This window comes from Lolium perenne, chromosome 3 (genome assembly GCF_019359855.2).
Source record: "Lolium perenne isolate Kyuss_39 chromosome 3, Kyuss_2.0, whole genome shotgun sequence".
NCBI classification, from domain to species: Eukaryota; Viridiplantae; Streptophyta; class Magnoliopsida; order Poales; family Poaceae; genus Lolium; species Lolium perenne.
In genome coordinates, this window is record NC_067246.2 from 297,694,616 (window position 1) to 297,766,704 (window position 72,089).

General features: G+C 44.1%; 2 protein-coding genes and 3 long non-coding RNA genes across 15 annotated transcripts in view; 2 read left to right on the forward strand and 3 right to left on the reverse strand.

Annotated features, from left to right (window-relative positions):
• Positions 1 to 637, reverse strand: part of LOC127345054 (uncharacterized) — a 2,182-nt gene extending 1,545 nt beyond the window's left edge. The window contains exon 1 of the long non-coding RNA XR_007878397.2: positions 86 to 637. This is a non-coding gene — a long non-coding RNA (uncharacterized lncRNA). The remainder of the gene's footprint in view (positions 1 to 85) is intronic.
• Positions 638 to 7,613: 6,976 nt separating this feature from the next.
• On the reverse strand, positions 7,614 to 9,785 carry LOC127345055 (uncharacterized). The gene is made up of 2 exons (XR_007878398.2): positions 9,244 to 9,785; positions 7,614 to 7,952 (listed from the first exon to the last, which is right to left on the reverse strand). It is a non-coding gene; the product is annotated as an uncharacterized lncRNA (long non-coding RNA).
• Positions 9,786 to 36,154: 26,369 nt separating this feature from the next.
• Positions 36,155 to 42,657, reverse strand: LOC139838615 (uncharacterized). 4 transcript variants are annotated; one of them, XR_011756162.1, is made up of 4 exons: positions 41,175 to 42,657; positions 40,142 to 41,077; positions 40,008 to 40,075; positions 36,155 to 36,463 (listed from the first exon to the last, which is right to left on the reverse strand). It is a non-coding gene; the product is annotated as an uncharacterized lncRNA (long non-coding RNA). The 4 variants fall into 4 exon arrangements; XR_011756164.1 differs by having other exon boundaries at positions 40,142 to 40,414; positions 40,534 to 42,657; XR_011756163.1 differs by having other exon boundaries at positions 40,142 to 40,204; positions 40,307 to 42,657.
• Positions 36,856 to 39,720, forward strand: LOC139838691 (uncharacterized). Its single transcript, XM_071828811.1, has 4 exons — positions 36,856 to 37,354; positions 37,426 to 37,831; positions 39,331 to 39,449; positions 39,680 to 39,720. The coding sequence occupies exons 1-4, from the start codon at positions 36,856 to 36,858 to the stop codon at positions 39,718 to 39,720; spliced, it is 1,065 nt and encodes a 354-aa protein (XP_071684912.1).
• A 3,905-nt stretch (positions 42,658 to 46,562) lies between the features above and the next one.
• LOC127345052 (uncharacterized) lies at positions 46,563 to 52,745 on the forward strand. 8 transcript variants are annotated; one of them, XM_071828572.1, is made up of 8 exons: positions 46,563 to 46,919; positions 47,587 to 47,814; positions 48,137 to 48,358; positions 48,804 to 48,860; positions 49,812 to 49,950; positions 50,251 to 50,745; positions 51,552 to 51,776; positions 51,888 to 52,745. In XM_071828572.1, the coding sequence occupies exons 3-6, from the start codon at positions 48,332 to 48,334 to the stop codon at positions 50,544 to 50,546; spliced, it is 519 nt and encodes a 172-aa protein (XP_071684673.1). In that variant the 5' UTR covers positions 46,563 to 46,919; positions 47,587 to 47,814; positions 48,137 to 48,331; the 3' UTR covers positions 50,547 to 50,745; positions 51,552 to 51,776; positions 51,888 to 52,745. The 8 variants fall into 8 exon arrangements, 3 of the variants coding, with proteins under 3 accessions (XP_071684673.1, XP_071684674.1, XP_071684675.1); XR_007878396.2 differs by adding an exon at positions 48,471 to 48,558 and having other exon boundaries at positions 46,567 to 47,814; positions 49,816 to 49,950; XR_007878393.2 differs by adding an exon at positions 48,471 to 48,558 and having other exon boundaries at positions 46,568 to 47,814.
• Positions 52,746 to 72,089: the final 19,344 nt, after the last annotated feature.

The window sequence follows — 72,089 nt, forward strand, 5'->3', positions numbered from 1 at the left end:
TCAATTCAGTACCAAGTGAGTCACTGGATTATCAAGCTCATGACACCAGAACCATAGACAGAGTAGTGTAGAGGAAATAGCTCACAGTGACATATTTATGGAGTATGCGATGTAGTCGATGCCAGGGTTGCGTCTGCGGCACCATCCCGCCGGCGTCGAGGCAGCAACAAGTGGCACAGCAACGTTGTCACAGCAGCACCACACCATCGGGGAGATTGGTGGGTGGCCAAACACGGCCATGTCGAGCGAGAGTTCGGGTGGTGGTCGAGGAAGAACGTCGAGGCGGCGTGGTCAACGAAGGGGAGTAGCCAGAGGCGCCGGAGCCGGTAGCGGCCGGCGGCGACCAAGCCAACCGCGGGCTAGGGTTTGCCGCGGGCGCGCTGGCGAACGCGTAGAGAGGAGGCGCCAAGGGGGAATCTATGGAGGAGAGCAAGGCGGAGCTGTGGCGGCAAACGGCGGCGCCAGGCATGGCCGGAGTCGGCCGGGGAAACAGCAGGCGACGGCGGCGGCATGAACGCGTACAGGCGAGGAAGAGACAGAGAGGCGAGGCGTGTGTGCGTTCGTGAGTTGTGCGTGAGTGCACTTGGGCTGGACCCAAACCATTTGACTAGGAGATGTGACCATTAACTTGAGCCAATCAAATAACCAGTATACGTATTTGCTAATTAGCCCATTCTGCCTATCAGCGCGTATGTGGGTAACGTGAGTGCATACAAGTGTGTTTAGTATTAGCACATCAAGTTACATACTAGTTGTATTTGTGTGTTTCTAATTTTACACAATTAATTCCAAAGTATAAAACAACTTTTAAAAATACAAACAAATATTTAACCATAACTAGAAGTCGATTTCTAAATTCTAAAAAGTACCACTATCAAGTTACAAATTAATATTGCAACTTAAAATTAAAGTAAGCATTAAACTAAACTCTTGTAGATTTCAATTCAATTTTAATACTTTAAAGCTGATAAAAATAGTTAATTGAATTGTAAAAATGTTGGAAATATTATTTCACCCTTAATCATGTAATAAATATTTCCAAAATAAGTTAAAAATGATTTAGTAAATAAAACCTAGTATGTGAATTCTATTAAAAAAATAGCATATGGAAATAACTCCATAAATATTAACTACTCTTAAATTATAGTACCAAATTATAATTGTAAGGAATGTTTTCCTTAACAAAAATTGGTAAGATTAAATCAACGATACTTTAGGAAATTCTTATAGCTTCTCAAACCTAAATATGATATAACTCTATAATAGAAATTTGTATCACATCTGAAGACACAAAAACTTTAACAACACTTTAGGTCATACTCTTACACATGTTTGAGCCTAATGGAATTGTTTGACTTAATTTGCATGACCATGTTTGATAATTACAAGTACGACCTTTAGGATTAGACCTTAAGTATGAGGTCAACACTATACCATATGTTAGGTGTATTATTTAGGTATCCTATAACACCTAACCTTATACTAGAAATTTGGACATAGCTTGTTAGTTATATCATCCAATATTGTTCCATTAGAAGTATGGTACCAAACCGAATAATCATTAGCCATCAAACCTAGTCATCAATCTTTGGTATGAAACCATTGTGATCAACCAAACTAACAACATGTGTAGTAATTACCTCTAGGTGTTTATGTTCAATTGAACCCTACAAGTACTAGAGATTTATGAACAATCTTGTTTAGGCACCAACTATTCCTTACTTAGTGGATCCAATAGCAAACCCTAGGACCCATAAGCCTTAATTAAAATGCTTCTTACTACTTAAGTAATATATTCTTCAAAAGTTATTCTTTTGAAGTAGATATAGAGTAATCAACAACCCTGCCTAATAGGACCTATATACCCTAGCAATCTATCACCAATAAGATATAACCAACCATGGTAGCCGACATTCATAATCAATTGCTTAATATACCCTTGCTTAACCAAACCATGCAACCATTACATGACTAGGAACTCAATCCAACTTTGTTGTGCTCCATACAACATATAATTAGGAAACTCAATTGAGAACAATGGTAATCATAGAAATAAATAGTTTCTACTTGAAATACTTATTACTTCCTAATTAACATGTTCTTCAAAAGTTATTCTTTTGAAATCTATAAAAAGTAATCATTAACCATATCATATGATACTAAAACTAAAAACTATTCATTACATGTTAGAATTATATCAAATTTTATTGTTGTGTGCTAGTAATATTATTTTTGTGATGTATTGCACTACTTGTTTAGGATACCAAGTAATCAACATTTAATAAGAATCTTGTTTGTGAATCACTCTAAAAGTGCAACACACCCTAAACCAATCATACCAACTCACTAATCCTAAATCATCGGGGTTAGGTCACGCTTAGAGCGATTGCATCTCATATTTATGCATTATTGCATCCTTGCCAATCTTTTAAACATCGTCCTTACCGGACGATGATGCTATTTCAGAATTTGGAGTTATTGCGTATCGAAGACCTTGTCTGCATAATCTTGCAGTCAAGAAAGGCAAGTTCATCACTTGCTCATGTCATTTGAGTATTTCTATCAAATTACTTGCAAAGTACTATGGTTATCACTATTGCATAAAAACCAAAACCACTACTTTCATAACTATGAATATGACTATGTGGTGGGCAATGGAACCATGGATTGTGTTGATATGGTGGAGGTTCCATTGCAAGGGTTTATATCCATCTAGGATTAAACAACAAATGTCGCCAGTGATTCTTGTGCCGTAATACCCGTGTTAACCATAAGATCTGGAGTGGGACGGAATAGTCAATTGTATTTCCACCTCTTGTACATCAACGGATGCGCTTTACCGTAGACCCTTGATCCAAGAGAGGACAAGTGGTACCCTTGATCCAAGAGAGGACAAGTGGTAGGGTGGGGGTCCCGATAAAGTCCCCACGGTAATTGCGGTCTATGATGGGTTGCAGCTGCCGGCGAAGGAGTTCATGGTAGAGACCTGAACTGTTGTCGTGGTCGGGGTCCATCCTTAATTGGAGTAAGAGGACCGGCGAGGACCCAGGGTCGGGGTTTGCAACAACGGGTGGGTGTATGAGGCAGCGGAGGAATATGATTGGCTATGACCTTATACCGGGCCTCACACCATAGGAAGTGTGGACGGGGAAATTGCCCGGTTGGCACCAAGGTTAAGATCTCTTATGGGTAAAGCAACACACCTCTGCAGAGTGTAAAGAACCGTGACCTGTCACTCCCTGTTCCGGGATATGGAACTGCGAACGCGGCCGGAAAGGAGCTCCATGAAGTTCTAGTAAACCGGTGAAGGCTGACGGACATAGTTCTTCTGAATAAAAGCAACCTTTTGAAGAAATGGTTATGAAAACCTGCATTGGTATTAGACTTTCTGGTCTAATGCCGTAGCTAGTGCATTAAACACCTCTTTCCTATAATGAACTTGTTGAGTACGCTCGTACTCATCCCACTCTTAAATCCCCTGCTTAGATATGGAGGCCTCGAAGGAGAATCTACAGTACAACTCGAAGGCCGAGGAGTCAACAACTACTTCACGAGACAGAACCTTGTCAGAAGAGTCAGATACCTCATCCAACAAGGAGAAAACCTAGTTTAGCCACAGAAGGGAACTAGCTTCCTAAACCTAGCTCCTATTTAGCTAGAATATATTCATAGCCCCTATAGCTAGTCAAATACTCTACAAATAGAGTTCGTGATAGGATTAGACTACGAGTCGTTCTTCTGGAGTTTATTTGCCGTTTTACCTCATTGTAAAGTAGGAGGCTGTGATGATCTTATGTAACAGAGTCAATGTTGTAATTCTATAGACATGCCTTGGACCCGCATATGTTTCTGTTGTACCACTCTGAGCGATATAATACTAGTGGAACGGTGTTTCATTGGTGTTATATCAGACTTGCATACTACACCATGCAGTGGTATGCCGGGTCACCACAGTTGGTATCAGAGCAAATGCTTTGACCTAGGATTTAAAACCCTTTAAAGGAGACCTATAGGATTGGTAGTGTCTATAGGAAGTGTTTTAGATAAACCAAATACTTCTTATGACTTGAGATGGATATTCACTTGAGAATAATCCTGACACACTTGAGTCAACATTTCTTACCTAGCTTACCAAGATAAAAAAAAATTAGTTAGCTAATCCCAAACATGTAGTACACCATGAAGTCCTTAAAAATAGATGAGTAGACCCCAGTTGGTATACAATACATGGTAGTCCAAAGAGAGGATACAACCATAAGGAAGATATCCTATTGGAAGGAGTATACCAACACATGTTATGGTTAAGTAAGAACTATTACGACTTGTAATAAGAGTAATACCAAGTGATAAAGATAGGTAAATAAGAAGATATCCTACTAGCAGGTATAATCAGATAAGTAATCGGTAAGTAAAATCTATCCCAACTTGTGAAACATTGGATAATAAGTAATAACTATGAGTCATATGAGGTAGTAAAGACCATGATGAGTCAATCATGGGAGGTAAGGAAGAGATAAAGGAATAAAATATGTTTACATACATGATAGGGATAGTAATCATATAAGATTCACCTGAGAATCATTATGTGATGGAGTAGAACATCTAAAATATTTAAGAGGAGTACAATAAGAAGTCAGGTCTTCAACTATAGTGCAAGACTTGTGTTCCAAAACCATGGGAAGTGTGCCAAGCACATCATAACCATAGTCTTATGATAGTACAAACACTTGGAAGTATAGGAGCTATATTTCCATAGTTATGTGTTTAGGATAGCAATGCTAGAACCTATACATATCATGTGAAATAGTCCTCAATAAAATAGAAGCTAAGTTAGTACTTCCAAAGAAAATTAGTTTAACCTCAACTATCCTAGACCATTTTGTTTCAAGTTTATGTCATTGCAAATGTGCAATTAAGGTAAAGGGTGAGACAAATAGTAGAATCCCATATATTCGTGCTAAGTATCACGATATAAACCTATATTATTTGGTGTTATATATTACACATCAGAGCCTGGTGTTTAGAGATGTCTTCCTCAACTAGTATTATTCAGGCTTATGATGGTGTGTATTATATGCACAAAGCTGAATCTTCTTGGATTTTATTGGATTTTCATTGTTTGACTAGATCCATACATGAAGTTTGACTTTGATATGCAAATGCATGTTGCAATATCAAGTCCTTACTTGGTGCTATAGATCTAGAGGGTAATGGTAAACGTGTGAGGAAGTGACGAATCGTGGAGATCCCGAAGACAAGAAGAAGTTGCATCAGAAAAAGGAAGTAAAGTTGTGGGAAGCAACCACAATCTTTGGAAGGAAGTACCAATCAAAACTCATGCTTAGCCTCAACAGAGGAGTACTTTAGTACATAAGAAGCATGAAGGTGAGAAATATAATGATTATGGTGAAGCTGAAGCAGATCCATAGTAAATATAGAAGAGGGAATGCATGGGAAATCACTTAGGATACTATATTCATAGTGTCAGCTAGTGGTTTTCTTGCAACAATAAATCCTCGAAGAAAGGAAGATGACCTATGAAACCATAAAAAATATAAGAAGACCACAGTTGGTAACAGAAGACCACGGTTGGTATTGGATCAATAATGGGAGATAAAGTAGAAGATGTCTCGTCCAGTTGATCAAAACCTATAATAGAATCCATTTTTTTTATAACAAATAGCCACAATTGGTATCAAGTAGTCCACCATTGGATTATTTGTACCAAGAAGTTGTGAACAAATAAAATTTTGTTCGTCAAATAACAATGACCTATAATCATTTAGTCTAAGAATTCACATTGGATGTCCACAATTGAGTGGATACACCACAAACATTCTTCGTGAGACTCTTAGAAAAGTATAAACCATAAGCTAAACCCAGACCAATATTCTAACCATAAATCCAATGGTTGGAAGAAAAGGAGTTGAAGACCATAAGAAAACTCTAAGGGGTAGAGTAAACATTGAGTTGGAAGTACAAAAACTCAATATTTTGAGCAAAATAGATGATGAAGGTCTGAACTGAGAGGAAGTTCAATCTTATTTTCATAAGATTATCGAACACTACTTTCAGAAAGATGTCAGACCAGAAGCCGAGGTTTATACCTCGAGGAAGTAATAATTGGACTATAACTTGAGAAAGTGAGTAATATTTACTCAGAAGTACGAAGCTCAAGTCAGCTAAGTTTAATGAAGTTGGACAAAGAAAATACCGTAGACCAAATACAGCTCAAGAAGGCCAAAGACCGAAGGAGATTGACCATACCAAAACTAAAGTCTATTTAAAAGATTCCTTTCATGGAACCTAAATGACCCAAAATAGTTATGGGTATCGACTATAAACCATGATTGGATGGACTAAATGAGTCTAATCCATTATTAGGGAAATAAACCATCACGAACATTTCCATGGTAAGTACCTTACTTAGTGCCATTATTGCAGTTTTGGTAGTAAGGGAAAACAAAGACCTATTTACCAATTAGGAGTATGTTATCAAACTAGTCTTCAATTAAGACTAGCAGCATCAGAAGAAGTCTCAATCATTGAATCTTCAATGAGAAAAAGAAACAAGATTATGATATTGAAAGAAATCATGGAATTGAAGTAAAGAACCATGGTTCAGAGATAAACCCTAATGGATTCCAGGAAGAATCTGGACAAGGGATATATTCAATTATATCTAGTAAAATCCCTACGGAGTTCGAGAAAAGTTTAAGTCTGCATAATTCAGAACCACACTCCGGAAACATGAGAGAGATCAAACTTCGAGGACGAAGTTTAGTTTAAGGGGTAGAGACTGTAATATCCCAGGTATTGGGGTTACAAAAATAGAGGAAACAGATGTGTGCATTGCATTCATGCATAGAAAATCTGGGGAATTTTCGCGCTTAAAAGTAAAACGATCCAAGAATGGCGAAGTTTCACTTGACCTTGGTGGAATTGAAGTAGATCATCAAGTCAAGCGCTATAAACCTCAATGTGACATTTGCTAAAACCTTGTTTTGGGTAGAGATGATTTGATCTATGGGTTAGATCAAATGTAACTAGAACCAACACAACAACCCATTAAGCAAAGATCAATTACTTGATCTTCTATAAGATCATAACATGGTAGTCATTGCCATAACATATGGATATCTATTCAACTGCAAATCAAGGAAAAATAATATGGAGAAGCTATTCTTAACTTATCGTTTCCATGTCCTTTTTACTAAATCAATGTTCCTACCATGATCCACATGGTATAGTTTCAACTCTAATATTAAACTCATGTCAAGGGTATTCACAAAAGTTATTTATAAAACCTTGACAGTTCCAATCTTGTCGATCCTACTTCAATCAACCCACACCTATTTTTTTTAACCTCAGAGGAAGAGATCGAGGTTCTGTTGCGTTGGTGCAATTGGTTTAGATCATCGACGTTAGTGCGATAAAATCTGACATGACCTTTGTTGAATTTCTTATGTTTTGGAGGGAAATGATTCAAATTCAAATTCAAATATGTAAGACATAAATTCAAATATGAATATGAATTGGAATTGGAATTTGAATTCCAGAAAAATTATATACAATACAATACCTAAGATAAATATAAAAAAAGGAGTACAAAATTAGATAAATAATTTAAACCTTATTGCAAATATCATTATCCCACTCATTTACAATTCCCATAAAGAGAAACAAAGTTACAAGTTACAAAAGTAATATAATATTACAAGGAAATAAAAGAATTCCTAAATCTAAATCTTCTCAATCTTCTATTGATCTTCTTTTCATGCAAAGGGCAAACAAAGTAAAGCCACACTTAATCAAGCACCACTTGGCTGCATCAAAATAAATATCTACAAGGGATAAGAGCAAACAGCCGTAGCCTTGCACTTGAAGGCAAAGAAATCCAACTTGATAACATACAGGGAGTGGTGTCCATCAACAAGCAGCACAGTCACAACCTGCATGGCATGCTTTGTCACTGCCATAGCAACAGTGGAGCCGCATATAAATATCACGGGAGATGTACTAGCAAGTACACATAACCAACCCAGCCGCATCACCTCTTGCTCACAGCAGCATTCCATTTTTTTGCACTAGCTAGAACCACAATAATTTCAAGAACAGTACAAGCAAATCCTTTAGCAGCTAGCTACATGATCTACTAGCTAAACCCCCTATCCATTAGAACAACACCAGAACAGCCACTAAAAATCACAGCTAGATCTTAGAAAATAAATGAAGCAGCGAGGAAGTGCAGGCATGCCACAAGAAGAAGGTTGATCAGATTATCCAGAAGACCAAGCTACCCTACGGCAGCAGGTTGATTAGACTAGATCATGCAACATATGTTCTTATTAGTTTGTACAGTCGAGATAAGGGAAAATGAGAGATTCTCTCAGTCTGCATAGTGATGCTATGCAAGCTCATCACAGAGAAGCACAAGCCACATCTCTATATCTCTTCATATTATAAATATGTGCCTCTGCCTTTGCATCACATGCAGGGACAAGGTAATCAAGCATATCCTTTGTTCTTTTATCGGTTTGTAATTAAAAGAGAGAAACCATCTGTGAGTGCAGCATACACATATTTATTCCAACCCATAACAATGATAAGATGATCAATAGACCATCTGATTCCAGCAACAAAAGCATACCCATAAGCTCACAATCAAGCCATCAAGTAAATTATCAATAAGGGAGCAACACCACCTTTATCTTGCAGTTTAATCTCCACTAGGAGTTAAATAGAGTATCAATCTACTACAGAAAGTCACATATGTCTGGGATGAGTGCATCATCCAAAAAGAGGCATAACACATGCACAACGGCAATTACAACCACTAGATTTAAAGTTAACAAGCTTCAGAGGGTTACTTGGGGTCTAGGAAAAACTCCCAGGCCAACCAAGTAACATGCCCAACATCTCTAAATGCAAACTACTAATGCTTGTCACCAACAAGATATACATCTGCGTAGCAACAATCAATTTAAGCCCCCAAACTCGAATACATATCTGAGCAATTCCAAAAGCTTATAACTGAATTAAACTGGAACTAAACGTTCAGTTTCGTCAGGGTTAACAAATAGCAGTAGACCATACATGTATGCGATGATTAAATGATCCAAAGTGAGATACCACAAATAGCAACAAGTCAGTTAACCTCAATTCAGTACCAAGTGAGTCACTGGATTATCAAGCTCATGACACCAGAACCATAGACAGAGTAGTGTAGAGGAAATAGCTCACAGTGACATATTTATGGAGTATGCGATGTAGTCGATGCCAGGGTTGCGTCTGCGGCACCATCCCGCCGGCGTCGAGGCAGCAACAAGTGGCACAGCAACGTTGTCACAGCAGCACCACACCATCGGGGAGATTGGTGGGTGGCCAAACACGGCCATGTCGAGCGAGAGTTCGGGTGGTGGTCGAGGAAGAACGTCGAGGCGGCGTGGTCAACGAAGGGGAGTAGCCAGAGGCGCCGGAGCCGGTAGCGGCCGGCGGCGACCAAGCCAACCGCGGGCTAGGGTTTGCCGCGGGCGCGCTGGCGAACGCGTAGAGAGGAGGCGCCAAGGGGGAATCTATGGAGGAGAGCAAGGCGGAGCTGTGGCGGCAAACGGCGGCGCCAGGCATGGCCGGAGTCGGCCGGGGAAACAGCAGGCGACGGCGGCGGCGTGAACGCGTACAGGCGAGGAAGAGACAGAGAGGCGAGGCGTGTGTGCGTTCGTGAGTTGTGCGTGAGTGCACTTGGGCTGGACCCAAACCATTTGACTAGGAGATGTGACCATTAACTTGAGCCAATCAAATAACCAGTATACGTATTTGCTAATTAGCCCATTCTGCCTATCAGCGCGTATGTGGGTAACGTGAGTGCATACAAGTGTGTTTAGTATTAGCACATCAAGTTACATACTAGTTGTATTTGTGTGTTTCTAATTTTACACAATTAATTCCAAAGTATAAAACAACTTTTAAAAATACAAACAAATATTTAACCATAACTAGAAGTCGATTTCTAAATTCTAAAAAGTACCACTATCAAGTTACAAATTAATATTGCAACTTAAAATTAAAGTAAGCATTAAACTAAACTCTTGTAGATTTCAATTCAATTTTAATACTTTAAAGCTGATAAAAATAGTTAATTGAATTGTAAAAATGTTGGAAATATTATTTCACCCTTAATCATGTAATAAATATTTCCAAAATAAGTTAAAAATGATTTAGTAAATAAAACCTAGTATGTGAATTCTATTAAAAAAATAGCATATGGAAATAACTCCATAAATATTAACTACTCTTAAATTATAGTACCAAATTATAATTGTAAGGAATGTTTTCCTTAACAAAAATTGGTAAGATTAAATCAACGATACTTTAGGAAATTCTTATAGCTTCTCAAACCTAAATATGATATAACTCTATAATAGGAATTTGTATCACATCTGAAGACACAAAAACTTTAACAACACTTTAGGTCATACTCTTACACATGTTTGAGCCTAATGGAATTGTTTGACTTAATTTGCATGACCATGTTTGATAATTACAAGTACGATCTTTAGGATTAGACCTTAAGTATGAGGTCAACACTATACCATATGTTAGGTGTATTATTTAGGTATCCTATAACACCTAACCTTATACTAGAAATTTGGACATAGCTTGTTAGTTATATCATCCAATATTGTTCCATTAGAAGTATGGTACCAAACCGAATAATCATTAGCCATCAAACCTAGTCATCAATCTTTGGTATGAAACCATTGTGATCAACCAAACTAACAACATGTGTAGTAATTACCTCTAGGTGTTTATGTTCAATTGAACCCTACAAGTACTAGAGATTTATGAACAATCTTGTTTAGGCACCAACTATTCCTTACTTAGTGGATCCAATAGCAAACCCTAGGACCCATAAGCCTTAATTAAAATGCTTCTTACTACTTAAGTAATATATTCTTCAAAAGTTATTCTTTTGAAGTAGATATAGAGTAATCAACAACCCTGCCTAATAGGACCTATATACCCTAGCAATCTATCACCAATAAGATATAACCAACCATGGTAGCCGACATTCATAATCAATTGCTTAATATACCCTTGCTTAACCAAACCATGCAACCATTACATGACTAGGAACTCAATCCAACTTTGTTGTGCTCCATACAACATATAATTAGGAAACTCAATTGAGAACAATGGTAATCATAGAAATAAATAGTTTCTACTTGAAATACTTATTACTTCCTAATTAACATGTTCTTCAAAAGTTATTCTTTTGAAATCTATAAAAAGTAATCATTAACCATATCATATGATACTAAAACTAAAAACTATTCATTACATGTTAGAATTATATCAAATTTTATTGTTGTGTGCTAGTAATATTATTTTTGTGATGTATTGCACTACTTGTTTAGGATACCAAGTAATCAACATTTAATAAGAATCTTGTTTGTGAATCACTCTAAAAGTGCAACACACCCTAAACCAATCATACCAACTCACTAATCCTAAATCATCGGGGTTAGGTCACGCTTAGAGCGATTGCATCTCATATTTATGCATTATTGCATCCTTGCCAATCTTTTAAACATCGTCCTTACCGGACGATGATGCTATTTCAGAATTTGGAGTTATTGCGTATCGAAGACCTTGTCTGCATAATCTTGCAGTCAAGAAAGGCAAGTTCATCACTTGCTCATGTCATTTGAGTATTTCTATCAAATTACTTGCAAAGTACTATGGTTATCACTATTGCATAAAAACCAAAACCACTACTTTCATAACTATGAATATGACTATGTGGTGGGCAATGGAACCATGGATTGTGTTGATATGGTGGAGGTTCCATTGCAAGGGTTTATATCCATCTAGGATTAAACAACAAATGTCGCCAGTGATTCTTGTGCCGTAATACCCGTGTTAACCATAAGATCTGGAGTGGGACGGAATAGTCAATTGTATTTCCACCTCTTGTACATCAACGGATGCGCTTTACCGTAGACCCTTGATCCAAGAGAGGACAAGTGGTACCCTTGATCCAAGAGAGGACAAGTGGTAGGGTGGGGGTCCCGATAAAGTCCCCACGGTAATTGCGGTCTATGATGGGTTGCAGCTGCCGGCGAAGGAGTTCATGGTAGAGACCTGAACTGTTGTCGTGGTCGGGGTCCATCCTTAATTGGAGTAAGAGGACCGGCGAGGACCCAGGGTCGGGGTTTGCAACAACGGGTGGGTGTATGAGGCAGCGGAGGAATATGATTGGCTATGACCTTATACCGGGCCTCACACCATAGGAAGTGTGGACGGGGAAATTGCCCGGTTGGCACCAAGGTTAAGATCTCTTATGGGTAAAGCAACACACCTCTGCAGAGTGTAAAGAACCGTGACCTGTCACTCCCTGTTCCGGGATATGGAACTGCGAACGCGGCCGGAAAGGAGCTCCATGAAGTTCTAGTAAACCGGTGAAGGCTGACGGACATAGTTCTTCTGAATAAAAGCAACCTTTTGAAGAAATGGTTATGAAAACCTGCATTGGTATTAGACTTTCTGGTCTAATGCCGTAGCTAGTGCATTAAACACCTCTTTCCTATAATGAACTTGTTGAGTACGCTCGTACTCATCCCACTCTTAAATCCCCTGCTTAGATATGGAGGCCTCGAAGGAGAATCTACAGTACAACTCGAAGGCCGAGGAGTCAACAACTACTTCACGAGACAGAACCTTGTCAGAAGAGTCAGATACCTCATCCAACAAGGAGAAAACCTAGTTTAGCCACAGAAGGGAACTAGCTTCCTAAACCTAGCTCCTATTTAGCTAGAATATATTCATAGCCCCTATAGCTAGTCAAATACTCTACAAATAGAGTTCGTGATAGGATTAGACTACGAGTCGTTCTTCTGGAGTTTATTTGCCGTTTTACCTCATTGTAAAGTAGGAGGCTGTGATGATCTTATGTAACAGAGTCAATGTTGTAATTCTATAGACATGCCTTGGACCCGCATATGTTTCTGTTGTACCACTCTGAGCGATATAATACTAGTGGAACGGTGTTTCATTGGTGTTATATCAGACTTGCATACTACACCATTCAGTGGTATGCCGGGTCACCACAAAAGATAACTTATATTGCTCTCCCGATGGGAGTATATGTAGAGTTAATTATAACTCGAAATATACTCTTTTGCCCTTCTATCTTTCTTTTTCTCTTTCCTTTCTTTCTTCTTTATAATTTCATCGGGCACGCGAGCAGCGTTCCCGATGGGAGTATTCCCCGAGGCTACAGCCAAGGACTTGTTCTTGGTTGTAGGCTCCACGCCTCATGCCTCTATATTCTCCTTTTATCTCCCGAAGTTTTATAATTTCTCGGGTGCGCGAACAGCGCTCCCGATGGGAGTAGCCCCCGAGGCTATGAACAAATATTTGTATTTGGTCATAGGCTCACGCCATTTCTATTTTGTCTTTCTAGATCTTTTTTCCTTTTTTCCAAAGTAGCCCCCGAGCATTTGGTCAAAAACTTGTATTTGATCAAAGGCTCAGCATTATTTTCCCATGTCGCCTTTTATGAAGTTGTGTAGTCGAATTTTTCCTTTTGCCAAGATGACGTTAATGCTGACGATAGCCACGATCGCTAGTCAGAATTTTTCGACAAGTCTATTCTCGCTGCCATGCGGGCCCAATTGATCCATTTCTTGACACGTCGTGCAAGTGGGGGACACACGTCCTCCGCTTTTTCGGGCACACGCACCGTAACTTCCCCAGTGTTAAGTTACTTTTTTACCCTTGTTGCCACGTGGTTATCATCTATCACACATATTCCTTATCCAACGGTTCGTCGTTTCGCCGCACCCTTATATAAGATCATCGTCTTCCTCCTTGAGCACTTCCGCTCGCGCCGTCCCCCTTTTTCTCATCTGCAAATTTCCTCCTGCAATCCACAATCTCCTAAGCTCCTCGCTTCCAAGCTGCAAACCCTGCGCCATTGTTGATGCCACCGCGTCGATTAACAAGGCACAGTATGCCGGAATCCTCCATGGCCGCCGTGGATCTTGGAACAGCGGAGTGGGAAAGATCCAAAATTTCCACTCAAGACGTCAATATGCTGAAGAAGCTGGGGATCAGCAAGAAACCCAAGGCATTGTGCTTCCCCAGTGAGGAGAGCTACCCAACCCCTCCAATGGGGTACCGGGTAAGTTTTGTCGACCACCTCATCCGCGGTCTTTCCGCCCCTATTCATCCTTTTCTCCGCGGACTGCTCTTTGTCTATGGTTTGCAACTCCACCACCTCACGCCGAATTCAATCCTCCACATCTCCATTTTCATCACTTTGTGCGAGGCCTTCCTTGGCGTCCAGCCTAACTGGGCGCTATGGAAGCGCATTTTCTTCTGCCGCCGCAATGGCTCGCCCAATGTCGCCTATAATATAGGCGGCGTTGTAATTTCTGTTCAGCCCACTGTCGACTACTTCGACGTCAAGCTTCCTGACTCAGTTCAAGGATGGCGCAAGAAGTGGTTGTACATTCAGGAGGAGAACCACGGATGTGCGGAGGACAACATCCCTCCTTTTGATGGCGCCGAAAAAATCTTTCGCCGTCGCTCATGGGACGCGGAGGCCACCGAAGAAGAAAGGGCGTCGACAGAAACCTTGATGGCTCGTATCCACGAGTTACAAAATACTCGCGGCAAGGAGTTATCAGGTATCCAAATCACTACATACTTTCTTAGGGCTAGGGTGCAGCCGCTTCAGGCTCGCAAGCATCCTCTCTGGAAATATGCCGGCGACAAGGACGTAGATCGGCTGTCGGTGAATTTGGAGGTCAAGGATTTAGAAAGACTTGTCCGAAAAATTTCATCTCTCAGCAAAAAAGATGCTGTCCCTTCTTCTTGTCGAGTGACGCCATTCAGCGCCGCCAATCCACTTCCCGAGGTAATCTTTGTCTATTGTCTTGTTGTTGCTTTGCTATATTTTTTGTAACTTTATTTCTGATATCGGTCCCTGTTTTTATTTTGCACAGAATCATCCAGACCTTGTCTCGCTTCCTCCTCTCCCTGAAGGTGGAGAAGTCGAAGAAAGAGCCATTGTCACTGATGACAATCAGGAAGCTCCATCTTTTGTGAATGAACCCGTGGATTCTCGAAAATCTGCGGGTTCTTCCGAAGGTACTGCGTCAGCACAATCTCCTCCTCCCGCTGTCTCCCCGAAAGGCAAAAGGAAGAGGAATGATGTTGAAGATTCCGGCACTTCCAAAGCCGAAGAAGTTGATCCTTCACATCAGAAGGCGGCTTACGATCCTTATCTTGAATCCCTCGTCAGCTCGTAAGTTATTTTTTTTTCTCCTTTTTTCTGTACTCGAAATGTTTGTCTTGTCTTGCTTTTTATGCCGTCGATTTTTAATCACAGCGATGATGAGGAAGAAATACCAACTGTTGACGTGGCTCTTCGGACGAGCACGTCACATACTTTGCTTGCCTCGGATACGCTAGTTGAAGGAGAAGAATCCTCGCCTCCTCAACGAGACGTCGTCACCACTACTCCGCCATCAAGCCCCCTTGCTCCTTCACCAAAAAGGACAAGGATTGAAACGATCATTGAGCCTGCCCCTCAATTGGGTAGCTCTTCTACTCTGCTCTTGGATGATGTAAGTTTTTGAATTTTCTTGCCAATATCTATATTTCCTCTATTTTGCTTTTTCATGCCTTCAATCTTTTTTTTATACGATCGTTTCTCTTTCTTTGTTCTTCTTTGACAGCCCATGATCAAAGATCTTATCCGCATCGGATCCCAATTCATTGGGTACCGTGAGTATGCCAGCAGAACTGAAGGTAATAACTTTTTTTTGCTGTTGTTGTTTCTGACTTCTTGCTCCTGTCGTTTGTCGCAATTTTTGACCTTTCTTTTTTATTTCGACAGAGAAACTTGCAGAGGCCAACAAACGTGCCGACGCACTTGCTCAAAAACTGGAGCAAAGTGAAGCGGCCCGCAAGAAAGCCGAACTTGTTGCTAGCGAAGCCAAAGCAGAGGCTGATGAAGCCAAAGCAAAAGCTGCTAGTGTCAAGGAACTGCAGAAGAAACTTGAAGATGCTGAAACTGCTTTAAACGAGCACAAAGCCGCACAGGCCACTCGTGAGCATGGGATCCTCAAGTGCCTGAAATCGCAAAATCGACGCATTCAGGGTAATGTTATCGATCCCTTCTATTTTTTATGGGACCTGCTTTTTCCTTGCTTTTGACCGGCGTTGATTCCCTTTTGCAGGTCAAACAAACCAAGAGTTTGAGCTAGAGAATCCTGACAATGATCCTCTCCTAGACACACTTTCTTATCTGGAGCTTCATGGATCCGAAATTCGTGAAGGCGTGGCGAATGCTGACGCGGGACTGTCGAGGCTGTTCCCCTACTTCTTCCCGAAGAAAGAGGAGCCCAAGACTTTCCTTGCCCTTGCCCAGAGCTTCAATTCATCAGAGGACCTTGGACTGAAGATGCGCCAGGAGAACATGAAGATTGCTGTCGAGAGTACTGTTGCCTTGGTCGCTGACAGCCAACAAACTGTTGATTGGATGAAGGTTGGCGACACCGATCAGATAGAGCAGTCAAGATGGAGGTCGTTGATTAAGGCAGCCAAGCCCAACACGAAGAAAATCCTGGCCTATCTCGGGATCAAACCAGCTTCAACTCCTAGCTCATCAAGGCCGGAGGTCTAGTTGCATGCCTCTTTGTTTTTTGCTTTCTTTGTCTCTTTTGCCCCTGTCGCCAATTTAGCTGTGGCGGCCATTATCCTGGTAGTCCTTTTGGAGGAACTTCTTTTGTAATGTCTATGTAAATTTGTCTAGAAATTAATGAAATTCCCTCTGGCACTATCATTGATCCTGGCGCTTTCTTTTCCAGTTAATATTTGACAACTATTCGACCAATCCTTGCTCTGCCGATGCTTCACCTGCTTCTTCCTTCTTGAAGAAAATGCTAATCGATGATAACCCTCTCGAAGGTTCTTCAAGCAAACATTTGTCGAAATATTTGCAAGAACTTCGACAACAACTTCAATCCATGAAGAAACAAACTCTTGCGATGATGGAAAAATCTCGACAAGCGTCCGAGAGAGAGGAAATTGCTCTTCAACAGGCAAAAGAAGCCATCGCTACGAAGGATGCTGCATTCTTTGAAAATTTCTTGAAGCTTCTTCCCGCGAGAATTATATGCTTCAGCTAATGACTGATGCCAGTTTGGACATGATAGGTATGTTTCCCGCTCATAACCATATTGGATATTATTCTTCACCATTCGTTCCTTGATTTTTTGTTTGATGTGTCAGGCTCGTTTCTGGATGCTGCTGCCGAAGACCAACGTGTTGAAGCTCGAACCACTGTTTCTTTGAGGCGGCTGCGCAACATGGGTCTAATTTTTGGGTTACTCCTGAGCGCACCCGCCAAATCGTCAGATTTCAAGATCGCGCGGCTCAGGTCCGCGATTTCCTTGACTTCTGTATGAAGACTTTATTCTTAGTTTATGGAACCATGTTCCCTCGGAACAAAATGCCAGAAACCCTTCCCGCTTTAATGGAGAAATTTCGAGATGCTCCTCGAATCCATGGCTTTGTACGAGCTCAACTTTCTGCTGGCGCAAGATTTGCCATGATGATGATAAAAATTTGTCATCCAAAATTGCCCATAGATCAAATTGTTCCTACTTGTTTGGCGAAGATGGCAAAGAAAAAGAGAAATATGGGCAAGAATGACGATTTGGTGACTCCTGTTGCTGAAGATATGATGGATGAACTTCTTCGGATGGATTCTGAGTTCTTCGTGAAGGGAAGCTATGCTGAACATAGTACTCGTCCTTCTACTGAGCGGATAACCATAGATCATATGCTAGGTTTCCCTTGAAAACTTTTTCCTCTTCTTTGCTGTATTTCTATCATTGATACATCTTTGTGTATTTGTAAACACAATCTATATTGTCAAGCTGTGTTTTTGATCACTGAGCCCCCGAGCTTTTGGCTGGAGTCTATACTGTTTTTCTATCTCGGAGGTTTTCCCTCCTGTCATAATAAGATATCTCTGTTTTTTCATTGATGGGTTGGAAGCCCCCGAGTGTCGTGGTGTCGAAGTTCTTTATTTTTGTTGCGAGGTTCTTGGACCAAAGCAGTAAGTTTTTTGGCGCGTACACTATGTTTATAATTTTATTAGCTTCCGATATTTGGCGAGGTATTTAGTGTACCAAGGCGAAATATTTTGGTAAGTCTAATATGTCTATATTGTACGTATTTTGAAACTTGAAGGCGTTGAGCCCCCGAGCGTGTCGAAGAATAAGAAATATATCTCCACTATCTTTATTATATTGCAGCACCGCGAGCCCGCCTCATTAAAAACCTTTCCGGCCCCACTCGGTGCCCCGAAAAGGAAAAGAGTGCGTCTGAAAACTCGCGGGCGTTTCAGTACATTGTATTTTTACAGAGAAGGACTATATTTCGACTCTAAGCGTAGAACCGCCTGAGCTGTGCTACGTTCCAGGGGTTTTTCTCGGGAGCCCCCGTCTTCTTGTCCTTGATCCTGTATGCGCCTCCGTCGATGACTTCCGTGACCACGTAAGGCCCCAACCATGGTGATTCGAGCTTCTTGGTACTTTTTTGATTTAACCGCAGGACCAAATCCCCAACTTTAAAAGATCTTGGTCTTAACCGTCGACTGTGGTAGTTTTTGAGGTCTTGCTGGTATTTGGTGACTCGTGAAAGTACTTCATCGCGAGCTTCGTCTAGTGCGTCCATATCATCCTCCCGAGCTTTTTGTGATGTTTCTTCGTCATATTCTGTTACCCTTGGAGAATCGTGCTCTATTTCAATTGGTAGTACTGCTTCGGCTCCGTGGACAAGAAAAAATGGAGTTTCTTGTGTCGCTGTATTTGGTGTTGTTCGGATGCTCCACAAAACACTTGGCAGTTCCTCTGGCCAAGTATGTCGAGCTTTTTCAAGCGGTCCTAGCAGACGCTTTTTGAGGCCGTTGCAGATGATACCATTGGCTTTCTCGACTTGTCCGTTAGTTTGCGGGTGCCCAACTGACGCAAAGTGCAATTTAATGCCTACTTCTGCGCAGTATTCCTTGAATTCCTTGGATGTGAAGTTTGAACCATTATCTGTAACAATGCTATGAGGCACCCCAAACCGAAAAACGAGACCTTTCACAAATTTTATTGCCGACGCTGCATCTGGTGAATTTATTGGCTTCGCTTCTACCCACTTAGTGAATTTGTCGACAGCGACCAGCAAGTACTCATATCCTCCTGGCGAAGCCTTGTGCAACTTGCCCACCATATCAAGTCCCCATTGGGCAAAGGGCCATGACAATGGTATTGGTGTTAGTTCTGCCGCTGGAGAGTGAGGTTTTGCGGCAAACCTTTGACACGCGTCGCAAGTTCTTACTATTTCCTTGGCATCCTCGATTGCTGTCAGCCAATAGAATCCTGCTCGAAAAACCTTGGCTGCAATAGCTCGACTACTTGCGTGGTGGCCACATATTCCTTCGTGTACATCCTTCAGAATTATTCTTCCTTCTTCAGGTGTGACACACCTTTGCAGGACGCCTGAAATACTTCGCTTGTATAATTCCCCTTTGATCACTGTGAAAGCTTTGGATCGTCGAATAACTCGCCTTGCTTCAACTGGATCGTCGGGTATTTCTTTCCTGAGGATGTATGATATATATGCTTGCATCCACGGAATTTGTACCATCATCACAAGTTCTTGGTCCTCTTCATCCTCCGTGGTTTCTTTGAGAAGCTTCGAAGTTTTCTCTTCTTTTGCTTTTTTCTGCACCTTTTTTGGCTTCGTGGATCTCTCCGCTATTTCTTCCCAAAATACTCCTGGCGGGATTGGGAGGCACTGCGACCCAATGTTTGCGAGAATGTCGGCTTCATCATTGCTCAATCTACTGATGTGATTTACCTCGCATCCATCAAACAGCTTCTCGAGCTCGTTGTATACCTCCTTGTATGCCATCATGCTATCATTGATTGCATCACATTGGTTCATAACTTGCTGAGCCACCAATTGTGAGTCGCCAAAGATTTTTAGTCGAGTTGCACCGCAAGCTTTTGCCATCTTCATCCCGTGTATGAGGGCTTCATATTCTGCTTCATTATTGGATGCGTTAGGGAACGTCATCCGAAGGACGTATTTCAACTTGTCGCCTTCAGGTGATATAAGTACTACTCCTGCGCCAGCTCCTTCTACTCTCTTGGACCCATCGAAGTTCATGGTCCAGGTTCTCGACAAATCTGGGGGTCCTGTGTTTTGCAGCTCCATCCACTCTGCGATGAAGTCTGGCAGAACTTGCGACTTGATTGCTTTTCTTTTTTCATACATGATGTCCCGAGGGGAAAGTTCTATTCCCCAAAGGGAGACACGCCCTGTAGCTTCTGGATTGTTCAGTATATTTGAAAGAGGTGCTTCGTTGACTACTATTATCGGGTGTGCCGAAAAATAGTGGCGCAACTTCCTTGCCGTTGCAATTACTCCATATGCTAGTTTTTGGTACTGCGGGTACCGCTGTTTGGAAGGCGACAGAACTTCACTGATGAAATATACTGGCCTTTGCACTCCATGGAGTTTTCCTTCCTCTTCTCTTTCAACGACTAGCACCGTGCTAACCACTTGGGGCGTGGCTGCAATATATAGCAGGAGAGGTTCCTTTTCCTTCGGCACCACCAAGATCGGTGGTGTCGAGATTGTGCGCTTTAAATCCTCGAAAGCTCTGTCGGCTTCTTCGTTCCACTGGAATTTTTCTCCTTGCTTTATCAGAGCATAAAATGGTAACGCTTATTCTCCCAACCTGGCGACGAATCTGCTCAAAGCTGCGACTCACCCAGTTAGTTGCTGTATTTCTTTCAACTTTGTTGGCTTCCTCATTGTTACGATAGCTTGTATTTTGTCGGGGTTTGCTTCAATTCCTCTTGCTGAAACTAGAAACCCCAGAAGTTCTCCTGCTGGGACGCCAAAAGAACACTTCGTCGGGTTCAGCTTGAGGCAGAACTTGTTGAGGTTGTCAAAGGTTTCCTTGAGATCCTCGATCAACGTTGCCCCCTTTTTTGACGTTATGACGACATCGTCGATGTATACTTGCACGTTTTTCCCAATCTGTGTCGCCAAACACTTCTGCATCATCCTCTGATATGTTGCTCCCGCATTTTTTAAACCAAAAGGCATTGTTCTGTAGCAAAACACGCCGTAAGGTGTTATGAACGCTGTTTTAGCCTCATCGTCTTCTTTTAGTCTGATCTGGCTATAACCAGAGTATGCATCCAAGAAGGAAAGACGTTCACATCCTGCCGTGGAGTCGATGATTTGATCGATCCTTGGGTGGGGAAAGTGATCCTTAGGACAATGTTTATTGAGACACGTAAAGTCCACGCACATGCGAAGGACTGTCGTGTGTTTCTTCGGCACCATCACTGGGTTAGCTACCCATGTGGCTTCTGTAGATATCTCTTTGATAAAACCAGCATCTCTTAATCGATCGATTTCTGACAGCATAGCTTTGCGGTTTGGTTCCGAAAAACGCCGCAAGGGTTGTTTGATTGGTCTCGCGAGGGGATCCAAGTTGAGGTGGTGCTCGGCAAGTTCCCTGGATACTCCTGGCATGTCAGCTGGACACCATGCGAAGATTTTCCAGTTCTCACGGAGGAACTCGACGAGCGCGCTTTCCTATGCGAGGTCCATGTCGTTTGCGATAGACGTCGTCTTTTTCGGGTCTGTCGGGTGAATCTGCACTTCCTTAGAATTTTTCTCGGTGTTGAAAGTTGATTCTTTGTTTGGCCTTCCAACGTCTGGCAGCACGTCGTAATCAGTCATACTCCTTGACGCCAGATACTCAGCTTGCATCCCGAAAGTTTCTGATATCCGGTGAAAATCCTTATCGCACTTATCGGCTAAGGCGAAGCTTCCTTTGACCGTGATTGGTCCCTTTGGTCCAGGCAACCTCCACAACAGGTATGTATAATGTGGCACCGCCATAAATCTAGCATATGCTGGTCGTCCCAACAAAGCGTGGTATTGCGACGGAAAATCCACGACCTCAAATTCCTGCCTCTCGATTCTATAATTCTCTCGGGTTCCAAACTGAACGTCGAGATTGATCTTCCCCAATGGGTAACTTGGTTTCTCCGGTGTAATACCGTGGAACCTTGTGTCTGTTGGCTTCAAGTTTGCTAAGGATATGTTCATCTTCCTTAATGTATCTGCATACATAAGGTTTAAGCTGCTGCCGCCATCTATGAACACTCGAGAGACATCAAATCCTGCAATAACTGCTGGTAAAATAAGTGCTGACTGCCCTGGTCGAGGAACTTGCTGTGGATGATCTGCTATGGTGAAGCCAATATCTTGCCCTGACCAGTTAAGATACTCAACTGTTGGTGGAGGCATTTTTTCTGCCATGAACACCTGTCGTGAGATTACTTTCTGAGCTCTATTGGATGGCCTTCCCTTCTGAATCATCGACACTGCTCCGTTGGAGTTAGGATCAACATAAGGTGGTGGTGGAGGTGCTGCCGCTATTCTGAGCTGATGTCGATTGTCTTCTGTAATCGCGGGGGGAGGTGGTAAGTGAATCTCGCTCCTGGGTTCTCGAGGATTTCTTTGTGCTGCCCGAGCGTTAGCGTGCTCTGCCCATCTTAACATTGCCTGAAAATTACGGCAATCTTTCTGCAGATGTCCTGACTGTCTTTTTCCGTTGTTGTCGAGGAAAAAGTGCATCTGACACGGCCCATTCATCATCTCTTCAGGAGACACGAAAGGCCTCGGGAACCTAGGCCCGCTATTTTGCCTGTTGTTTCGAGAATCGTCTCTATTATTGCCTCGCTGCTCATTGCTTCTCTGATAATCATCTCTGTTGTTTCCTCCTGTGTTTGCCCGAAAACCTGCCGAAATTTGTCCTGGAGCGTCATAGTTCGGGTACTACCGAGGAAATCGTCGCCTCGGTTGATAATTTCGACCACGGTCCTCCTCTGGCGACCTGTGCCGTTTGTTGTGGACAGCATCTTCTCCATCTGCCCATCTGTTTGCTATTTCCATTAACGCGGATACTGTCTTTGGGTTGGTCCTTCCCAAGTCCTCGACGAAATCTCCACGCCTGATTCCTGCGACAAACGCATCTATCGCTCTCTCGTCAGATATATTTTCTGCCGAGTTTTTGATGATGTTCCACCTTTGGATGTATTTTCTCATTGGCTCGTCCGGCTTTTGTCGACATGCTCTCAACTCCTCCAATGACGCAGGTTTCTTGCATGTGGACCGGAAGTTCTTGACGAACACATCCTCGAAGCTTTCCCAGCTGTCGATAGATCCTGGGGTAAGTTTCTTTATCCAAGATCGTGCGGCTCCACTCAGATGCACCTGGATGCTTTGCATAGCTGTTGCTCTGGTTCCTCCTGTGAGCTTTACTGTCTCGAGATAATCAATTAGCCAATCCTCTGGATCTTGAAGGCCGTCGAATTTCTTGAAATTGTCGGGTAACTTGAATCCTGAAGGGACTCGAGTTTTTCGGACTCTCCTCGTGAAGCACGGAAAGCCGCACATATCTTCGTCGTTAAGCTCCGGGGATTGCCGATGTTCCCTTCTGCTTTGCCGCGCTCTATCGACCCTTGCTTGTGCTGCCGTGTCTCTTGCTCCGCTTGGTCCTTCAGGGGCTGCCGCTGTTGCTGCTGCAGGTCGTGGACTATTTTGCCTTGCCGCTCCTTCGGGAGGCGTTGATACAAACGCTGTCCGCATAGCTCCAACTCCTGCTATCGCCATATTGTATAGTGTTTCCCTTGGATCGCCTGGAGGTGGTTTAGATGCGAGGATAAAAGCATGTGTCGCCATATACCCAGCCTCTGGTGTCTTAGGGATGATGTTTCCTCTTGTATCTATCGACATAAAAGACATGTCGAGGTTTTGGACCAAATGCTCTCTTTCTGCTTCGGGTATATGTTGCAACCTTGATCTTGCTCTGTTCCGAGCCTCCCTGTGGCTATCACCCGAAGTTCTAGATTGTCGACTTAGATCTGCCCTTCTCCTGCTGGATGCAGAAGCTGCCTCCTTTCTCCTGTTTAACTCAGCTATCTGTTTTTCCAATTCTCTAGCAGCTCGTGCGAGCCTATATTGATATGCTTGCAATTCCTCTGGTGTGGCCGTGGTGGCCATTGGTTCTGAGCCGTCCATAGCTCTCGCGGCTCTGTCCCATGCTGCTTGCGGGAGTTGAACTCTGTGTCGCGGCTGTGGCCCGACGTATTTATTGCCCAGGCCTCATCGCAGATCGGAGGGATCGACGTATGGATTTCCCAGATCGTCGAAAGCATCAGATGTTTCCTCTTGATCATTATTTGGCTCTTCAATGGCATAAATCTGATGATATTTTGTATTTAGATCTATGTTGGGTTTGGTGACACCATCGTTAAGATTGATGAAGACCTTGCCCACTGTAACAGACTTGTCGATGAAGTCGCAACTGTCGACACTGCTGGAGCCATCGCTTATATATGAGTCCGCAGATGACTCAAATGACATGTCGCTGAAGATCTTGGCGAGTTTCTCTCTTGCCCTGGTGCTGACGTAGCGTGTCGACGAAGTTTCTTCTTCTCCTGATTCGGTTGACGATGTATAGCTTGAAAAATCAGAATCGACCGCCGACGATCCCGACGAAATCGGAATTTCGACACGATACGATCCTTCCTTCTCGACGCGAAAGCGAAACCTTCCGAATGTCATCTCCATAGGCTCCGCCAGATACGCATATGCATCCAAACAGGAGGGTGGGTGAGGAACAAAATCGACAGGACCAGCAGCGATCTGTTTACCTCGATCCATTGCGTTGCTTGCAGTTGATGATGTCGAAGATCTTGAACGTGCCATCGAGATCAGATCCTTACGCCTCTAGTTCCCACAGACGGCGCCAATTGACAAGGTATCAACTTGTCAATGCCTATGGATTGTAGGCTAGGGTTTAGTTGGAAGTAGAGGGCAAGTAGATCTCGAAGGTTTCAGCCGAAAAGTACTCGACGATTATGAAAACTAGGGTTTGTAACAATGATTCGATGCCTTCCTCGTCCCTCGACTCCCCCTTTATATAGGAGGCGGAGCCGAGGGATTCGTGTTGTACAAGTTACAGAGTCCGGGATGGTTTCTAACTCATCCCGTAAGATTACAAATAACGCTTCCTATTACAACTCTAACTTTCCTTAATAATATCTTGGGCTTCCGAATCTTCTTATTCTTCGGGTAGTGGGCCTTCAGTAAACCCCGGGTACTATCTTCGGCAGGCCTATTTGGGATGCCTATGTCAGACTGCGTCCGCACACTCCTATTCCACAGCCATGTTCCCCCCACCTTTTGGCCTGACGCCTTAGCCACCGCCACCCTCCTTGTCAACCTTCGTCCGTGTCGTCCCCGTTGGAACTATGCACCTCATCACCTCCTTTACGGTTCCCCTCCATCGTACGACGGTCTTCGGATTTTCGGTTGTCGTTGTTATCCTAGTATCGCCGCCACCACTCCTCATAAACTCGCCCCTCGTTCCGTTCCGTGTGTTTTCCTCGGTTACCCGACTAACACCAAAGGCTAACGCTGCTATGATCCGGTTTCTCACCGCATCATCACTTCCCGACACGTGTACTTTGATGAGCATTGCTTTCCTTTTGCACAGAGACAGGTGGTCGCCACTCCTCCTTCGACTACTGATAGTCCACGGCGTCGACCCCCTGCAGGTCCGTCGGCTGCAGTGCCCTCGAGCTCGGACTCGGGCACTGCCTCGACGTTCTCCGCCGCGCCCTTGAACTTTGTCTCAGGCGCTGCCTCGCCACCCTCTGGGTCACCCTCGAGCCATGTCTCGGGTGACCCCACGCCGACACCCGCGTCGACACCTGCGCCGACGCCCGCCTCGACGCCGCCTGCGTCGCCCTCGAGCCTCAGCTCGGGCGCCGCGCCGTCTTCGCCGGGTTCATCCGCCTCGACGCCGCTTGCGTCGCCCTCCAGCCTCAGCTCAGGCGCCGCACCGTCCTCGCCGGGCGACGTCTCGCCTTCGGCTCCGCCGCCGCCTCCTCCGCCACCGGCCACGGGGCCACTCACGCGCGCCCGTGCAGGGATTCGCGTCCCGAGCACGCGGTACCCCTCGGACGAGTACGTCTGCACCGCGTCGACTTCCGCGCCTTCAGCATCCACGCCATCGCCCCTGCCCGGCTCTGCCCGGGCTGCTCTCCGCGACCCGCAGTGGCTTGCGGCCATGCAGGATGAGTTTGACGCCCTGTAGCGGAACCAGACATGGACGCTTGTTCCCCGACCCCCTCACACCAACATCATCACCGGGAAGTGGTTCTTCATGCACAAGTTCCATCCGGACGGTACTCTCGACCATCACAAGGCGCGGTGGGTGGTTCGTGGCTTTCGCCAGCGTGCCGGCGTCGACTTCACCGACACCTTCGCCCCGGTTGTCAAGCCCGGGACGATCCGCACCGTCCTTCAGCTCGCGGTCTCCCGTGCGTGGCCCGTGCACCAGATGGACGTCTCCAACGCCTTTCTTCACGGCCATCTCGAGGAGCAGGTCTTCTGCCAGCAGCCCACGGGTTTCATCGATAGCGCCCACCCCGACCATGTGTGCCTGCTCTCGCGCTCGTTATACGGGCTCAAGCAGGCCCCACGCGCCTGGTGCCAGCGCATCGTAGCGTTTCTTCACCAACTCGGCTTCCGCTCCACCCGCTCTGATGCCTCGCTAATGGTGCCACCACCGCGTACCTGCTGCTCTACGTCGACGACATCATCTTGACGGCCAGATCCACGGACCTCCTGCGACAGATCACCGAGCGTCTTCGCACTGAGTTTGCCCTCAAGGACTTGGGGCCCCTGCGCTACTTCCTCGGCATCGAGGTCGTACGTCGCACCGATGGCTTCTTCCTTCATCAGCGCAAGTACGCCCATGAGCTCATGGACCGCGCCGGTATGCTTAATTGCAAACCCGCGGCCACGCCTGTCGACACGAAGTCCAAGCTCTCCACCACGGATGGTTCGTTGGCCACGGATGTGTCTTTTTATCGCTCCATCGTTGGTGCCCTGTAGTACCTCACCTTGACCCACCCCGAGCTGCAGTATGCTATCCAGCAGGTGTGCCTTCACATGCATGCTCCGCGGGATCCTCATTGGGCTGCGGTCAAGCGGATCCTCCGCTACATTCGTGGCACCATGGACTTCGGCCTCTCCCTCCACGCCTCCACCGCCACGGACATCGTTGCCTACTCGGACGCCGATTGGGCAGGCTGCCCCGACACGCGTCGCTCCACGTCTGGCTACTGCGTCTACTTCGGACCTTCGCTCATCTCCTGGTCGTCTAAGCGACAACCCACGGTCTCTCGCTCCAGCGCCGAAGCGGAGTACCGGGCTATTGCTAACGCGGTTGCTGAGGTCTCTTGGCTGCGGCAACTCCTCGTTGAGCTCTCATGTCCTGTTGCCAAAGCCACCGTGGTCTATTGCGACAATGTCTCTGCCGTCTACCTCTTCGCCAACCCGGTCCACCATCGCCGCACCAAGCATATTGAGCTGGACATCCACTTTGTTCGGGAACAGGTGGCCCTTGGACACATTCGAGTACTTCATGTGCCCACCTCCCAACAATTTGCGGATATCATGACCAAGGGTCTCCCTACGGCATCTTTTGAGGAGTTCCGGTCCAGTCTATGCATTCGACCAGGCGACGCTTCGACTGCGGGGGGGAGGGGGGGTGTTGAGATACATATCCTTGTATATCCGGATGTGTATCTTCTGTAGTTATGTATAGCGATACATATCTTTGTATTGATTATTGGGCCCGCCTCCTTCCTTGTATAGTCGAGGACGTGGCCTATATATGTAACGCCATATGCACCCAATCAATACATTGTGAGTTGCATCCCTCTCTACAGGGCTCTTCGTGGGAGTGAACAAATAATTTCAAAAGCACAATTATTTTCGAAGCAAGGTAGCCACCTCTTTTGTAAGTGCTCATCAAAGCCTCGGCACACAACTTCTTCGCTTGTACCCATCGGAGAGGGTCAATACAAAACTAGTTTCATCATCCTCGACCGCTTTCACTTTTTAATCCCTGGTGGCATGGTCCTCTTCTATGTCCTCCTAGGCAGCCTGCTCCTCCTCTGGCCCCAAGGGCACGACGAGTATAGCAACGATGATAATCCTTCCATAATGGCGACTACACGGGCCGACCACATCAATCAAAGCAACATGCAATCAATAAGACAAAAAAAGGAAGTCCTTCCCATCCACAACATTTCCCTTCTCCCTCAAGAATACTCATGCGGAGGCGCGTCGACCCCGAGAAGTTGCAGTGAGATGCCCATCGACGAAGCATCACGAGCCACATTAAGCGTATTGAACACTTGGGATGCCCATCGATGAACCATGGAGCATATACATAATTTAACGGGATGCTGACCCTAGTATGAATGGTGGAATTTCATCAAACTTATTTTAATCTTCTGACATGTCTATCTTGTCCTCCACTTCCACGATATTTCTTTTCCCTGAAAGAGCTATATCGTGCTTTGGCTCATCATATGATGTATCTGTTTGCATTTTTTCCTTATTTTTCTTTGTTTGGTAAACATCTCTTTCACATACAAAACTTGAGCTACATCATTGGCTAGGACGAATGGTTCGTCTCTGTACCCAAGATTGTTGAGATCCACTGTTGTCATTTCGTACTACTAGTCTACCTTTACCCCGCCTCCTGTTAGCTTGACTCAATTGTGCACCGAAACAAAAGGACCTTATAGTCAAGTTCACGTATATCCTATATGTAGCCGTAATACGTGTCCTTTTGACCATTATTGTTTGTTACATCCGTGGACACAACTGTTTTGGCTGATGCTTTTTTATCTTGGACGATCGTGTAAAATATATTCCAATTTATCTTGTATCATTGGTAAGCCAATATAGTCGAAGATGGTGACCTGGCCAACAAGTACAGCTGATCTCCAATAGTGGTATTATTCATGAGATGTGTTTGCAACCAACCGCTGAAAGTCGCCATTTGTGCATGTGTAATCCAGGAGTCAGACTGCCCCGGGTTTTTGGAGTGTACACTATCCATGTGTTTCTTGATATACGGAGCTACCAAGGTGGAACTTTGTAGAACTGTGTAGTGTGCTTGAGTGAAAGAATGTCCTCCATACTTATCATTGCTTTCTCCGATCATGCCTTTTCCACTTAGACTCCCCTCATGCTGCCATTCAGGAACACCAATCGACTTACAGTTATGAATAAAGTCAACACAAAACTCAATGACATCCTCTGTTCTATAGCCCTTGGAGATGGTTCCTTCTAGTCTAGCACGGTTATGAACATATCTTTTTAAAACTCTCATAAACCCCTCAAAGGGGAACATATTGTGTCGAAATATAGGGCCAAGAATGATAATCTCTTCAACTAGGTGAACGAGGAGGTGCGTCATAATATTTTAAAAAGGGCAGTGGGAACACCAGCTCGAAATTGGTATGACATTGGACCACATGATTATGTGACCTTCGTAGACTTTCTTGATCGATTACCTTATGAGAAATTGCATTGAGGAAGCACATAGCTTCACAATGGGTAGATTTTCATACGTTGTTGGTCATGTCGTGCTTCCGATGTATGTTTTGTCTTCCCATACATGCCTACAAAGTCTAGCAGGTTCACACAAACATTCTTCGTCATATGCATCATGTCGATTGAAGAGCGGACCTCTAGGATTTCCCAATAGGATAGCTCCCAAAATATAGACTTCTTCTTCCACATGTGCGTGTGTCTGGTAGTGTCATTCATGACAGATTGTCTGCCAGGACCCTTTCCAAAGAGTAATTTTAGATCCTTGATCATACCAAATACATCATCACCAGTATGGTGGATAGGCTTCTTCTGGTGATCTACATCACCTTCGAAATGCTTGCCTTTCTTTCTTACGGGATGCCTGATATGAAGGAATCGACGTTTCCCCCGGTACACAACCTTCTTACATTTATCCAAATATAAACTTTCATGTCTCATCTAAACAGTGCATGCATGCATTGTATTCCTTGTTTGTCTGTCCTGAAAGGTTACTAAGAGCATGCTAATCATTAATGATTACAAAAATCAATGCTCGTAGGTCAAATGGATCCTATTTGTGCTAATCCCACACATGTACAACTTTTTTGTCCCACAACCATAAATGTTCTTCAACTAATGAACTTAGGTACACATCAATGTGGTTGCCGGGTTGCTTTGGGTCTTGGATAAGCACCGACATCATAATGAACTTCCGTTTCATGCACAACCAAGGTGGAAGGTTATAGATACATAGAGTTACATGTCAAGTCCTATGACTATACCTCTGCTCCCCAAAAGGATTCATGACATCTGTATTTAGACCAAACCTTAAGTTACTTGCGTCATCTGCAAAGTCCGGTAACACTCTCTCAATTTTTCTCCACTACAACCCATCAGCAGGGTGTCTCAACATCATGTCTTTCTTACAGTCTTCTTTGTGCTATCGCAACAACTTGGCATGCTCTTTTTCTGAACAAACGGTTGGCAGGAACCCTCTTCATGGGGCACTCACCCTCAACATCACCAGGGTCATCTCGTCTAATCTTATACTGAAATGTAGTGCATACCGGGAATGAATTCACATTCTCGTACTCCTCACCGCGGTAGAGGATGCAGTCATTAGGGCATGCATGCATCTTCTTCATGTCTATTCCTAGAGGGAGATAACCTTCTTTGGTTCGTAAGTACTGGTATGCAATTCGTTATCCTTTGGAAGCATCTTCTTTATTATTTTCAGTAAGTTCTAAATCCCTTGTCAGTTAAACCATTATATGCCTTCTATTGCAACAATTCCAGTATGCTACCTAGTTGTTTCTGGCCATCTTCGCAATTTGGGTACAATAATTTTTTGTGATGCTCTAACATCTGCTCGAATTCAACCTCTCATTTTCAGTTTCGCAGTCTCTCTCTGCATCAACAATGGCTGGACCAAGATCATCGGCGGGCTCATCGGATGCCTCTTGATCTTCAGCTTCCCCCATTGCAGTATCACTATATTCAGGAAACATAGGATAGTTTTCATCATCCTCTTCTTCTTTATTTCTTCCATCATAACCCTCTTTCTCCGTGCTTGGTCCAATAATTATAGTTGGGAATGAACCGGACCGAAGTAGGTGGGTGTGAAGGATTGTAGATGAAGAGTAATCCTTCTTATTCTGACCCACACCACATGGACAACACATAAAACTATCATGATTGTTTTCCTCAGCCACACCGAGAAAATAATGCAGGCCCATAATGAACTGGGGAGTGCGTGGGACACCGTACATCCATTGCCGGCTCATCTGCATTATAAAATGAAGTATATCAAAAATCATTACAGAACATCATGATTATATAGAGACGCGATGTACATCGACACATGCATTTTATCAATGACAGATGAAAGGATAAAGTTGTTAACCTCAATCGAGGAGGAAAAAAAGAGGAGAAAACGTAAGTGTGACTCGGGGACTTCATATCATGTTTGTTTTGTGTGAACTCAAGTGGCACCATGCTCTAATGCATTTTATCGAGCACCTCTTGTGCATAAGAAGAGAAAAGCAAACCAACATACACCTGTCAAAGCTAAGTGTGGCTCACACAGAAGCTTGAGCAGACATAGTGATATATGTAGAGATGGAACTTTAGTCCCGGTTGGAGACACCAACCAGAACTAAAGGGGCTCGTGGCCTACCGCAACCCCTTTAGTCCCGGTTGATGTCTCCAACCGGGACTAATTAAAGGTGTCGTTGAAACCGGGACTGTTGCTGGCTATGCCCCGTGCGGCGTCCTAGCCGTTGGAATTAGGACTAGTGCTAACATTAGTCCCGGTTCCAAACACGGCCAGGACTAATGCTCCGGGCAGCTCCGAACAAAAAACTCGTTTTCTAATAGTGTTGTGTATATATTTATTTACTTTGTATGATCTATACTTTCATCCAACTAATCTGGACAGAGTCACAGAGATACTCGTATCAGCTTGGGGGTTGCCACTAATCCAATTAAGATATACTGCTTGTAAATGGTGAAATAACACAAGACTGGGTTGGATTTGTGCAATTTTGACTCTCCAAAATAAATTTTAGATAGAACTTGCTAAATCATTTTCATTCACGGGCAAACAACTATTGTTGTCCCATGATAGAGATATGCAACACCCCAACATAGGGCATGTGTAAGGGTATTTTACCCTTATCCATTATTTTGGTAACAATGACACCGTTGCTAGAGTATTTGGTTTAATACATGTCTATGAGATTATTCCCAGGTATTAGCCAAATAGGCATAATGTTGTATCAATGGAACAAGAAGGTAAAGGGAGACCCCCCCACTTTGACAAAAAATGAGAAGGTTTGTTCAGCATCTGCCTGGTCACAGGCCCGGTCAGACCGGCCCCTGGAGCGGTGCACACCGGGCACAATCCAGGGGACTTTTTCCCTTAGCCTGACGGTGGCCCGGCTGGTTGCCCGGTTTGGACCGGACTGGCCCGGTCTCATGCCCGATCGGATCGGGCTGTGGACCGGCTGGCCCGGCACGGACCGGCTTCTGCTCCGGTGGGAACCGGAGGCCATGTACTGCGCGTCATGAGCGGCCCCGGTCACGGCCCATCGCCAAGTCCGGTCTGGACCGGATGGTTCGGCCCGTGGACCGGTTGGGCTGGCCCCTGCGCCGGGTGGCCCGGCCCCAGGCACAGTTGACCGGGTTCCTCGAAGAAAAGCTGAGGTGGACAAGTTGCAACGGTCAGATTTCAAGTGACGCTATAAATACCCCTTCTCCTACCTCTGAATAGTAAGGCACTACATTACAAACTGTTCTTGAGCTCTCTCTCTCTCTCATACTCCATTGATAGAAACACCAAAAGCCTCAGATCTCACTCCTCCTCCACCCAAACTCGAATCCCTCAAAGGAAAAGATAGAGGAGGCCCTGATCTACAGTTCCACCAAGTCCAATCTTGTTCTCCATTGTATTCATCGAGATACTTGCTCTCTAGGGTTCCTTTGAAACCCTAGGTGGGTAAATGAGGTCTAGAAGCATCCAGGCTGTGGATTTGCTCCTGATAAGATTGTGAAGGTTTGGAGGCTACCTCAAAGTCTACCAGAAGTGAGTGAGCTATTCCTTCGTGGGATAGGCTCCGAAGAATAGGGTGAGCCGTCGTGACATTGGGGAATCCTTCGTGGGACCTCCACCCCTCCAAACGTGATGTACCTTCTTGCAAAGGAAGGGAACATGGGAATAAACCCTCGTCTCCGCGTGCTATCGGTTATCCCTAACCGAACTCTTTACTTGTGTTATGTTTGTCTGTGAGAGCCTTCGTGCTCGAGTTACTTGTATCATCATATAGGATGCCTCACCTAGTTTGCGTTAGGCTCACCTTCATATTCCGCAAATCCTAATATTGCAAAGAAAGAATTAAAATTTGTAGAAACCTATTCACCCCCCTATAGGTTTACCATCTCTGAACTTTCAGCATGACATGTCCAAGTCACCCAAATCATTCAGTTACCCATTTGTTACTGCAGACATGAACATAGATCCTTACCCAAATCATCAGTTACTCATCTTCGGGAATTCAATTCTTCTTCTGTATGGGAGTATTCCCTTGATCCACTTCTGATGAACAACAAGCATAGCCCTAGTTCAAGGCATGGGATGGGAGTAACAGAGGAGAAAAGGAGCATCACCTGTAGTACCAACAACTTGTCGTAGTAGCATATCGGGGAGGAAGCATCAGCTTCGGTAGCAAACTAGGGGTCGGGGAGGAGCTCGGGGAGGTAGCAACAGATCCAACACCAACACCGTGATTGTAGATCCGCCGTGCAACCACCAACGCCACTACGTTAAATCGAGCACGACCATGGCTTGGAGCTCCTCTAGACACCACCATGATTGGAGCTCCGTCGTGCCGCAGGAGGGAAAAGTCGCATTTTTAGCTCGACCTTCGTGGACACGAGAAGAAGAAGGCGGCCAGCCCACACCAACGCCACCTCGACAGATCCAACACCACCACCGGGATTGGAGCTCTGCCATCCACCACAGCGACTGGGGCTCCGCCTTAGCGTTGGAGGACATAGTCGCAATTTTAGCATGCCAGATAAAGAGAGGGCACCTGCGGCGTGGGGCGGGAGGGAGCGGACGTCGACGACTTGGGGAGGGACGGAGATGAATCATGCGGCTTGGGGTGGGAGGGAGAGGGCGCCGATGGCGTGGGGCGGGAGGGGAACGGGTGGTGGGTGTCATCGAGGAGAGTGAGGCCTCAGGTCTGCAGGGAAGAAGAGCGAGGACCGCTTGTTTGGTTGGAAAAAACTGTGGGACGTTTCCGCAAAATAACCGGCCCGCCAATTTCCCCGACCTCAATTACTTGTCCAAAATTTATGTAGATATGTATGTATCTAAACGTATCTAATTTGAGAGAGAGGGAGTAATATAGATAGATAGTAGATGAATAGCAGAGTCAATAATATTATTCAACACAAAAATTAAATAAAAACGATTGCAAGAAAACGGTTTGGGCTTGCTCAAAAAACCGAAACAGACCGTCCCGCAAACCGGACCTCCCGCAACGGTAACCAATAAATTGCCATCGCCACCAATCATCATCGCCACGCCCAGAAAAGAAAACCCATCTGAAAAAGAAAATTCCCCATCCCTCCCAAGCCCAAGCGCTCCTTCTAGTTCGAGCCGAATTCGCTCCCCTCCCCCGTCCCCGCCGGCAAGTTCCTCCGCCGGCGAAGATGGAAGATACGGCGCGCACGCCGCTTCTTCCTCCCAGTGGAACGGGACCGCACATCTCCTCCTCGTCGGAGGCGTCGAGCCACGACGCCGGCTGCTCCAAGTTTCTTCCCCAAGAAGGCCAAGAACGGGATGCCAATCAGGCTGCGCCGCGGGACCAGAAGAAGACGGAAGATACGAGGGGGTCGCAGGGCAGTTCGAGCGGTACAAGGGAGACGCCCCCGGGCAGCGACCGGACGGACCTCGGCGACCACTCCGGTCAGATTCCGGCCGCCGCTGACAAGACGCAAGGTGCGGTCACCAACCGCAAGTTCTTCCCGTCCCCCAGGTTCCCCTTCTTCCTCAGGAAGACTCCTGCCGAGATGGCGGCAGCGGGAGGCGAGACGCCCCCGGGCAGCGACCGGACGGACCTCGGCGACCACTCCGGTCAGATTCCGGCCGCCGCTGACAACACGCAAGGTGCGGTCACCAACCGCAAGTTCTTCCCCTTCCCCAGGTTCCCCTTCTTCCTTAGGAAGACTCCTGCCGAGATGGCGGCGGCGGGAGGCGAGACGCCCCTGCACCGCGACTGCGCGGCCCTCATCAAACGGCTTCAAGATTTGGAACGTCTCAGCGGCAGTTCTTCAGTTATCGCGGACCCGACGGCCCGTCTGATCGAGGCCACGCGCTCGCTTGCATTGACTGACGGCGTCGACTCCAAGGAAAGCAAGAAGTCCCACTTTGAGATGATCCTTGCTTCGATGTCTTTGACCATGGTTGCCTCCAGAGAAAAGATTGATGAGGAGATCGCGACGACGGCAAAGAATCTTGCCTCCGAGGCTGCAGCGCTGCTGCCCAAGACGGGCGCGTTCGAACAGCAGACTGGAAGATCCAAAGACTTCTTGTTATGCCTAACCATATCAGGTTCCCTGGCGCTGCTGCCTTACCTTCCGACTCAGATTCCGGAGTCGCTTCGGCCTTACATCGGCGCTGGATTCGCCCTGGTGTTCTATGCGGCATCGGTGGGAGCAATTCTGAGCTTCAGGGCAACGCGCAGGTCACACCTGAAGTTTGCTGACTTACTCAGTACAGTGAGCTTTGCAGGGTTTAGCTTGCTGGTAATAGCATTCATCTGCTCAGCTTTGTCGTCAGGGAACGTTCTCCTGCTCGTTATATGTGCACTGCTACTCTTTGCAGGTCAATTGTATGCGTGGAGGTGGTAGTCGTTTCCTAGTTAGATGCAGCTTTTGATATTAGGTATCATGCCAAAAGAAAAGACTATTGGTTTTGGTACTCTTGCTGTAATACACAATAAAACTTCGTTTAGGTGCATCCTTTTACATGGGCACCTGACCATACTGTCTTTGAGAGTAAAAAGTGCTTTGCCAAATCATATGTAACAATGGACTCACTTATCAGCATGCCATCTGAGTCAAGTGCGATCCAAGGCGTGCAAATTGCAATTTATTACACATTAAACAGTATACTGTCGATGCCAAGTAACACTTAATCTGAACAAGAAAAAAGAAACCTGTCCTCAGCATAAAAATGTAAGTCTTATTCATTGGAACTGAGGGACTAGTGATTTATCCCCTGTACTTTCAAGCTTACTAGCTGGGACCGGCACGCTGCCCCTCTATGAGCTGAAGAATTGTCGTCGTCCGGGTGGCAGTGAGGCAGCCATTGCGAAAAATCTCAAGCACCCTGGAAAAAAAAGTATTACTATTGTAGTCCGGAATGTGCTACTAATACAGTTAAGTGTATCAATCTTATTAGATGCAAGTTTGATAAGTTTTTAGACAAGCTGCTACTTTTAACACATATGTATGACTGGAGTTATTGATTGTATCATAAGAAGACAATCATATAAAAAAGTTAAGTGCTGAAAAGACTTGAGTTCCCTTCAGAACAATTGGATCTAAAAGTTCAAAATTCACATTCAGTACAAAATTTATGGGAGTGTGTTATGATATGGCCCCGGCCGGATTTCAGTATGTGCGTGGCACTGGCTGAAGGACCTGCAAGTCAGTATGATATACTATATAACTCAGAGTATGTACCAAAAACGTATTTTTTGTAAAATCTAATATATTAGGATGCACTACCTATGTTCTTCTACAACCGAGTACCTAAGAGCATCTCCAGTCGCGTCCTCCAAAGCGTCCCCCAAAGGGATTTGGGGCGCGCCGGACAAAAAAAGCGTTCCAGCCGCGTCCCCCAAAGCCCATTTTTGTCCGGCGCGGCCCGATACGGTGTCCGGCGCCCCGAGCCCGTCCCCGTCCCACAGGGGACGCTCCGGGGACGCCGGACACAACGAAAAGCGAGGCGGGCTCCCACATGTCGGCGACTATTTGCATAAACCGTTGGTTCGCGCCTCTTTTCTCGTCGCTCCTTCCTTCCCGCGCCTCCCACCCCACCGCCGCCGCTGGATTTCCCGGCCGTTTGGGCGTCTGATCTGTGCTGCGAGTCAGCACCGTTGTCGCGGCTGGGGCTCCCGCCGGTCGTGCCGCCGCCGCCGCGTCGCCAGCGCCTCCCAGAACGCGCCGTCAAATCCGCCCCACCTCCGCGCACAGAAGGTGCTCGACGACTTGCCAGGTAGGCGCGATTGGTCGCTGTTTGTTGCGTCGTCTGCCTCGGCGCAATTTTAACCATTGATTTTGCTTTAGCCATGGACAGCGACGATGAGATGGTTGCCCTGCTGCTGGAGGACGAGCAAGCGTTCGACGACGACCTGCGGGAGCATTTGCTGATCATCGCGTCCCTCCAGGACATGCTTGACGCTGAGGCGGAGAAGAGGAAGAGGCCGCGCCGCGGAGGATCAAGGCCGGGAAGAAGGAAGTCGAAGCCCCGGCAGAGGATGGAGGGGCATGCCATGCTGCAGAACGACTACTTCGCCGACGGGGCAACACATGCCGACAATTTTCGGCGCCGGTACAGGATGAGCAAGGGCCTGTTCATGAATATCCTCCACGGCGTTCGAGAGTTCGACCCCTACTTCAAGCTCAAGGTCGACGTTGTAGGGTATATATCCAAAATGGGCCACTTTTGTCAAAACAATCTCGAATCCATCAGGTCTGAAGAATTCTCACTTTGCTACACGACAGGAGGCTTGCAGGAAGGATGTCGAGCGGGCATTTGGTGTGCTTCAAGCACAATTTGCCATTGTCCGGTACCCTGCTCTAAGCTGGTCTCACGACCAAATGTGGGAGGTGATGCAGGCTTGTGTGATCATGCACAACATGATCATCGAGGATGACCGCAAGAATCATGTTAGGTCACATGTTGGTCCCTATGAGTGTCAAGGCCCTCTCGCGGAGGTTGATCATGAGTTGCCTGCAGATTTTGCTGATTTTCTCGCCATGCACGCAGAGATCCGTGACAGCAATGTGCATGAGCAACTTCAAGCTGATCTTGTTGAGCATTTGTGGAGGATCAAAGAAAATACCGTGGCACCTTGATGTATCATCTAGCCCTTTTTATTATATTTGATTACTTGTTTTATTGTTTGTTGTAATTTAATTTGAAAACAATCCTCGAAAACATATTTTTTCATATGCTACATTTGATATAAATGGTTTATGTGCTAAAAAAATTATTTTAAATGTTTGGGGGCGGCGTTTGGGGGACGCGGCTGGGGAGCGACGTCCCCCAAACGCGGCACGAACAAAACACGTCCCCCAAACGCTCAATCCGGCGCGGTTTGGGGGACGGTTTGGGGGACGCGGCTGGAGATGCTCTAAGTGGCAACAACACAAAATATTTTGCCACTACTGTGTGGCAAACCTGTACTGTAAAAAACTATTAATCATCTAACAGAGATTTATTGGAAATTCAGCGCAAAGTCGATCGTACTATTCAGAAAATGAACATATCTCTGTATATTCTTATGGCCTCAAATAGATAAGAACATGCATATACACATGGAATATTTATTTTAGAAAAGGGACGACTGAGAACTGTTTATTCTAGATATATCCAACTTTAGTCAACCGGAACTTTAATTTGACTTGGACTGAATCTGCTAGCTATTGATGTACATTAACTGACCAAAGTTGCTAACTAAGTAGATATCCCTCTACATTGACTAACCGAAGCTGGTACTGTTGTTGTATGGAGATATTGATTCCGAACATGTATATTCGGTGAATTGAAATGATCTTAAATTGTGATCAAAACTGGTGAAACCAACAAAGTTAGCAGCACACACACAATTACATATGGGTCAGTTTTGACTCGCTTATTTGAGATCAGAACTGGTAAAGTCAAGCTGACAAAACCCATATGAAAAAAGCAGGGAAATAAGAGCTGGTATGTAAGTGAATGGTAGCGTATCACAATATCCCATTGATACTGGAACCATAATCAGCTACACAGGGCTTGCAACATCATTCTTGTATAATCATGTGACATATATGAATACTATATTCTGATTGCCCTTTCAAATGCTAATGTGAGCGAAAAGGCAAGTTTGAAATATCATTAAGGACAATTAATTCCAGCATGGTGCCTCTATGCTCACATATATTTGAGAAAAATGTTAGCATGCCACTGTTTCATTTATTGCTTTTCAGACCAAAACAGAAATTTTCTCTTAGCTACAGTCTCAGAATATATTGCAGTGCATATCTGTATTTAAATAACAGTGGCATGAAGCACATCTCCCTTGTTGAGATCATCAGGCAAGATACATGTATCTTTTGCTTGGAAGCCACCATCAACAATTCTTTACAGAATTATGGAACTTACACACCAATTCGCTAAGTGTAGAAAGTTATATTAAACACAATGGTATGTAGTGAGAGAACAACGGATATCATACTAAGAGATTTAGAAAATGTACAGAGGGTAATTCATTAGGAAGAACATATATTTAATTTTCTTAAAGCTAACACTGACCATTTATCACGGAATTTTGTGCAGGTCTTGGAGCTTCAATAGAGAAGTATGTTGCGGCTGAATGATTTTTATACATTGAATTTTTTTTAAAAAAAACCTTATGTAATGTGGTAATTCAAGTACAGAAGATCTAAGAACACATTCTCTGAACAATGCAGATGCTGTAAGAGCCTCTGAACCGCTTGCAAATTACATGGCCTGGTTTTTGGAAGTTCTCAGCTAGGTAAGCAAGCACAACGCAACTGGACAAAGGAGCAGAACCAAGATACTGCATAAGCAAGAAGACTATCTTACATGCATTAATTAGTTTGTTCATGTACTAAGTAAGAAGTAGTCAGCAATTAGAGGATACCTTTAAGGAAAACTGAAGCAATGAGACACTTCTACAATGGTCCAATGATTTGGCTTCATCTGAACTCCCTGTTTCCGTTTGCAATCTTCAGATATCGATTTAGATTTCCTTTCAAGCACAGGATGTTTACCTACCTTGTGTCTATTGCGCCATGATGCGTCAACCTCTACGCCATTCAATGGACCCTTTATAAGATCCTGATAAAAAAATTATGACAAGTAAATGACTACACATAATCAGTGAACTGATCATTTGAGTAGTTACTGAAAAGGTTGGATGATATAATTCGGTAAACTCACTAAATCCATCTGCTCCAGTTCTGACTAAAGTTCTCATCAGATTGCGCAAGTATGCCTTCAGTCAATAAAGTCCAAAGGAACTCGCATGAAAAGCCATGGAGATATGTTCTACGAATAGAAGTGCTCCAGAAAAAAGAACATGGATCTCAATTCATGAACAGGCACCACCAGTTACTTCTATTAGATAATTCAGAATAGTAGAAATGGAGAGTGCATGGAAAAATTACAGAGCCGCCCCACCGCGTCCCCGTTGAGCAGGTCCTCCTCCAAGACCTACAGCCATACATGGCCACATCGCCCTCGCTGTGCCACCGCCAGTGAAGTGAGCGGGAAGAGACGCGGGGGCACAAAGGCCAGCGCCGTGGACGTCCGGGTGGAACCAGGATTTGAGTATAGGGGGGGGAAAGAAAATTTGGATCACACAAGAGACGGAGCATCACTATATATCACAAAATTTCACTTCCTTGGTACACTCTGAACAAATCTAAGACATCCTTTTATGGATAGAGGTAGTACTATACTTCCCATGCTTGTTTTGCGGAATACAACATCAGACTTGGAAGATCAAACAATACACAAAAGAATGGTACGATTTAAAAAATCTGGAATTACAACAGAAAAGGAAAAAACTAGCAAAGTGACACCAAGGTTTCAAACTTCAGAGAACGCAATGTGTGCACTTACATGGCAAGAAGCAAGCTGGTTCATGTGCAGTAGATGTTCTAAGCAGTAGATAACCTTAGCCAAATAAAAAAGGTGCACGCACCTATCCTGTTTCAGATCAAAGTTTCCACTATATCTCAAGAAGAACCAAAACATTTTGGATCGCTTTTGTGCAAACAAACTAAAGAAGATTTGCAAAGCGTACCTCAGCTTACATCAACTCTGTGTGCACGCTCAAGTGCTCAACCACTGAAACAGACACAGTTGGCAGGATTAGGGGGTCAGCTTAATCATTGCATCTCCAAACAGATGCTACAAGAGAATTATAGAAATAAAATCAGAATCATTCCAGTTCACTGCACTTGTATATGGACCATGCCTAATAGGAGCATTTATTGGTGGGTTGGTTGATTAACCAAACGAAAGCTGCAGCAGAGCAAGCAAAAATTTGATAGGCCTTCAAATTTGCTCCATGGGTCTTCTACAAGATTTTCCTGTACTAAAGAATTAAAGATGACCTTCTCAGCTGCATTGAAGGAACAGTATAGAAGACATTAAAAAATGGACAAATTCAGCTACTGCAACTTGCTATGGCTTACATCAGGACAGTGATGTGGGGTGATTGGCAAGTACTACAACAGTGACATACATTTGAGGGTAGTAAAAACAAAACCAGTTTATCAATATTGTTCATCATAATAAAATGCAAAAAACGAAAAGCACCTTGTACACGACAACGACATGGTTTCAGACTAGTGCATTAATCACAAAATTTTGTATTGAAAATATTTCAGTAGCTGGATTGCTGGTAAATGGTCAAGGTCTTGATTCTAGCAGAACCTCTTGCACGAACGGATATCAAAACTATGAGATGTAAGTTCTATCTGACAACATCTAAGGAAGAAGTATTCCAGGTTGCTCATAGAAGACTGGCTGCATACTTGCATTGAAGTCGGAATTTCCCAGGTCTACTTGAGAACAAACCATGCTTCTACAAAAAAAAGGATCAGTATTTTGTGATAATAACTAGGTTGTCTTGCACCGAGATATATATTATTAATTTTTCAACCAGAGCTGAAATGTCGGATCCTCTTTTTTATGGGTGGTTAAGTTCCAAACAAGTAAAGTTTGGTTAAGTTCCAAACAAGTAAAGTTCGGTTAAGTTCCAAGCATCCCGGTCTAAAGTTGGAATAGTTCCTCACGGCCAAACTGAATTACCAGATCATGGCATAAGGCAACCTACCACTAATTTGTGTTGCAACACAACTACACAAGCATGCAGCATGCAATGTCTTAAGTTCATTATAGAAGAAAGAAAAGAGTGCAGTGGACCAACAAACTTTGTACAGTATGTTTAGAGATCAAATATTGCCAGCAGTTTCAGGACAACTTCATTCGAGACATAACTATAGTTTCTTCCTAGCATAGTATCAGTTTTTTCATCTATTTAAGGATTCAATAGCTGTCATCCAATTTATAGCCAATTTTGACATAACATGAACTTCAAATGCCTAGCAGGACTAAAACAAGTAGAGAGCCAATGTGAAAAGTGAAAACAGCATCCGCAATCAGATGTAACAGATTAATAGTACCTTCCTCCTCTGTTACTTCTATTATTTATCTTTATTATATATCCCTTGGTCTCCTTTTTTTTTCATCAGACTAGGGATTAATCATAATGTCCAAATCTGCTACTGAAACTTATACTGCCATTTCAATACCCAATTTGGTTAATACTTTCACAGGAAAGTTCTTTCAGCAGCACCATTCTGTTGATGTGCATGAGGACATGAAACATGATGAGCAATTCCTTGTTTTTGAAAGAAGGGATTGAGCTTAACATACTCTCCTCCCCGATCTGATATTGAATAGCGAGAATTTTTCTGTCAAATTTGCGTTCAACAAGCTTTTGAAACAGAATAAAGGCATTGAATACATCAGACTTTTTCTTGAGAAGATAGATCCATGTAAATTTACTATAATCATCGATAAAGCTTACATAATAATTATGACGCCCAATAGACATGGGTGCAGGACCCCAAACATCAGAAAAAATCAACTGAAGTGGAGCTACAGACACACTATGGGAGATAGGGTAAGGAAACTGATGACTTTTAGCTTGTTGACATGGATCACACACATACTCTATACTAGTATTCCTATCAAAAGAAAGCTTATTTTTATTGATAACTTGAAGAACTATTTGACTTGAAGGATGACGAAGACGACTGTGCCACCGTGCTTGAGAGGGCTTGACAACAAGGAAGGCATGTTTGTAGGTGGAGGTGGCAAAGGATGAAATAAGAGGGTAGAGATTCCCGTGACCTGATCCTTGATAAGAAAGAAGTAAGGGTGAAATTCAATATACACATGATTATCAAGGGTAAAGCGATGGACAGACAGAAGATTTTTAGAGGCGTTTGGAACATGCAAGATATTTTTGAGTTCGAATTTTTGAGCAGAGTTATGAATAGTAGAATGACCAATATTACAAATCTCCATACCTTTACCACTTGCAGTGTTCACTTTGTCACCACCATGATAAGAGTCCCGAACAGAGAGATTATGGAGTTCACTGGTAATGTGATGGGTTGCACCAGTATCAAAATACCAATTAGTGTCAACTCCATAAGCATGCATATCTTCAGAATCATCATCATCATTGTCCTTAAAATGGTACCAGCAATCTCTGGCTGGATGTCCATCTCTGTTGCAAATCTGACATTGCACATCCACCCATGGAGTGGTACGACAACGACCACGGCCTCGTCCTTGACCTCCTGCAGATGTTGTGCGTCCACTCCCACGGTTGCTGCGGGAGTAGTCCTCCTGTCGATGATCACCACATCGAGTATCTCCTTTGTCATCACGTCGGTCAGCAGACTGACGGTTTTCAGTGCGGCGATCATCACGCCCTCCAGTGTAGCGATCATCTCGTCCTCCAGGATAGCGATCATCTCTGCCTCCATAGTTGCTGTTGCGAGGACGAAAGCCACCACGATTGCGTGACCGTGCTGCTGCATTGGCTGAAGTTTCAAAGGCTCCATCTGACAGACGAAGCATATCTTGACGCTTTTCATAGTTCTGTATATGAGAGAATAATTCAGCAATGTTCAGGGACTTCTTTGCTACATCAAGTGCGGCAACAACTGAATCATAGTCATTGCCAAGCCCAGCCAGTATAAAAGAGACCAGTTCATCATCAGGGACTGGTTTACCGGCATCTGCTAACTCATCTGCAATTCCTTGCATCTTGGAAAAGAAGACTGCATAAGTCATATTGTTTTTCTTTGTATTTGCCAATGCAATCCGCAGATTCGTGACCTTGGACTAACTCTGAGAGGCAAACATCTCTTCCACCGCCGCCCAGATACCGGCAACGTGCTCGATCCGAAGAACATGCATAAGGATTTCCTTGGAGAGCGAATTCAGGAGATAGCTAAGAACAAGCTGATCTCTGGCAGGCCAAATTGCATAGGCTGGATTTGGAGTCACGGTCAGCTCCTTCTCTTTGTCTGGATCACTGACAGTAAGCTTCTCGGGAGGCGCGGCATCTGTGCCGTCGAGCAGTCCCGTGTACTGAGCACCACGGATCGCAGGTAAAACCTGCACTCTCCATAGCGGATAGTTCGTCCGCGTCAATTTCTCTGACGGCGGAGATCCAAGGCTTGGTAGAACGACGCTGGAAGATGACGCCATGATTGCGCTAGAACCTTGGGTTGATGGAGCTTCGTATTTTTCGGCCGGTAGATTGGATCGCTAGGGTTTATCACGGAAGAGGTGGCTCTGATACCATGTAAACTTTCTGGAAGCGATGCTACTCGATACCTTGACCGTAGCAGTCATCGTTATATTTATATTGATCATATGTCAGTTTACAATAGACGTACAGGACTAGACTCCAACCGGAACAGACTCCGGTTAGGTTTACAATATTATCTAATAAAATAGGTAAAGTCTCCAATGGTACTATCCATACGATGTCATGAATTCCACTACGAGTTGTCTTAAGCTATATCCTCCAGAAGATCATCATCGGGTTCAAACGTTATCTTGAGTATACCAATCGGCAAAATCCAAGTCATGCAAGTTAAGAATATCTTCCCATAGAGTGGCCCATTCGACGCGAGGATGAAAAATGTAAACATTATACCCACCATGATCACAAAACACTGAAAAAGAAACAAATGTAAGAAGAAAAGTCATTATGTATTTTCTTCGCATAGTGACACTAGTTGTCGGACGTGCTAAAATGAGAAAATGAGATACAAAATAGATTGAAATACAAGTTATGTATTGTGTATTTTTTCTTGCCCAGTAGTAGTTTTTCATGAGAGTACAATTAATGATGCAAAAAAATTCTTAAGCACCATACTTGACATCTTATACCTACAGTTTGGTTTTGTCATTGTTTCTCTTCAGGCATCCCATGCTGACTTCATGTCCTGTTGAAATTAATTTTTGCTTCAGTCTCTCGATCCATACTGCACCTCTATACCTATTAACTACAATTCGCGAACATCAATTTCTCCTGTCTCTGTTGAAAATGATTTCCTGAACAGATGACGAACAATGGCTACGGCACCACGGTGTCGCTACCTTCATGATGGCTCTGGCATGTGTTGCTCACGGTGTCATGGAAGTGGAGGATTGACTAGGAGTTGGCTGCTGCTCAAAGCGTGGGCCTCCTGACCCGAATGTAAATCATGGTCGGAGCTTATTTAGTGACTCTTCCTCCGGTTTGGTCGGGTCTTTCCGCTGACTCTTCTAGTCGCTTATGTGTTGTACGTTGATCTTTGCTATATCGGAGTAGGGGTCAACCTACGGAGACATTCTTCGAGATGCGGTCCTAGAGCCTTGTGTTCCGCCTCCTCGTCATTCCTGATGGAGGACGGTGCAAGGCGAGCCTTTGTTATCGGTTGTTTTGCGTTGGCATTGCAAACTAGGTTGTGTTATAAGTTCTAGCCATGATTGACCTTGTATCGGGCAGTCTGGATCTTTCTTTTCCATAATTATAATAATGCACTTTTCAAGGCGTATATTATATAAAAGGGAAGAGCTAAAAAATAGGATCGAGTATGAATCTTACCCTGACCAAAGGCATCTCGTAGGGGCTAAGCTTGCCCTGTGGACGAGGCTCGATGAGTGGGGCGCCGATAGCCACCCATGCCTCATACTGTCCCGGCATCTGCTGCGGCGGCACGATGACTGGAACGCCGATCGGCACCCTTGCTTCACGCCCTTGTCGCATCATCCTCATCACACAGTAGAGGACGGCGGCGCTCATGCCTAAGCTGCTGGCCTGGACGGTGGATCAATCGGTTCGGTATTGGCTGGGTGAGTTGCCGGTTTCGTTTATATGCGATAGTATGTGTAGGTCGAGGTTGTTTCTGGGATCAGAATTTAGATCGATCGGGATTACGGAACCGGCCGGGTATCGTAGATCATCCCCGTACGCGAGTCCAACTGTAGGCTGTCCAACCCGTGCACTTCTCTACTACTTAAAAAGATTAAAGTGGTTCCTTATTCTGCCATCCACAATACGTCCTATGTCCATCAATTTTTTTCGTCGTCCTGGTCGCTCTGGAGTCTGGAACTCTGGATCCACCCCCTAATCGCGCCTGTTATTCCTCATTGCCATCCGCGGTAATCAAACCTTCCATTCCCCAAACAACGCCAGGCGCATCGCGGCCGCGCTGCACGAGCCTGTTGGCCACCGTCGCGCGAGTCTACCCGCCGCCGCCTCGATCCTGCACACCACCAGTTGCCACGATCCTGGACGCGAGGCCACCACCCTGCACCCGCTGGCCTCCGCGCGTGCCTTCCCGCCGATGCGTGCCGATCTGGCTGCAGCTTCACCTGAGGGAGTTGGGGTGCGGTGACGCCATCGGCGTGGTGGCGGAACAGTGAGCAGGAGCACCGGGGACGGAGGCGCCGATGTCGACCACAGGTACGTGCGTGACTTTTCCCTCCTTTACTCTCCTCTCCATCTCCGTCCTCACCTCTACTCCCTCTGCTACCGAGCGCAACGGCGGGCGAACCGGAGGATCTCGATCTTCGCCGCCGCAACCTTGGTTCCACGGCTTCTGCCAGCGGCGTAGTTTGGCGGCCGGACGGTGGAGGACGATGCAGCCATCCCCGTGGTCGGTCCCCTTTCCCAAGTGGAGGAGAGGCGTGCACGTGGTCGTCGGCGGAGCGACGGGATTGGATTGGGGGCGGAGCTCCAGCCTCCCTCTATCTCACCGGAACCGGCGCTCAAGGCCGGCGTCCTCCTCTCTCCCTCGCCGTCGCCGCCATAGGGTACCTGGGACAGTTCCCCACTTGTTCACATCTTCCCAAGGCTGAGGACACGAAGCGGGAGGAGGGGGAAATCCCCACTTGTTCACATCTTCCCAAGGCCTGGCCCCCGGCGCCCTCATCCTGCCTGGCCGCCGTCCGCGTACATCCATCGCGGAGGCACGCCCTGGCCCCCACCCCACTTCCCAGGCCGAGCTTCTCTGTGTCTGCCGATTGCAGCTTCTTATGACCTCGCCGGCTGTTCCGTCGTGTGGCTGCTCGACAGCCAGCAGCGCCACCTCCTTCTCTCGCCAATGGTGACAACACTTCTAACTCTGTAGGAGGAGGCAGCAGCGAGCAGGCGCTCATGCGCTAGAGTGAGGCGAAGGTAGAGGAGACGGTGGTGAGGGGAACAGAAGGCTCGGTCTGGATAGACTGGACCGAGGCGTTGTTCTGTTTCTGCTGATACACGTCCAGGACGAGGTGGGTCTCCTGATCGTCGGCATGCAGCGTCTGCGGCTTCGTATGCGGCCAAGTGACCTTAAGCTGGCAATGGATCCAACAGCAAGGCAAGTTTTTCGCTGACCGATCTTTGTGTTTTCTGCTTTTATCCTCTTTTCTTCAAGAAGTACTCTATTGGCAAGTCAAGTTCTTCCCTGACTGATCTATGTAGTTAGATAACAAATACTAGACTATTATCATGTTTCTATTTCTCTGGATCACATGTTGTCTGGATACTTATCGATATTGACAATCTACTTGCATGCATTCATGTGTTTAGGTAACCAGTATACTGATTAAAAGATTCAGTATTAGTTATTCACTTCTATTCTTGCAAATACCAGTTATTCTTTCAATCCAACGAACACTGAAAATTTTCTTCTGTTCCAGGCTAACATAATAGAGGGGTGCTAGCTGCATAGATCGACTGAAGGCACAGCTCAAAGAAAGTTCAGATTACACCTTTGAAATGTTTATGGTTGCTGATACATGGAAGAAGAACAAGATAACAGATTATCCATATGAAATCAAGATTACGCATCGCTCAAAGATCCAATAGATTATCCCACTTGAGGTCCTCCAAGCATGTACTGTCAACAACACTTCTATCTGGTATTTTATTTACTCCACACACTTCTTTAATTATTCATTCTACCATATTATTATTATTTTCCCCTGACTGCCATTTTCCAACTAAGCCAATACTTTTCTCATGTGTCACAAGATGTTGGTTTAGTGGATGTGGTGACAGATATCATACCATAAGAAACAAATCAAGACCCAAGAACAAATATTCACCTTATCGACACAAGGTATAATTTCCAACACAATCACCGATAGTTTGACTTCTAATTAGAACACGACACAGGGTATAATTTCCAGAACACGGTTTAAGATAATTTGAATTCAAATAGTTTTTTGTACTGCCCTGTCCAGAAACTTGATGTTACATGATTTCATCAAACTAGAACTCTTGGGAGTGCATTGCATGTTGAGTTAAATTTGGCTAGAATATTATTGAGTAATTATTTCAGCTGAAAATTTGTTCGTGGTGCAGATTGTGGGCAATCATATATATGAGATACAATTGATGTTTAATAATATTCACTTCATGGTATGTTTCCCCTTTCACTGTATTTTGTATACTAGAGAAAATATGTCGTGACCTTCTGGTCTTGCTAGCAGATGCTTCTTGATTTGAGGACCCAACACTTTAAGTGATTCGTTTTCAAGTCCATGTAGATTACTCATTTGAATAAAAAGAATAGTATCTTCTACCAGGTTGTTTGAGCATCCTCTATCAGATAGTTAAGCATAGGTACATCTTATGTTAGTTCCTGATTCACGTTTCCTGGACTCATATATGTATGTCCATATATGCAAAATTATACATCATGTAACTTTCTGAGCCTGGAAGTTGTTAGTTACTACAAGTTAAATTATATATGAGTTGGTGGATGCAACAGAATACAGGTTTTAAAACTAATCAATTCATGTGTTTCAGTTTTATATTCTCCTATTTATATGCAATGAACTGAACATCCTTTTTGGGATGGTTTCATTGCCAATTATATATGAGTTGGTGGATGCAACAGAATACAGGTTTTAAAACTAATCAATTCATGTGTTTCAGTTTTATATTCTCCTATTTATATGCAATGAACTGAACATCCTTTTTGGGATGGTTTCATTGCCTTTCTAATTACAGATTCCTATTACCGTAGTTTTCTCATACTTGGTTGCTCTGGCTTGCATAGTTTTCTCATACTTGGTTGTTCAGTATCTAATTGTCACACCGAAAATATAAAGTTCTCAGAATAACCGGTCAGCCAGAGCAAAACATTTAGCAGGGGTATTTTATTTTCACCATTTTCTGTGAGCATTGGAAGAGTTGCATCTCCACAACATTTCACTAGCCTTCCAATGGAAGCATCAACACGCGCTTCTTGAATCTTGCTCTGGAGCATAACTATGGGAATCCACATTGGGGTTATGAAATAGGAATTACAACTTGTGGAGGTTGCTTATGCTTAAGTGTCACTTAAGAGAATGATTTCCTATGTAGGCAGAATGCCTCACTATTTGTGTGTGGGAAAAGGAACTCTACATATGGATAAACTGCGTGGACCGCCGGTCAAGGAGATGTTGCGTCGTCGCCGGCCTCGTCATGGCTGCTCATCAAGTCGGCGGCGACCGCTCCCACGGTGATACAAATATATCTGCCCCTCTCTCTGCCCTTGATTTTGGGCTCCAAGTTACTGTTGATTCGTTGGATGCTGAACTGGGTAATTGGGAGACGATGAGAACGACATGGAGGAGATTAATTGGTGTAAACAGCCTCTGTTAGATTCGGTTTTGGTTTTAGACAGTTGTTTCTTTTGTTTTATCTGTTCATATAGAATTATAGACAGACACAAATTGATGATCTTGACCATACATAGTGATACCTAAGAGATGAACAAGTCCTGGAGTTGAATAACATTACTGTCATGCGTTCTTTGCAGGTTGCATTACCACTAATGAGCTGGGAACTGTCATGCGTTCCCTGGGTCAGAATCCTACTGAGCCAGAGCTTCAAGGCATGATCAATGAGTCTGCAACAAAACAGATACGTCCGAGCTCACGTCATCCTCGACAAGTCTTAAGATCTTTGAATCCTCCCCTTGATGGTGATGTGAAAATAAATGTTGATGTTGCTCTGGCTCGCTATGACGACCGTGGGGTGGTAGCTGCAATTTGCCGTAGATCGGATGGTGTTTATTTGGGTTCATCAGCTCTTGATTGCCCTGGTTTTTCATAGCCAGCCATATTGGAAACATTTGCTTGTGAGGAAGGCCTTGACCTCGCTGCCGATCTCCAAGAAACAAGATGTGTCATAGCTTCAGATTGCCAAGAGGTTATCAGAGCAAAGAAGCATGACTTCCATCCTGCATGAAATAAAATTCTGGAGTGAAGCTTTTATTGATGTTACGTTCATTCATGAAAATGCAGTTCTGCAGGTCTGAACTTTTTCTTCAATCTACTCCTTTTCTAAGATAACTGGCCACCCTTTTTGATACTTTCGCAAATAACATTAGAATGCAACTATGTGTTTCTTTTAACTAAAGGAAACAAGAAGCCCACCTATAGAATACTATGTCTTTGTTTTGTTCAAAGAAATTAGGGCAGCTTGATCTGTCATACTCCTATGCTTCTCCTGATTTTTACTTCCTTAGTGAAGGATGCTCGTGTTGTCACACTGTCTGATCTTTCTAACTGCATTTGCGCTGTAGAATTATTTTCCTGTCCATATAGATAAAAGCCTTTTTGTGTGCCTACAACAGTTTAGTTGTGGCAAGGATAACTGTATTTGTAGTCATAACACTTGAAGTAGTCATAACACAGAGGCTCCCCTGAATTTTAACACAGAATTTGTGGCCATCCACACCTAGCTGTTTGTCCCTACATGTTACATGTTCTGCATTTCTGAATTTGTTCCAACTCACATTTTTTAAAAGGAATATTAAGGTGAATTATGCTCTGTCAAGTAGTAACTAGAAAGACAAAAGAATACAGAAAGACAAATACAATAACTTTACATTGATGCACTCTTCCGGTAAATCTAATTTTTTATCTAACATGAACGCCAAAAGCCATCATGAATGCACTAGGTTGATCATTGTGCTGTTGGGGTTCTTGATTGTTGTGTGGAATGATTTTGCTTCTTTGAAACTGAGGACCTCAAGCAATCACTGTATATTCCTATGTAGCTACAGTTTACTTCCCTGCAACACATCCTGTTATGAACCTTCCTGAATTGTTGTAGCTTTTGAAAGATTACCAAAGATGCTCATGGATTCAATTAGTTTGGGAAAAGATGGTACACAAATCAGAGTATTTGGAAGAAAGGCGTCCAGGCTGTGCTCGTGTTGGTGCCAAGAACAATCTTGCCAGAAGATGTGACTGAACCAACAACATGAACCAACAACAGGGATCAAGTTCCCTACCCTTCTTGAGGACAATTCAAACCGAACCGCAGTACCTTCTTCAGGTAACAGCTCAGGACTATTTAGGTGGTCCTTAATTCCTTATCTCACACGGTATCTCAATCTCAAGAACTGTGAACTGAAAATTTGAACTGAAACTCGAGTTTAAACTGCAGTTCCTTCTCAGGTAACAGTTCAGGACGACGGCGATCTTGTTCAGGGGAGGACGGCGATCTTATCCAGGGAGCAGAGGACCTCGCCGTCGCAGCAGCTGGTGGCGCAGGGAGGAGGCCGAGCCATTGACGACAAGCTCGGTGGCAGGGCCGCGAGTGGGCGAGCGCCGGGAGCAGCGGCGCAGTGGAGGACCAGCTGGACGACAACGACAAGCTCGATGAGCGCGAAGAGCAGCGGCGCAGCGGAGGACCAGCAGCGCAGCTAAGCAGGAGGAGGTCGTGGGCGATGGCGTAGTGCTGCTAGCCGGCAAGCGGCGCGCGGCGCTCACGCCGAGCAGAGGAGGACCAGCGGTATCCGCGGAGCAGAGAGCAGTCGGCGGTGAGCGAGGCGAACTCGGGCAGGGGGCGCGCGGAGCAGAGGGCAGCCGGCGGCGAGATCGATCACGATCACGATCACGATCACGATCACGACGGGGACGACGGTCCCAGATGCGGGAGCTCTATAATCGTTGTGTTTGCTAACCTCACCCCCGTCATATTTGCTGATTGATCGGTCGCCGGGAGCGATGGCGAGCTGATTCATCGATGGTGGAAGGGGGAGGTTGAGGACGGAGACGGGAAGATTGAATCTTGGAATTCAAGTTCGATGTCCTACTTTGAAGCGTTTTTAGTGTTTTAGGACTTTTTTGCAAAAACTGTTTTGTACTGCGGGTCCGACACTCTCCGCGGGACGGAGGGAGTACTATATTTTTCCATTTCTATTTGTCAAATGTTGCTTTGAATATTGAGGTGATACATTAGCAAATGGAGACAATGTACTAGATATTTCTATACCTATGATCCAAATGTTACTTTGCACTATGTTGGCTTGTGTGAAACTTAGGCTCGTTTTCTTGAAGTGATACATTTAGCAGATCGGATTGAACATTTTTTGTTCGAAATTAATTATTGTGTCCCGGTGCCCATTTTGTTTTTGGTTGCAGAATGGAAGAGACATATGCTCTTGTTAGCATGGATCTTGTTTCAGCATCTTCACTTCAGTCCGCTCTGCAAGCAATGTAATTTTTTGTAGGCCTCTCCTTGAATATTTATGAGCAAAGCCCAGCAGGAGGAGCTTGTCGAGTTCAGCATATCTTGTAATACATAGCTAAATTTACCTATTTCCATGAAATCTTTTTTGATTAACTTTGCTAATGCGGTGCCCATAACTTGCGTGTGTTTACGTATTTACAATGCAAGAAAGTTAAAGTGATTGATCGCAACCATCTTATGAAGCATCTGCCTACCCTACAAATCGAGTAGTACCTATAGAGGAGGAAAGAAACGACGAGCAATGGTTGAATGACAGGTTTATAAAACAAACTATTGTATGTAGAAAATTGTCAAGACAGAATTGTATATACTACTTATATACGTAATATTTTCTTATTAAATGTTCTCAATGTAAAAACATATTATATATATTCCTTTCTCATTGTTTCATGCTTTTTATTTTGTTGCATTTTTCGGAATTGATTTACATATTGACTTAGGATCAGCAAAGTTTTCTTGTGGATGGCAATTACACAATGAAAATCCCACTAATTGTTCTACATAGAGATGACTTACATGATGGAAAATCTCTAAGTGTGTGTAAGATAGAAATAACAGATGCTGGTTTAAGATTATAAGATGGCTAAAAATAAAAAGGTTCGATATATGAAAACTACAAGTCACCTTGCTTGCGATTTCCGACAAAATAAAATCACCTTTCTCGATGTATTGTTTTCCCGTGGTAACGCACGGGCATTTGTACTAGTCTATATCAAAAAAGAAAAGGCATTTCTATTTTTGTGCCCTCGAGTCCTTAGTTGTGCTCAGTTTTCTCCAGCTTCTTAGTTTTTTCTCAGTTTTACCCAAGCCTTTGTCTGAAACCATCACACGTGATGTAACGGCCGGTTGCCCGACGGTTGACCGTTATCTTCTGACTAGTGGGGCCACGTAGAGCCCGCAAAGACACGTCAGACCATCCATCTTTGTTTGACCGTAAGCATCGCTGTATCCCTGACCAAAACGCGAACGAGTGGGGCTTCGGTATATCGAATGACAAGTGGGGCCATGACGCTGATACAAGGGGCAATACACGGGTAGGATTAGATTTTTAAACGGAGCTCTACAGCGATGGCACGGAGGAGGTGGCATGCGGGGTGCCGAGATGAGATCGACGTCCACAAAGAACTGCATGAGGTGAGACCAGACACATTAGATAGATATGAACTAGACGCGTTTAACCATGCAAATAAGAGAAGAAATGGTCGACGACATCGACGACTACCTCAAAATTTTGACTGACCGTGTCGGACACGAACCGCGAGCAATGTAGAGAAAACTAGTGTCTCTCCTTTCTGGCGTGTACGTATAGGTGGGTGCTAGGAGAGTGTGGTGGCGAAGGGAAAGACCTCGCGGTGGTCTGTGGCGTCCAGCATAGCGGGTCGGCGTGGCCGTGCCCACAGCGGCGTGCATGCATGTTCGGTATTGGCATCAGCATGTACGTTCGGCATTGGCCTCGGCGGTATCTCTGGTGTGTCAGTGATCGAATGAGGGAACGGGATTGAGGGTGCATCCCGACGTTGACCTAGCAGTGGCGGCGAGCATAGCCGTTCTGACCATGCCGATATCGGCATCGGCATCGTTTGGAGGTTGTGGTGCTCGAATCAATGTGGGATTTGTTTCTTGTAGGCCAAAATGAATTTGAAACAAGTTTCATGTTGAAGGTTAGGTAACGAAAGTTTGTAACTATCCAAAATTATACTAGCGCCATGGTGAGGTTCTTTTTGATAGAGCTATATGGTTGGACAAACTTTTTTGACACTTTTTAGATAGGGTTCCTTGTTGTTACACGTATGGCATCATGTATGAAAAATTTGGGGTTATTTGGAGATGTTCGAAAAAATCACTTTGCTTAAGCGCATGCCGTTTCGTCTTGCTGAAACCAGCTTTTCTAACAAGGTGATTTTTTCTACCTTCTCTAAATAACCTCAAATTTCATACAGCTGATCTTCTATACATAGATAGATAGATTGTTTCATTTTTACACTTTTCGAACTTTTTATTTCCCTTTATAATACCCAATTGATTTTCAGGTCAAAACCTCGAAAAACAGCATCATGTATGGCATCATTTGCACCCTAAATTTTAAATTTTGTGAAACTTTCCCTTTTAGATATTCCTTGTTGTTATAGGTATGGCATCATGAGAGGTCTCACTGAAACCAGCTTTCGTAACAAATTAGGTTTTTTCTACCTTCTCTAAATGACCTCAAAAATCATACGTGATAGGTTATCATTCTATAAAAAGATTGGTACAACAAATGGCTACAACAACTCGGTGATGGTTTACCATTTTTTGCGTAAAAATTAATGGCTACAACAAATCGGTGATGGTTTATCATTTTCTGCGTGAAAAGTAATGGCTACAACAAAGGGAATCGGTGATGGTTTATCATTTTTTTGCGTGAAAAGTAATGGCTACAACAAATTGGTGATGGTTTACCATTTTTTTTGCATGAAAAGTAATGGCAACAACAAATCGGTGATGGTTTATCATTTTTTTTTGCGTGAAAAGTAATGGCTACAACAAATCGGTGATGGTTTATCATTTTTTTTTGCGTGAAAAGTAACGCCTAAAAGAGTTTATAATTTTTAGCGCGTGAAAAATAATACAGAAAACCGCCCTTTAGAGGGTGGAAGCTAACCGCCGACAGAGAGAGAGAGAGAGAGAGGGGTTATCCTGCCAGTTCCCTAGATCATACGATCAACGGTCGGCGGGCACGATCCGCGTGACATGGGCTAGACCAATCAGGGCAATGTTGCACGTCTGCGAGAATTTGTGAAGGGAGAGGGCAAAACTGAGTACTATCAAGAAACCAAGGGCACCTGAGTAGTAAACAGACTAATGGATTCAAATTTGAGATTTAAAAAATGGAAAATGCGTGTTTTGTACAATGAAACCCATCTTGGCCTACCTCAAACTATTTGCAATACCAATATACATCAGTGTGAGAATTGTGGCCTCATTTAGACAAAGTTTTGGGGGAAGCTATTTTGGGAAGGGCTTATTGTGAAAAACCATGCACCTTCATAGCTACTAGGTGATTTGAGAAGTGGCAATTTGTGGTAAAAATTGATTTATCTATGATTTATCTATGATTTTAGAAGTGGCAATTTGTGGTAAAGACTCCATGAGTAAGTGCCACTCTTTTTCAGATTTTTTTGCACATTAAATGACTCATTTAACTAGTTAATCCCATTTGTTGACTCTCTGTTGACCAGCCACTTGAGGGTAAAACTGAGTATATTGCACTAGCCAGTATTAGCACTCAAGGGGAAAACTGAGCACACAAAAAATGCTAGTATAAGACTCGAGGGTATACCTGAGTATATCTAAATTTCCAGGGTTAGACTCGAGGACACGTGCAATTGTTGACGCGTAGACGCGCGTCGCGGTGGAGAAGTCGAGACGTGCAATCGTGGACGCGTGTCGCGTTGCAGAAGTCCAAGACGTGCAGACGTGCAACTGTGGACGCGTAGGACGCGGGTCGCATTAACCACCCCTCGCCTTTATAGACGCCTCGTCGCACTATCTCTGTCACTCTCACTCGCTCACACAACGCCAACTCTCTCACGTCCCATCATCTTCTCCAAAGAAAAAAACCCTCTCCCTCTCCCTCTCCCTCTTCCTCTTCCGGCGAGATGGACAAGGAGAATGTCAATCCCATCGTCGACGTAGGCTCGAAGCGCGACGCCTCCCTCTTCGATGCCGTCCCCTCAACGGCCGTCGCCACCGCCACCGCCGGTGCATCGGAGGCTGCTGCCGCCGGTGGCGGTCAGATCCCGGCGGGATGTGACCCCTATGAGCCGGTGCCGTACGTCCCTCCCCCGAACCCCTACGACACCTCCCTGGAGGACCCATGGAACGAGGTAACTACGATTTGCTTCCTTTTTTGTTCCCCATTCCTTTTTGAACCCTATTTTTGCTGGTGTAGATGGATCTGTAGATGGATGAGTATTGGGCTAATATTTGCGCCGATTTTATTCCATTTTGTTTTGATCACTTCTTGATTTCGTTTAAGATTTGGGGTTCGGCCGTTCAGTTAATTTATGCAAGTAATCATTGGATCTCAATCAGTTATTTTATGCACTAATCAAAAGATATCAACCGTTTAATTTTGCAAATAATCTGGAATGTGTTCAAGTTCAGATCTGGAATGTGTTCAAGTTCAGATCTTTACCTATGATGAATCGTTGGGCACAAATTTTAACAGAGAGGGTTCAGCGAACCATTGCTGTGTACAAATCTGTTGTGCATGAGCTTTGGTTCGCTAACACCTTCTCTGTAGATATATAATCATGCCCACTCTAACTGAGGCTGACTCTGTTTTTCCTAACTTTGTTATCATGCACGTTAGTCATCGTTGCAACTCATTCACTCATAGTTTCTGTTTGATATGGATCAGCTGTCTGGCAGTGACGTCGGCGGCGACGAAGAGGAGGAGGATGTCAAGACTCGCCAGGTGCTGCGGAGGCTGCAGGTCGGTCAGTACATCTCCTACTTCGCCAAGGATGTCTACAGGTGCCCCTTCTGCACTAGGAGACTCGGCGGCACGGACTTCAACTGCGTCGTCACGCATGCCGAGAACATCGGCAACACCTTCCCCAAGGTCGGCACGACGGTGAACGTCCACTCCTTCTGCGCCAAGCACAGGGCGCTCGGCATGCACCTCCGCAGCTTGCAGCGGGTGGAGATCTCCGCCGGGCGCATGCCTCCGCTCAAGCCCAAGGCTCCCAAGGGGAGCAGGAGCAACAAGTGGAGGCATGTATATATAAGCAAATATCCATATGAAATAATCCGTACAAGTAATTGATAAATCATGACTATGAAAACAACAAATAAACTAATCATGGAGACTAGTAAGATAGATGAACAGATCACATCTAAATAAGATAAACCGATCGCATCTATCACAGAAACTAGAAGAAGTAACTCTAACAGAAACTGAAAGAGAAACGACAAGATCACATACTTCGCAGCAGCGTCGTTGTCGCCCATGTTGAGGTTGTCGAAGAAGTCGCTGAGGTCCGGGAAGAAGTTGTCGGTGTGGAGGAACTCGTCGTCCGATGACGACGTCGTGATGCCAGTAGTCGCGCCTGAGCGCTCCCCAAAAACCTAATTGCCCCTCACCCGTACAGGTTCACGAGAGGCAGGGTTCCGGAGGCCTACTGTCCCGGCAGTCGGTGCACGCCGATGGACGGGATGAGGAAGACGAAGGCGGCGGCGCAATGAACTGGAAACAGGTAGTCGCATATGCGTCTCTTTCTGGCTAGGGTTGGTGTCCGCACTTATATAGTGCGGTTCGGGAAGGTCGTGGGACGCAGCCCACGTCCGAGTCGGCACAGCCACGATCCAGAAAAACCGGAAGGCAAAACGGCTGAGTAACGCGTCCGTTAATGACTCAAAATTGATTACACAATTAATTTTCCAAACAGCAAAAAGATAAGCTCGGCTCGGCGAGATTCCCGCAACCCGCGGTGTGACGTGTCGTGACGAGGCGAGGCGGGCGGCGGAGGAGGAGGAGTGCGCGAGGGATCTCTCTCTTCTCACTCACTTACTAGGACTAGAACAACCCACCTTATATACCACTCCAACTCTCTCCCAACTAGCAATGTGGGACTAAACTTTAGCCCCCACTAGTGCTTCCACTGATTATTGAAATGGGCCATGTGAGTTTCAGAATTTGATAATGGGCCATGGGCCAAATGCCAAATGCCCAAAATTCCAGCAATCCCCCACAAACTCTCATTGGCACATTTCATCAATAAGTTTCCAGAGCATTGTTTTATATACCGGTATGTCGTGGAGACTGTTAAGTTGAACTTCCACTTAAAGCTTCATATTACACTAGATTGAAACTTGGATAGTGGACTATGCCTTGAACTACAAGTTTTCTGCGCACTAGCTTCATATAAAGCCTAGACCGATACTAGGCTGCCGCGAGGCTTCCTCGCGGTTTGGATCTTATACGTCATACTCCAGGGCCTTTCATGAGTTTACTAGAGAGCACCCAACTCTCATAGATTGCGACGTTTAACAATCAGACTCATATATGTGTGTTCTTCAAAAGATATTCTGCAGGACAACATCTCTGCTAAAATAAGCCACTTAGAACACATTAAGATAATTATCAACCTGCCATGCAGATTAGGAGAGTATTGCATCTTACGGAGTGGTAAAATTGCTATAGGGATATATACTCTCCTCTCAGCTGACCAACAGCTTGTCTCTCAGCTCTAATTCACGGGATCTCCGATCACATAGAGTGGGTTACCACCGTGGGCAGCTCATAGTGTGGGTCTCATACCCATCTCCCTCGATGCATTTTCTATCACATTTCGTGATAGTCCCTTAGTGAAGGGGTCTGCCAGGTTTCTAGACGTATGGATATAATCCAACGCTATAACTCCGGAGTTTCTCATTTTCCTGACAGTTTTCAGTCTCCTATTCACATGCCTTGATGACTTCATATTATCCTTAGAACTGTTTACTTTGACGATCACAGTTTGATTATCACAGTTCATAGGAATAGCGGGTATTGGTTTCTCAACCACAGGTAAGTCCATCAAGAGCTCACGAAGCCACTCTGCTTCAACAGTGGCTGTGTCTAATGTTGTGAGTTCTGCTTCCATAGTTGACCTCGTAATGATGGTCTGCTTGCAAGACTTCCAGGAAACAGCGCCACCTCCGAGTGTAAACAAATAACCACTTGTGGCCCTTGTCTCATCAGCATCAGATATCCAATTTGCATCACTATGGCCCTCAAGTACCCTTGGATACCCAGTATAGTGAATGCCATAACTCGCAGTGCCTTTCAAATAGCGCAAAACTCTCTCAAGAGCATGCCAATGAACATCTCCAGGTCTAGACACAAAACGGCTGAGTTTACTTACAGCAAAGGAGATGTCAGGCCTCGTGGCGCTGGCTAAATACATAAGCGAGCCAATGATCTGCGAATATCGCAATTGATCTCTAGCAATTCTTTTATTCTTTCGAATTATCACACTAGGATCATAAGGCGTTGGAGAAGATTTGCAGTCGCTATACCCGAAGCGACTCAGGATCTTTTCCACATAGTGGGACTGAAGCAATGTAATCCCACCATCGTCATCCTTCAGCAGCTTGATGTTTAAGATCACATCAGCTACTCCCAAGTCCTTCATCTCAAAACACTGAGATAGGAACTCCTTGACCTCCTTAATCACAGTAAGGTTGGTCCCAAATATCAATATGTCATCGACATAAAGACAAAGAATAACTCCCTCGCCCCACCATGGCGATAGTATACACACTTGTCAGCTTCGTTTACAACAAAGCCTTCGGCAGTTAAAGTTCTTTCAAACTTCTCATGCCACTGCTTAGGTGCTTGCTTAATCCCATACAAAGACTTCAACAACTTACACACCTTTCCTTCTTGACCATCTACTACAAATCCATCGGGCTGCTCCATATAAATTTCCTCTTCAAGCTCTCCATTTAGGAAAGCAGTCTTAACATCCATTTGATGAACGAGAAGACCATGTGAGGCAGCCAAGGAAAGTAGTACTCGAATAGTGGTCAGTCGAGCTACAGGTGAGTATGTATCAAAGAAGTCTTCGCCTTCTTTCTGAGTATAACCCTTGGCCATAAGTCGTGCCTTGTACTTTTTAATAGTGCCATCGGGCCTAAGCTTTTTCTTGAACACCCACTTGCATCCTACAGGTTTGCACCCATAAGGACGATCAGTAACCTCCCAAGTTCCATTAGCTAAGATGGAATCCATCTCACTACGGACAGCTTCTTTCCAGTAGTCAGCATCCTGAGATGCATAGGCTTCTGAAATAGAAGTGGGAGTGTCGTCCACGAGGTACACAATGAAATCATGTCCAAAGGACTTTGCAGTCCTCTGTCTCTTGCTCCTTTTGGGAGCTTCATTGTCATCCTCCACAGGATTATCAAAGTGTTCCATAGCCATGGTAGGTTCAGGAAATAATTCCTGAGTAGATGAACTGGGCATCTCCTGAATTGATGAGCTAGACGTTTCTTTCATAGGAAAGATGTCCTCAAAGAAAGTCGCATCATTCGACTCCATAATTGTACCAACATGCATGTCGGCTACCTCAGATTTTACTATCAAAAATCTGTAGCCAATGCTATGAAATGCATATCCCAGAAGAACACAATCCACGGTTTTTGGTCCAAGCTTGCGCTTCTTGGGTATTGGCACACTTACTTTCGCCATACAACCCCAAGTTCGTAGGTAAGAGAGTTTCAACCTTTTCCTTTCCCATTCCTCAAAAGGGGTAATGGTTTTGTTCTTTGTGGGGACACGGTTTAGGACATGACACGCGATCAATATCGCCTCCCCCCACCATGCCGTGGATAGACCCGATGTATCTAACATGGTGTTAACCAAATTAGTTAGAGTACGGTTCTTTCTTTCGGCCACCCCATTTGACTGAGGTGAGTAGGGAGGCGTCCTCTCACGGATAATGCCATGTTCCGCACAAAAAGAATGAAACTCGTTGGAAAAATACTCTCCACCACGATCAGACCTTAGCCGCTTGATCTTTCGATCAAGTTGGTTTTCTGCTTCAGCTTTAAAGATTTTGAAGTGATTAAGAGCTTCATCTTTAGATTTCAGGAGATACACATAACAATATCGAGTAGAGTCATCGATTAAAGTCATGAAGTATCTTTTCCCTCCTTTTGTCAATTCACCATTCATTTCACAAAGATCCGAATGTATAAGCTCCAGCGGTGCCAAGTCTCTTGCCTCCGCAGTCTTGTGAGACTTACGTGGTTGCTTAGCTTGCACAAATACTTGGCACTTTGATTTCTTGACAACAGCAAATTTCGGAATTATATTCATATTCGCTAGCCGCGTCATGCACCCAAAATTAATATGACAAAGTCGTGAATGCCAAATATCGGACTCACTATCATTGCAAACATGATTAATAATTTGAGTACATATGTCTGACAGAGATAAGCGGAACAAGCCTCTGCATACATAACCCTTTCCAACAAATTGTCCACACTTGGAGATTACAACTTTATTGGACTCAAAAACCAACTTAAAACCATCTCGACATAAAAGCGATCCGCTCACGAGATTCTTATTAATGGAGGGAACGTGCTGCACATTCTTCAGCTGGATGGTCTTTCCCGAAGTAAACTTCAGATCCACCGTACCAACACCACGAACAGAAGCACGTGAGCCGTTTCCCATCAGCACGGAGGAAGTCCTTGCGACCTGATAAGAAGAAAACATAGAGACATCTGAACATACATGTGTATTGGCTCCGGTGTCTATCCACCAATCAAAAGAATTACATACTGAAAGGACAGTAGGAGAAATACCGTACTGATGGCGCGTGAAGCACATGTCCGTTGGGAACCCCAAGAGGAAGGTGTGATGCGTACATCAGCAAGTTTCCCTCAGTAAGAAACCAAGGTTATCGAACCAGTAGGAGATGAAGGCCACGTGAAGGTTGTTGGTGAAGGAGTGTAGTGCGGCGCAATACCAGGGATTCCGGCGCCAGCGTGGAACCTGCACAACACAATCAAAATACTTTGCCCCAACTTAACAGTGAGGTTGTCAATCTCACCGGCTTGCTGAAAACAAAGGATTAAACGTATGGTGTGGAGAATGATGTTTGTTTGCGATGAACAACAGAGATCAGAGATTGCAGTAGATTGTATTTCAGATGTAAAAGAATGGACCGGGGTCCACAGTTCACTAGTGGTGTCTCTCCAATAAGATAAATAGCATGTTGGGTGAACAAATTACAGTTGGGCAACTAACAAATAGAGATGCATATACATATCATGATGACTACTATGATATTTAATTAGGGCATTACGACAAATAACATAGACCGCTATCCATCATGCATCTATGCCTAAAAAGTCCACCTTCGGGTTAGCATCCGCACCCCTTCCAGTATTAAGTTGCAAACAACAGACAATTGCATTAAGTACTGCGCGTAATGTAATCAACACAAATATCCTTAGACAAAGCATTGATGTTTTATCCCTAGTGGCAACAGCACATCCACAACCTTAGAACTTTCTGTCACTATCCCAGATTCAATGGAGGCATGAACCCACTATCGAGCATAAATACTCCCTCTTGGAGTTACAAGTATCAACTTGGCCAGAGCCTCTACTAGCAATGGAGAGCATGCAAGAACATAAACAACACATATATGATAGATCAATTAATCAACTTGACATAGTATTCAATATTCATCGGATCCCAACAAACGCAACATGTAGCATTACAAATAGACGATCTTGATCATGATAGACAGCTCACAAGATCTAAACATGATAGCACAAGAGGAGAAGACAACCATCTAGCTACTGCTATGGACCCATAGTCCAAGGATGAACTACTCACGCATCAGTCCGGAGGCGGGCATGGTGATGTAGAGCCCTCCGGTGATGATTCCCCTCTCCGGCAGGGTGCCGGAGGCGATCTCCTGAATCCCCCGAGATGGGATTGGCGGCGGCGGCGTCACAGTAACTTTTCTCGTATCGTGGCTCTCGATAATAGGGTTTTCGCGACGGAGAGAATATATAGGCGAAGGGGCAGAGTCGGGGACGCTCGAGGGGCCCACCCCATATGGCGGCGCGGCCAGGGGTGGGGCCGCGCCCCCTATGGTGTGGCCGCCTCGTCGCCCCTCTTCGTCTCCTCTTCGGACTTCTGGAAGGCTCCGTGCAAAATAAGACCGTGGGCTTTTGTTTCGTCCAATTCCGAGAATATTTCCTGTGTAGGATTTCTGAAACCAAAAACAGCAGAAAACAGGAACTGGCGCTTCGGCATCTTGTTAATAGGTTAGTGCCGGAAAATGCATCAAAATGATGTAAAGTGTATATAAAACATGTGAGTATTGTCATAAAACTAGCATGGAACATAAGAAATTATAGATACATTTGAGACGTATCAAGCATCCCCAAGCTTAGTTCCTACTCGCCCTCGAGTAGGTAAACGATAACAAGGATAATTTCTGAAGTGACATGCTACATCATAATCTTGATCAATACTATTGTAAAGCATATGAGGTGAATGAAGTGATTCGAAGCAATGGTAAAGATAATGACTAAACAACTGAATCATATAGCAAAGACTTTTCATGAATAGTACTTTCAAGACAAGCATCAATAAATCTTACGTAAGAGCTAACTCATAAAACAATAGATTCTTAATAGGAGGTTTTGAAGCAACACAAAGGATGATTAAGTTTCAGCAATTGCTTTCAACTTGTAACATGTATATCTCATGGATAATTGTCAACATAAAGTAATATAACAAGTGCAATAAGTAAACATGTAAGAATCAGTGCACACAGTTGACACAAGTGTTTGCTTCTAAGATAGAAAGAAGTAGGTAAACTGACTCAACATAAAGTAAAAGAAAGGCCCTTCGTGGAGGGAAGCATGGATTACTCTTGTGCTAGAGCTTTTTATTTTGAAAACATGGAAACAATTTTCTCAACGGTAGTAATAATTCATATGTGTTATGCATAAAACTTCCTATAAGTTGCAAGCCTCATGCATCGAATACCAATAGTGCCCGCACCTTGTCCTAATTAGCTCGGATTTCCATGGATTATCATTGCATTACATATGTTTCAACTAAGTGTCACAAAGGGGTACCTCTATGCCACCTGTACAAAGGTCCAAGGAGATAGATCGCATTTGATTTCTCAGTTTTGATAGATCTCAACTTGAGGACATCCATACCGGGACAACATAGAAAACAGATAATGGACTCCTCTTTAATGCTTAAGCATTCAACAACAGATAATATTCTCATAAGAGATTGAGGATTAATGTCCAAGCTGAAACTTCCACCATGATACATGGCTTTGGTTGGCGGCCCGATGTTCTTCTCTAACAATATGCATACTCAAACCATTTAATCATGATAAATCGCCCTTACTTCAGACAAGACGAACATGCATAGCAACTCACATGATATTCAACAAAGGTTTAAAAAGTTGATGGCGTCCCCAGAAACATGGTTACCGCTCAACAAGCAACTTATAAGAACTAAGACAAATAGCAACATATTCATCACCACAATAGTTTTTAAGCTATTTTCCCATGAGCTATGTATTGCAAAGAAAAAGAATGAAATTTTAAAGGTAGCACACAAGCAATTTACTTGGAATGGCAGAGAAATACCACATAGTAGGTAGTTATAGTGGACACAAATGGCATGGTTTTGGCTCAAGGTTTTTGGATGCACGAGAAGCATTTCCTCTCGGTACAAGGCTTTGGCTAGCAAGGTTGTTCGAAGCAAACACAAGTATGAACCGGTACAGCAAAACTTACATAAAAACATATTGGAAGCATTATAAGACTCTACACTGTCTCCTTGTTGCTCAAACACTTTTACCAGAAAATATCTAGACCTTAGAGAGATCAATCATGCAATCCAAATTTCAACAAGCTCTACAGTAGTTCTCCACTAATAGGTTTAAACTACATGATGCAAAAGCTTAAACATGATCTATGAGAGCTCAAAACAAATGCCAAGTATCAAATTATTCAAAACCATATACCATTTACCACATGAAGCATTTTCTGTTTCCAACCAAATAGCAATCAACGAAGCGGTTTTCAACTCCGCCAGTGTTCATATGAAAAAGCGGACCGTGTCTTTCTCCAACACAAGAAATGCTAGGATCCGATTTTATTCAAACAAAAACAAAAACAAAAACAAACAGACGCTCCAAGTAAAGCACATAAGATGTGACGGAATAAAAATATAGTTTCACTAGAGGTGACCTGATAAGTTGTCGATGAAGAAGGGGATGCCTTGGGCATCCCCAAGCTTAGATGCTTGAGTCTTCTTGAAATATGCAGGGATGTGATGTCTACGGGTGCTTCTATTCTTGTAGACAGTGTTGGGCCTCCAAGAGCAGAGGTTTGTAGAACAGCAGCAAGTTTCCCTTAAGTGGATCACCCAAGGTTTATCGAACTCAGGGAGGAAGAGGTCAAAGATATCCCTCTCAAGCAACCCTGCAATCACGATACAAGAAGTCTCTTGTGTCCCCAACACACCTAATACACTTGTCAGATGTATAGGTGCACTAGTTCGGCGAAGAGATAGTGAAATACAAGTAGTATGAATGAATATGAGCAGTAGTAACGGCGCCAGAAAAGTGCTCGCTGGCGTGCAGTTGATGGTAGTAATATTGCAGGAAGTAAACATGCAGCAGAACAGTAAACAAGCGGTGTTTGCAGTATTGGAAACAAGGCCTAGGGATTATACTTTCACTAGTGGACACTCTCAACATTGATCACATAACAGAATAAATAGATAAATGCTATACTCTACACTCTCTTGTTGGATGATGAACACCACTAATTGTGTAGGATTACACGAACCCTCAATGCCGGAGTTAACAAGCTCCACAATATTCGATATTCATGTTTAAATAACCTTAGAGTGCACGATAGATCAACACAACTAAACCAAGTACTAACATAGCATGCACACTGTCACCATCACACTATGAAGGAGGCATAGATCACATCAATACTATCATAGCAATAGTAAACTTCATAATTTACAAGAGATCACAATCATAACCTACGCCAAGTACTACACGATGCACACACTGTCACCATTACACCGTGCAGGAGGAATAGACTACTTTAATAACATCACTAGAGTAGCACATAGACTAATAGTGATACAAAGCTCATCATATGGATCTCAATCATGCAAAGCAATTCATGAGATCATTGTATTGGGGTACAGAGAGAGAGATTAACCACATAGCTACCGGTACAGCCCTTAGCCTCGATGGAGAACTACTCCCTCCTCATGGGATATAGCAGCGTTGATGAAGATGGCGGTGGTGTTGATGGAGAAGCCTTCCGGGGGCACTTCCCCGTCCCGGCGGCGTGCCGGAACAGAGACTCCTGTCCCCCAGATCTTGGCTTCGCGATGGCGGTGGCTCTGGAAGGTTTCTCGTACCGTGGCTTTTCCGTCTCGAGGTTTTAGGTCAGGGACCTTTAAATAGGCGAAGAGGCGGAGTCGGAGGGCTGACAAGGTGGTGACACAGTAGGGGGCGCGGCCCACCCTCTGGCCGCGCCAGGGTGTCATCTGGTGGCCCTGTGGCCCCTCTCTGGCGGCTCTCGGGTGTTCTGGAAGCTTCGTGGAAAAATAGGATGCTGGGCATTGATTTCGTCCGATTCCGAGAATATTTCCTTATTAGGATTTCTGAAACCAAAAACAGCAGAAAACAGCAACTGGCCCTTCGGCATCTCGTCAATAGGTTAGTTCCGGAAAATGCATCAAAACGATATAAAGTGTGAACAAAACATGTAGGTATTGTCATAAAACTAGCATGAAACATAAGAAATTATAGATACGTTTAAGACGTATCAAGCATCCCCAAGCTTAGTTCCTACTCGCCCTCGAGTAGGTAAACGATAACAATGATAATTTCTTAAGTGACATGCTACCAACATAATCTTGATCAACATTATTGTAAAGCATATGAGATGAATGCAGCGATTCAAAGCAATGGTAAAGACAATGAGTAAACAATTGAACCACATAACAAAGACTTTTCATGAATAGTACTTTCAAGACAAGCATCAATAAGACTTGCATAAGAGTTACTCATAAGCAATAGATTCAAAGTAGAAGGCATTGAAGCAACACAAAGGATGATTAAGTTTCAGCAATTGCTTTCAACTTGTAATATAACAAGTGCAATAAGTAAACATGTAAGAATCAATGCACACAGTTTACACAAGTGTTTGCTCCTAAGATAGAAAGAAGTGGGTAAACTGACTCAACATAAAGTAAAAGAATGGCCCTTCGCAGAGGGAAGCATTGATTGCTATATTTGTGCTAGAGCTTTGGTTTTGAAAACAAGAAACAATTTTGTCAACGGTAGTAATAAAGCATATGCATTATGTAAATTATATCCTACAAGTTGCAAGCCTCATGCATAGTATACTAATAGTGCCCGCACCTTGTCCTAATTAGCTCGGATTACCTGGATTATCACCGCAATACATATGGTTTAACCAAGTGTCACAAAGGGGTACCTCTATGCCGCCTGTACAAAGGTCTAAGGAGAAAGCTCGCATTGGATTTCTCGCTTTTGATTATTCTCAACTTAGACATCCATACCGGGACAACATAGACAACAGATAATGGACTCCTCTTTAATGCATAAGCAATTAGCAACAATTAATGTTCTCATATGAGATTGAGGATATTTTTCCAAAACTGAAACTTCCACCATGATTCATGGCTTTAGTTAGCGGCCCAATGTTCTTCTCTAACAGTATGCATGCTCTAACCATTCAACTAGTGGTAAATCTCCCTTACTTCAGACAAGACGGACATGCATAGCAACTCACATGATATTCAACAAAGTGTTGATGGCGTCCGCAGAAACATGGTTATCGCACAACAAGCAACTTAATAAGAGATAAAGTGCATAAGTACATATTCAATACCACAATAGTTTTTAGGCTATTTGTCCCATGAGCTATATATTGCAAAGATAAAGAATAGAAATTTAAAGGTAGCACTCAAGCAATTTACTTTGGAATGACGGAGAAATACCATGTGGTAGGTAGGTATGGTGGACACAAATGGCATGGATTTTGGCTCAAGGATTTGGATGCACGAGAAGAATTCCTCTCAATACAAGGCTAGGCTAGCAAGGTTGTTTGAAGCAAACTCAAGTATAAAACGGTGCAGCAAAACTCACATATGAACATATTGTAAGCATTATAAGACTTTACATCGTCTTCCTTGTTGTTCAAACACCTTAACCAGAAAATATCTAGACTCTAGAGAAACCAATCATGCAAACCAAATATTTAACAAGCTCTATGTAGTTCTTCATTAATGGGTACAAAGTACATGATGCAAGAGCTTAAACATGATCTATATGAGCACAACAATTGCCAAGTATCAAGTTATTCAAGACATCATACCAATTACTACATGTAGCATTTCCCGTTTCCAACCATATAACAATTAACGAAGCAGTTTCAACCTTCGCCATGAAAATTAAAAGCTAAGAACACATGTGTTCATATGAACCAGCGGAGCGTGTCTCTCTCCCACACAAGCATTTGTTCAAACAAAAACAAAAAAATAAACAAACAGACGCTCCAAGTAAAGTACATAAGATGTGACCGAATAAAAATATAGTTTCAAGAGAAGGAACCTGATAATTTTGTCGATGAAGAAGGGGATGCCTTGGGCATCCCCAAGCTTAGACGCTTGAGTCTTCTTGAAATATGCAGGGATGAACCACGGGTGCATCCCCAAGCTTAGACTCTTCACTCTTCTTGATCATAGTATATCATCCTCCTCTCTTGACCCTTGAAAACTTCCTCCACACCAAACTTAAAACAAACTCATTAGAGGGTTAGTGCATAATCAAAAACTCACATGTTCAGAGGTGACACAATCATTCTTAACACTTCTGGACATTGCACAAAGCTTCTGAAAGTTAATGGAACAAAGAAATCCATCAAACATAGCAAAAGAGGCAATGCGAAATAAAAGGCAGAATCTGTCAAAACAGAATAGTCCGTAAATACGAATTTTAAAGTGGCACCAGACTTGCTCAGATGAAAATGCTCAAATTGAATGAAAGTTGCGTACATATCTGAGGATCACGCACGTAAATTGGCAGATTTTTCAGAGTTACCTACAGAGAACCCTGCCCAAATTCGTGACAGACAGAAATCTGTTTCTGCGCAGTAATCCAAATCTAGTATCAACATTACTATCAAAGACTTTACTTGGCACAACAATGCAACAAAATAAGATAAGGAGAGGTTGCTATAGTAGTAACAACTTCCAAAACACAACAAAACAGTATCAAAATAAACACATGGGTTATCTCCCAAGAAGTTCTTTCTTTATAGCCATTAAGATGGGCTCAGTAATTTTAATGACACACTCGCAAGAAATAAGAGTTGAAGCAAAAGAGAGCATCAAGAAGCAAATTCAAAACACATTTAAGTCTAACATGCTTCCTATGCATAGGAATCTTGTAAATAAACAAGTTCATGAAGAGCAAAGTAACAAGCATAGGAAGATAAAACCAGTGTAACTTCAAAAATTTCAGCATATAGAGAGGTGTTTTAGTAACATGAAAATTTCTACAACCATATTTTCCTCTCTCATAATAATTTTCAGAGGCATCATGAACAAACTCAACAATATAAGTATCACATAAAGCATTCTTATTCACATGCATAAAAGTATCATTACTCTCCACATAAGCATAATCAATTTTATTAGTTGTAGTGGGAGCAAATTCAACAAAGTTGCTATCATTATTATTCTCATCATCAAATATAGGAGGCATATTGTAATCATAATTAAACTTATCCTCCATAGTAGGCGGCACCAAAAGACCACTATCATTATAATCATCATAAATAGGAGGCATATCATAATCAACATAAACTTTCTCCTCAATACCCGGAGGACTAAAGAGATCATTTTCATCAAAACCGACCTCCCCAAGCTTAAATTCTTCCATAGCATTAGCAACAATGGTGTTCAAAGCATTCATACTAATAACATTCCCATTAGCATGCATAAGTTCCATGGGTTTTTTAATTTTCTCTTCAAACACATCATGTCCTAATTCAAGATAAAGTTCATAAAGATCTCTCATTTTGTTGTTGTCTTCCATTAAGCCTTACTAGTGTAAAACAAGAAACCAAAAGATGCAATTGCAGGATCTAAAGGAAATAACTTCGAGCACACACACAACGGCAACATAAAAGTACTTAGTTACCTGGGACTGGAGTATGAGTGCCTTTTACCTTTCCTCCCCGGCAACGGCGCCAGAAAAGTGCTTGATGTCTACGGGTGGTTCTATTCTTGTAGACAATGTTGGGCCTCCAAGAGCAGAGGTTTGTAGAACAACAGCAAGTTTCCCTTAAGTGGATCACCCAAGGTTTATCGAACTCAGGGAGGAAGAGGTCAAAGATATCCCTCTCAAGCAACCCTGCAATCACGATACAAGAAGTCTCTTGTGTCCCCAACACACCTAATACACTTGTCGGATGTATAGGTGCACTAGTTCGGCGAAGAGATAGTGAAATACAAGTAGTATGAATGAATATGAGTAGTAGTAACGGCGCCAGAAAAGTGCTCGCTGGCGTGCAGTTGATGGTAGTAATATTGCAGGAAGTAAACATGCAGCAGAACAGTAAACAAGCGGTGTTTGCAGTATTGGAAACAAGGCCTAGGGATTATACTTTCACTAGTGGACACTGATACGTCTCCAACGTATCGATAATTTCTTATGTTCCATGCCACATTATTGATGTTATCTACATGTTTTATGCACACTTTATGTCATATTCGTGCATTTTCTGGAACTAACCTATTAACAAGATGCCGAAGTGCCGATTCTTTGTTTCTGCTGTTTTTGGTTTCAGAAATCCTAGTAAGGAAATATTCTCGGAATTGGACGAAATCAACGCCCAGGGGCCTATTTTTCCACAAAGCTTCCAGAAGTCCGAAGACGAAATGAAGAGGGGCCACGAGGTAGCCAGAGCATAGGGCGGCGCAGCCCCTGCCCTGGCCGCGCGACCCTATGGTCTGGGCCCCTCGCGCCGCCTCTTGACCTACCCTTCCGCCTACTTAAAGCCTCCGTGACGAAACCCCCAGTACCGAGAGCCACGATACGGAAAACCTTCCAGAGACGCCGCCAACGCCGATCCCATCTCGGGGGATCCAGGAGATCGCCTCCGGCACCCTGCCGGAGAGGGGAATCATCTCCCGGAGGACTCTACGCCGCCATGGTCGCCTCCAGTGTGATGTGTGAGTAGTCTACCCCTGGACTATGGGTCCATAGCAGTAGCTAGATGGTTGTCTTCTCCCCATTGTGCTATCATTGTCGGATCTTGTGAGCTGCCTAACATGATCAAGATCATCTATCTGTAATTCTATATGTTGCGTTTGTTGGGATCCGATGAATAGAGAATACTTGTTATGTTGATTATCAAAGCTATGTCTATGTGTTGTTTATGATCTTGCATGCTCTCCGTTATTAGTAGATGCTCTGGCCAAGTTGATGCTAGTAACTCCAAGAGGGAGTATTTATGCTC

Coding starts and splice junctions, on each gene's coding strand:
- LOC139838691 (XM_071828811.1), top strand. CDS start 36,856: ATGCACTACCTATGTTCTTCTACAACCGAGTACCTAAGAGCATCTCCA. Junction 37,355..37,425: donor GGTGCTCGACGACTTGCCAG/GTAGGCGCGATT, acceptor ATTTTGCTTTAG/CCATGGACAGCGACGATGAG. Junction 39,450..39,679: donor GATCATCAGGCAAGATACAT/GTATCTTTTGCT, acceptor AATTTTGTGCAG/GTCTTGGAGCTTCAATAGAG.
- LOC127345052 (XM_071828573.1), top strand. CDS start 48,332: ATGTACTGTCAACAACACTTCTATCTG. Junction 48,359..48,803: donor GTCAACAACACTTCTATCTG/GTATTTTATTTA, acceptor TTCGTGGTGCAG/ATTGTGGGCAATCATATATA. Junction 49,951..50,250: donor CGGCGGCGACCGCTCCCACG/GTGATACAAATA, acceptor CGTTCTTTGCAG/GTTGCATTACCACTAATGAG.